The following is a 72,089-nucleotide window of genomic DNA, read 5'->3' on the forward strand; positions in this document are numbered from 1 at the left end:
TAGATTAGTTTTGCTTTGGCCATTTGTAAACCGACCAAAATCAAACGACTTAACCATAGATATATATTAATATTTTATATTTTGAATCATTTTTAATATGGAAAAATGAGAAAATTCCCATATTTCAAAGTCTAAAATATGTTATATGATAAATTTATTTTTTAATAATGATACTATAATTTTTTAAGTTTAAATCTTTTGAACCGTTTGACCAAACAAAAAATTGACCAAAACCGATACAACCCGAGTGGACCAGTTTTCAGAAATGATCAGTCGGTTTTGGGTGACCAACTCCCCAACCTGACAAAGTCGATTTGGTTGGCCAAACAGCCTCCAGCCGAACCGAACCAACCTGCGAAGTGAACACTCATAATTTTAGCTAAATTAATAGTTTAATCTCCAATAAATAACAATAGTTATTGAAATTTTATAGCGAAGATGCATAATTATTGAAAATATATTTATCACAAAAAATAATAAATAATTACTAAAAATCCAATAAAAATTAATTTTACTATATATAGTTATATAATAAATATAGATTAAAAATTTAAAATTATTATTGATAAAAATTAATTTTATTTGAAAGTTATTTTCTCAAATTTTTAATTGATATAAGTGAAATTAGTTATTTACATTATTACTTAATTATTTAAATAATATCATTATTTAAAATTTAAAATATTAATTATTTATTGAATTTGATAATTCATAAAATTATAATTTATACTATTATTACATAATTTCAGTATTATGTTATAATTATTTTTCTACTTTTAAGAAATTCTTTAAATTTATTACATAATTTTGTTATTTTAACTATTTAAAATATAGTTACGTTAAATATTTCATTAGTTAAAATATTTAGTTATTTAAATATTTAAATAGTATGTAAAATATTTAACGCTTTTTTTATTTGAATTTTATTTATTTTTAAACTATTACATAATATTAAATATTTTGGTATATAAGTATTTAGCTATTTGTGGTATTTTGTTATTTATGGTATTTAGTTATTAATTTATTTAAATAATATTTTATTTTTTGAATGTTAAATTTTTATTATTTGAATAACATTTAAAACGAATAATCTGGAAAATTATAATTTGTATTGTTAGTACATAATTTCATGATGAACTTTGTAAAAAATATAAAAATATTATTAAGTCTATTAGAATTTTTTTTTTTTAATTTAACATTTCTTTAGATAGATATATATTGATAAATTTTTATTTATGACAGTTTATGATAAGTTAATATTAGTAATTATTAACTTACGCCCTATATTAATCATTTATATTAGTAATTATTAGTATTAACCATTATTGTTATAATAGTTAATAATTTAACTTATATAATTTAATGACATTAAATTACTAATGTTAATTGTAATAAGATAATGTTAATCGTTATTAATGTAATTAATATTAATCGTTATTATAATAATTAAATTATTATTATTAAACAAATAATAATAATAATAATAACAATAATAGTTAAAAAAATTATTATTATGTAACCGTGTCATACACGGTAAATCTAACAATCGTGTATGACATGGTAAATAAACTACTGGATCGAAAAATGGGTTGTCGTTGACCCGTTACACAATTTATCAAAAATGGATCGGTAGTGACCCGTTTTAGATTGTCATCTTCACACGATTATAGAAAACGGGTTATTTTACAACGTCCCCCTGGTTTTCTTCTTAATGTTTGATCTTATTATTCAACCATATAGTGTTTTCACCACAGTTTTTAAAATTGAAACTGAACAACAAATTGATCAAGGGTTTGGTTCCCAAGTCAAACGGTCCAATCGTTCGAATCGAACAAATGGCCCGTTCTAACAAAAAATTAAAAAATTTTAAAAAATGAAAAAAAGGTCAAAACCGTTGAAGACTTCGAGTGGTTCAACTGTCCGGGTTAATGGTTTGCTGACCAAATCAACGTTTTTTGGCAAAATCATAGTAGTTCCGCCTTTGTTCTTTTGTCAAAAAGTAGAGCAGTTTTCATCGAAAATAGTGTATTGTCTTCTCACTAGGGGTGGCCATGAGCCAAGCTCTTCATGAGCTATTCGAGCTCGGCTCGTGAAAAGCTCAACTCAGTTCGGTTTTAATCGAGCTTCGAGCCGAGCTCGGCTTGTGAGGCTCGCGAGCCGAGCTTGAATAAATAAATAAATATATAATAGAAAATATAGAAAATAATATATATATATAATAAAAATATTATAATTCTTAGTATTATATATATAATAACAACTAATTATTATAATTCTATTTTTTTAAATATCAAATAAAAAATATTTTTTATATATAATTTTTGATTTTTATAAAACTTTTTCTTAAATCGAGCTCGAGCTTACAAGTTTTTGACTCGAGCCTTGTACTATTCGGCTCGGCTTGGCTCGAATCCACCCCTACTTCTCACCCTTGTTTTTCGTGAGAAAAAAACAACAAAACTTAAAGGGAGAATGATGGTTCAGCCCAGGGTCAGAATTTTTAGGTCCAAAGTACAGTTGGGGTAGGTGTCAGCTCGGAATTGATGCCAATTCACGGGCAGGCATTGGTGTGTAGAGTGGGGGTTTTTAACGTTTTGAATGTTTATAGCTCTGTAGTGGAAATCAGAAATCTGCATTGGGACTGTCTACACTTCTCTGAAACTTAAATGGGTTTGGAATAGAGAAGGAAGAAAGGAGATGGTGAAGCGATTTACCTCTTTAGTGTCATTTTGCTCATATTTTTCTCTCTCAAAAACAAAATTACTTCCACCACCGTGAAAGGTATGGCGTGAAAAAAAAAGAACAAAACAAAAAGAAAAAAAAGAGATATAGGTGTTGATCGTGAGAACAAAATGAAGAAAAAGAATTAAAAAAAAAACTGACTTGAAAAATAGAAGAAGAAAGTTTTAGATCGGCTGATTGTGTTTCAATTGGACATGATCTAGGAGAGGTATCAGACATGATAAACCTTCATACAATTGTCACGAAACATGGCTCTTTGAAAGCCATTCGATGTGGCAAAAATGGTTCAAGTGTAAGAATTTAATTGGTTAAATTCATAAAAACGTGGATTAAAAAAATTAAAAAATTAAAGAAAAGGAAAAAAATATTTACTTCCTTCATTTGATAGATAGATAGAGAGAGAGATATTTGATGTTTTTTTTTTTTCGATTCACGATCAAACCATTTGACCCATCGATCGAACCGTTTGGTTCGTGACCAGAAAAGCTTTCTTGTTTTGTGCCCGGTCCAAGTCTTAAATCAGTGGGACGGGCTACTCGCCTAACGGCCTAATCCCCTGGTTGGTTGTGTAGCCCATTAAAGAGAGAGATAAAAAACGGTGGTCCTTACCCGGTTACCCCCAACCCCAATGCACGCGTGTTTACGCGGCAAAAATTCAGCACTACTCACCTAGCCTTTTATTAAGCCCCCGGCATCGCGGCTTTCCGACCGATGGAAGCGACATCGTGAAACTATTTTACACTTTTTCCTTTCTAACTGATCTGAAGTTGCTGGGAACCGGTAATTCTCGCCGGAAGCGATGAGGTCTCTCGGGAGGCCCATCAATATCAATGCTATGACTCGGAAGGTTGACGTCGATCAACGGCTTTCCCTTGCTTATTACTATCGGATCGCAGATAATCTTCTCAAGCAGGTCCGTTTATCTGTAGTTTGTAGACGAGAACTTCCCCTTTTTTAATCGATATGACGGTTTACTCATTTACTTATACTGCTTTCGCTTGGTTTCTATAACCTTGCAAGGAATTGATCGAAATTAATTTAGTTTCAATGCACCATTTGCAGTAAATTCATTGTTAAATCGTAGCTTTAGAAGAATCAAATTTTGATGATTAATTAGGGCAATTGGGGCTGAGAATGTTCACATAGTTGTTGAATTTGTTTAATAAACAGAAAGTGCGGTGTCTTGATCAGCTACTTCTGGGTAAATTGCTCAAATTTTATTCCCCAAAAATTCGTAATTATAGTTCGTGCTTTCGTTTTCATGCAGTGTAGCTTTTATGTCTCAATTGTTTTGTCCGAGGACTGAACCTTGGATGCATTGACTTATAACCATATCATATATGCGCGACACGTGTAGGACAATTGTGGATTGATATATTCTGTTCTTTAATGAGCGACAATGGGTGTCAAGCATAGTCACAACAATTTTGGTAAGGGAAGAAGTTATCTCTAGGGGAATATTTTGACCGTACAAAGACACTGCTGTCTAAAAGAGCATAGTTTTCTTCTTAGTTCAGAAAATTTGGACAATGTTCTCCGTGTGCCTGGCAAATTACCACATGAAATCCAATTGAAGGACTGGCAGATTCACCCACATGGTGAAGATGTGCAACTATGTGTTTTAAAGCCCAAGTATCCAGATTTATCCACCTTTGGCAGTCCTTATAGTGTTGCTAGGAAGCTTTTGCACGTAGATCTGTTGTTTTTGGACTTTTGTTGGTAAATATTTCCATTCAATAATGGACTATGTTTGTTCAAACTTGAGTTCCAAAAAAGTCTCCTTACAAAGAGCAAAGGCCAGTATTTATACTCTGGCAAAATGAAAAGGTTCACGCTCTTTGGCACCTAAAACATTGTACAAATATAGAATGCAGAAGTGCTAGGTAACAAAAACAGGAACAAGTTAACTAAAAGAAGAAACTGTTAAAAATGGCAGTTCGGCAGGGCAGCCTATCAGTGTCAGCTGTCGGTTCCAGGCACATGCGATCAATGTGATATACGCTGTCGGAAGATTGTGCCCAGAGGTGGTTGGTGCCATGTTCACAGCATACGGCAATTCCTTGGTCATTTGTAAGTCTGTGATCCTGTTGAGGTATGCCATGGGTTCCTTCCAACTTTGCAGCTTCAGGGTGCCTTCTTCCTGGTCTTGCAATGCCTTTGGTGTCTTTGGTCTCACTATGAGTCCCCTGGGCTGCATCAGTGGTGCTAACCCATGTAATGAATTCTCCTAACTAGAATAAGTCTGGGAGGTAGGGATGTAGACTGCTACAAGGATGTAGAAATGTGATCCATCTTCTGCCAAACTCTCGATGACACAGTGAGGGAAGGCTTGGAAGGGAACCTAGAAACAGTTTACCATTTTATTACTCACTGAGATGTGAAACCATATCTAGTTTCTATGATCTTGTGGAGGGTCAGAAATTCCCTATTCCTTCTATGTCAGGCCAGTGTCCTATACATCTTTCATCCTTTTGCTTTGAACAGATAAATTTGTGGACCTAGACTGATGTTATATGCTAGCATTGTAAGGATTTTATGGTATCTTTTGATTTTTTTCTTAGCAGAGTTTTCACTTATTCAAGCAAATGTTATAAGAGGTAGAATAATTTCAATATTAAACATTCTTCATCTGTTTCCAGCTTTCTTTAGGATATGAAATTGTAATAAAAATAAATTTCATAATTTAAAACACCACAGTTGCTGTTAAACTTATGTTCTTATTAAAGTAGCAGAAACAAGAACTTTCTTGCTTGTACAATCAATGGAAGTGGAACTCATTCTTAAATCAAAACATAGCAATTATATGAAAACAAATTTGGGTGCCTTTTCTATTCACATTACATTTTACATGGTGTTTATTTAACAGACCCGGAAATATAATTCCAAAAGTATCTTGATCAGGACGAACTCTTTTTATTATCTTTCCTGTCTCCTTGTATTTTTGTAGAGAACACTGATGTGGGCCCCACAGCTATGGTCCCACTGTGTTCTAGTCATCCTAGGGTTAGCTGGTGGTTAGTTGGTTATTTCAGTTTTATTTTGTTCTATTTGTTATGTAAATACTAAGGGCAGATCTGTCCTTTCCATGTAATGAGCATAACCTATAAATACTAAATAGAAGTGGCGGCAGCAGAACATTCAGATTCTGTCCCTCCTTTCAACCCTTTGTGTTCTACACTTCTCTCTTCTCTTTCTCTTCTCTTCTCTACATTTTCCTCATTTTTTCGAACCTGAAATCTATTAGAGTTCAAGGCTGATAGCAGTCTTGAACTTCTACTTGGTATCAGAGCAAGGTTATGGTTTCTCATGTGAGTCTAGTCCAACCGACCACATGAGAACCATCTAGGGTTGGAAGCTGAGAAAGTAGAGTTCGTTGACTGATTATTGGAGATCACCAGAGGGTTTAGCAGCTGTTGAAGACTTGCCACGGTTGCAAAGTGTTGGTGATCGGGAAGAATCAGAGAAGGCTAGGGTTCGGGTAACCTTGGAAGGTAGTGAACAACATTCTCTTGTAAGTTATTTTATTTTCTAAGAGAAGTACTATCAGAGAAGATAGGTTGGACCTATCTAGAAAGGGCGACCGAACCATTCTAGGGTTTTCTTCTTTCTATTCTCTAGGGCTTGATATTAATCTTGCGGCAAACCCTACTAATCTTGCTGCAAACCCTACTGCTGGGCCAAGCCTTGTGATCTACCTGTGAAGCTCTTCTTAAGTTTTTTTCTCAGCATTGATCAGTTTTAGGGTTTCATATTAACCCTACTACAAGTCTTATCTGTACGGTACTGCTTGGAATGTGCGGCTGAGAATTTTTTTTAAGGACTGATTAAAACCCTAATTCTGGTTCAGCATATCAGATCTTTTAAGGGGTGAAAACTGTACGGACTGTTACTGCTGTGTTTGCTAATTGGTTTCAGATCAAACTTATACTGGTTTCATGCACATATACCGTGAATACATATTAGTTCTATATTGATTTTTTATTGGGATTGTGATTGATAGTCCAAGTGCTATTCTTCGACTGTAGTAACCCTAATTTTTGAGACTACTGGTTCTTGAACGAAATGGAGTTTAAAAATCAGGAAGAAGGCAATTTTGGGAACAACAGTTCTGGTAGTGTTTCTGAGACAGGTTTTCAGATTACAACCGTAAGATTTGATGGATCAAACTATTTGGAATGGGCCCAATCAGCCATGATGGCTATTGGGGGAAGGGGTAAATTAGGGTATCTCTTGGGAGATGTGAAAGAACCTTCCAAGGGAGACCCCATGTATACCAAGTGAGTCCAAGAAAACTACTTGGTTATGACATGGCTGTGTAATTCTGTGCAGCCTCATATCAGTCGAAATTACCTATGGGCAAAGATAGCCAAGGAGATATGGGATGTTATGAAAGAAACTTATTCCCAACCCCTTAATGTTGCCAAAGCTTATGAATTGAAATGTGAAGTGAACACTCTTAAACAAGGAGAGAAACCGGTTTCGGTCTACTTCTCTACCTTGAAGTCCCTGTGGCATGAGATTGATCACTTAGAGACTCTTGAGTGGGAGAGTCCCAAAGATGCAAAGACCCATAGAAAGCAAGTCGAGACAAACAGGGTGAGTTTTTGGCAAGTCTGAATTCAGAGTATGATATTGTGCGGCAACAAATATTGACCAGAGATAGTGTGACTCTCTCCCAGGCATACTCCTTAATGCATAGTGAAGAGACCAGGAGGAAAGTCATGATGCAACCTCAGCCTCTTACACCAGCCCTTGTAGCTATTAAACTCAAATCAGGAGGTGATTCAGAAAGGGACAGGAAGAAGGAAGATAAAAGAGATGTGGTATGTGAGCATTGTAAGAAACCCAAACACACAAAAGAAACATGTTGAAAACTGCATCCTCATTTGGTCCCGACAAAGTTGAGAAGCAAGAAGGGTAATGCTCATGTGGCCATGAACACTGATTCAGCATCCTCGTTTGGCACAAGAGGCACACCTTTAGAGACCTTAGCTGCAGTTCGGGCTGCTTTAATACAGTTGGAAAAGGAAGTTGGGAACTCAGCTACCATGTCACCGCAGTCACCATCAGCCCCTACCACATCTGCTTTTGCACATTCAGGTACACGAGCCTCGGCCTACCATGCCTCAGCTCCAGGTACTACTGCACCCTGTTGGGTAATAGATTCAGGTGCATCCGACCATATGACTAGCTTGCCTTCATTGTTTACCACTTATCATTTGTCTTCTGGTAGGGATAAAGTATCTATTGCTGATGGTTCTCTTGTCCCCATTTCTGGCAAGGGTGACATCAAGCTATTGGATATTATCTCCTTGTCCTCTGTCTTGCATGTTCCTAAGCTTGATACTAACCTTCTTTCAGTCAGTAGTATTACCAAACATATGAACTACTCAGTAATTTTCTTCCCTGACCGATGTGTTTTTTAGGACTTGGAGATGAAGAAGGTGATTGGGACTAGCCGTGAGACGAATGTGATCTATCTGCTTGGGGAGAGTTCTCGTTGGGAAGAGTCAGTGGATAAGAAGTCACTTGTTTCTCAGATTGTGAGTTCGGTTATGCTTTGGCATAACTGATTGGGTCATTTGTCTTTTCGGTCCTTAAAGAGTCTATTCCTACTTTGTTTGAGTCTGTTGAGTTGTCCCAGTTGAAATGTGAAAGTTGTGAGTTTGCTAAGCATTGTAGAAAATCTTATTCATTGAGTAATAAAAGGAGTAATAGTTCTTTTGATATTGTGCATACTGATGTTTGGGGGTCATATCACATCCCTTCTATGGGTGGGTACAGATAATTTTTGTTATTTGTTGATGACCATACTCGGTTTTCTTGGGTTTATCTTATGCGTTCACAAGATGAGGTTCCCGCCCTGACCCAAAACTTCCACCAAATGATCCTAACCCAGTTTGATGCCAAGGTCAAAGTTCTTAGATCAGATAATGCAAATGAATACTTTGCTAAGCCATTGGCATCTTACATTCTTAATCATGGGGTTATCCACTAGAGCACTTGCCCTCATACACCTCAGCAGAATGGGGTTGCAGAAAAGAAGAATAGGCACATCTTGGAGGTGGCTAGAAGTATTATGTTTACCTCCAATGTCCCTATTTGCTTCTGGGGTGATGCTATCCTCACGGCGGTATATCTTATTAATAGGGTTCCTTCCCGGGTTCTTGATATGAAATCTCCTTTTTCTCTTCTATACCCAAATGAGGAGTTGTTTACTGTTCCCCTTAAAACATTTGGTTGTACCTGTTTTGTTCAGCTTCTCGGATCCCATCACTCCAAGTTTGAACCAAAGGCCTCCAAATGCATCTTTCTTGGTTATGCACAAATTTAAAAGGGTTATTGCTGCTACGATCCCGTCTCAGGGAAGAAGTTTGTCTCCATGGATGTCACTTTCTTTGAGGAGACACCCTATTATTCTCGGGTTTCTCCTCAGGGAGAGAGCAGTGGGAGTGGGGATTTGGGTCCTTTTCTTCAGGGGGAGCGCAGTGAGGGTAGGGTTAATACTTTTGGGGCTGTTCCTTTACCTATTCCATTGGGTGTTGAGGGCTGCAATAGTGAGGGTGGTCAGAGGGATCAGGAGTTGAGAGTCTATCACAGGCGATGCAGACAGGTTGATCCCGGTCATCAGCAGTCCAAGCCAGCTCCAACCTCTTCTACGGCTCCAAGTCCAGGTATTACAGTCCCAGGGCCCACAGAGACTCCTTCCACTGTTGCCACTTCACCTCCTGCAGACGACCTTGACCTTCCCATTGCCATCCGTAAAGGGAAACGACATTGCACCACCTCTACAGCCCACTGCATTTCCTAGTTTTTATCCTATGATCACCTATCTCCCTCCTACAGGTCCTATCTTACTTCCGTTGCCAATGTCCCTATTCCAAGAACAGTGCAAGAAGCCCTATCAGTCCCGGAGTGGAAAGGTGCAATGCAAGTTGAAATGGATGCCCTGTTGAAAAATAATACCTGGGAGCTAGTTGATCTGCCCAAAGGAAAGAAACCAGTTGGATGCAGATGGGTATTTACTGTGAAGCACAATGCGGATGGCTCCATTGAGAGGTACAAAGCTCGACTAGTTGCAAAAGGGTTCACCCAGACTTATGGTATAGATTACTTGGAGACCTTTGCCCCGGTAGCCAAGATGACCACCATTCGAGTTCTATTATCTCTCGCAGCAAGCCACACTTGGCCTTTGTACCAAATGGACGTTAAAAATGCTTTTCTGAATGGAGACCTGCAGGAAGCGGTTTACATGCGGTTGCCTCCCGGATTCTATGATACAGAGACAGGTAAGAAGGTCTGTCGGCTCAATAAGGCATTGTATGGTTTGAAGCAGTCACCTAGAGTTTGGTTTGATAGATTTAGACTAGCCCTTGGGAAGTTCGGTTATGTACAGGCCCAGTCAGATCATACACTGTTCATCAAGAGGGTGGAGTCCTTTCTGACACTACTTGCAGTATATGTTGATGATATTGTGGTGACAGGAAATGATAGCCATGAGATTGAGTCCCTCAAACAACTCCTTCATCAAGAGTTTGAGGTGAAAGATCTTGGTGCACTACGGTATTTTTTGGGTATTGAGGTTGCTAGATCTAAACAAGGGATCTTTGTCTCTCAGAGGAAATATGTTCTAGATCTGTTGGCGGAAACAGGAAAGTTAGGTGTCAAGCCTGCGGATACACCCATTGAACAGAATCACAGGATTAGTGCAGAGAGTGGGGAGCCTCTTGAAGACAAAGTTATGTTCCAGCGATTAGTGGGAAAGCTCCTATGTCTCTGCCCCACTCGATCAGATATCAGTTATGCAGTTAGTGTTGTCAGCCCGTACATGCATTCTCCTAGAACCACACACCTTCTTGCAATAGAAAGAGTATTAGCATATTTGAAGAGATGCCTGGGTAGAGGTATACTGTTCAAGAACAATGACCACATGAAGGTGGAGGTCTATACAGATGCCGATTGGGCTGGGAGTGTTGATGACAGAAGGTCTATTCTGGATATTGTGCCCTTGTGGGAGGTAACCTTGTCTCTTGGAAGAGTAAAAAACAGAGTGTTGTCTCCCGATCTAGTGCTGAAGCTGAATACAGGTCAATGGCTAACGGAGTGGCTGAAATTCTATGGCTGAGATCACTACTTGAGGAGTTGGGTATTGAGTATGAGAAGCCTCTGATGCTGTATTGTGATAATCAAGCGGCTATTAATATAGCACACAATCCAGTGCAGCATGACAGAACTAAACATATTGAAATTGATCGACATTTTGTACGAGAGAAGGTCTCATCACAAGAAGTGTGTCTCCCGTACATCACATCCAACATGCAACTAGCAGATATCCTCACCAAAGCTGTACCAAGGAAGAAGCTAGAGGCGGATCTATCCAAGTTGGGAATGATAAACATTTATTCCCAACTTGAGGGGGAGTGTAGAGAACACTGATGTGGGCCCCACAGCTATGGTCCCACTGTGTTCGTAGGGTAGAATGTATTCTAGTCATCCTAGGGTTAGCTAGTGGTCAGTTGGTTATTTCAGTTGTTATTTATTTCAGTTTTATTTTGTTCTATTTGTTATGTAAATACTAAGGGCAGATCTGTCCTTTCCATGTAATGAGCATAACCTATAAATACTAAATAGAAGTGGCGGCGGTAGAACATTCAGATTCTGTCCCTCCTTTCAACCCTTTGTGTTCTACAGTTATCTCTTCTCTTTCTCTTCTCTTCTCTACATTTTCCTTCTATTTTTGAACCTGAAATCTATTAGAGTTCAAGGCTGATGGCAGTCTTGAATTTCTACTATTTTATCTATCTATACATGATTTTATGACTTACCTGTTATTTGTTATGAATATTAAAATGCCTGCTTTCTATTTTCAGGCCAGTATCTATCGGGAGGAAAAGAATATAATAGATTTGTACATTATACTTGTCAGATTTTCAAGGTAAGGAATGCATAATAAGGATGACCTTTCTTTCTCTTAAATGGAATATTCTGAATTATCAACTCATTTTTCATTTCCCAGCTTGGTATCTGAAACTATACCATTCCATCAAGATTACCAGCTCTTGCTTCCAAAAGAAAGAAACATTTACAGGAAGGTGAGTGAAATGTGATAATATTTACTATTAGCATTGTTTGTGTGTATTTGTTTTATTGTTTAATATCCTGAAATGCTATTACTTTGATAATCTATGTCACTCTAGAAACTCCTGGGTATTTTGGAGGAGTTGGAATCTCTGAAACCTGAGGTCAAGCGCCAACTGGATGAATTGAATAAAGTTCATACTGTAGCTCAACTTGATGACTCAGAATGTAACTCATGTAGCTTAACTGCTTCTGCAGAATGGTCCTCCACTAAGAAGCCAGTACCCTTGAATTTTAATACTAAACAGGTTAGGTTTGTTTTTCACCAAGTGACTGCGTTCCTTTATCATATGTGCTTATGTATAAAATAATAAGTTTCTTATTGTTCGACCAGAACTTATCATTGTTATTATTTTTTTCCTGAAAAAAGGAAAAGGGACACTTCCATTGATTGTACTGTATTGACAAACTTGCCGTTCATCTAAGTCCATTCAGTATTTGTTTTATTTAAATATCATTTTTGTCCTATTGTAGTCTGGATTCAATTTTTTTATGACCTTCTAATTTCAGAATTTCTTTAATTCCTTTTGATTTAGCTGCAAACAACTAGCAGAAATTCACCTCAGTCTTCACAGAAGCATAACAGTGAGCTCACTCAAATTGCACCATTGAAACCCTTGCAAATTGACAAGCAGTTTCAGAAGCTGTAAGTATATTTTTCAATCATATTTTAGAGATATATGCATTATTTTGTTATACCTAAGTATGCCCAAATTCTGGATGGAGTCTGGATTATTATGCTTATTGAAAATTTAGAATGTTAAGAAATTTCCGACTGTAGAAACATGAATTGGAGTAAGAGAACAATTATATAACATCATGCTTTTCCTTGAGATATTTTTCTGATGAAAAGTTCTTTCTCTTGATTGAGATGGCCTCCTGTCAGGATGCTGGATCAGTCCACTTCAATGAGAAAAAGAAAGTTTGCATTTGAATGGAAGGTAGTCAGGCTGTCTTCAGTGAAATAACAAGTAACAATTATTTGTGGAAATGAAGTTGTCCCCAGATCTGTCTGCTGTGGTCAATACTGAGTCTTGGTGGTTGTTGTTGCATGAAACTTTCATGAAAGCTAGGTTTAGCAACTTTTTGTAACTTTATACCTATAGGGGACAGTATAGAATTCAAGAACAGAATGCTCAAAATTTTCCCCGGTATAAATGGAATTTTATCTAGGTGTTAGTGTGTCACCTCCAACATCCATGAAACCAGGAGACAAAGAGGGAGCTAAATGAAAAATTGACCTTTCTCTCTGACCACCATGACTATCCAAAAAAATTCACCAGACCAATCTCAGCTTATAAAACAGTTACAAGGCCAGCTATGTTGTATGGAGCAGAATGTGGGGCAGTCAAGAAACAGCATATCCAAAAAATGAGTGGGGAAGAAATGCATATGCTAAGCTGGATGAGTGGAAAAACTAAAAAGGATAGGGTCAGAAATGGAGTTATTGGAAAAAACCTAGGAGTAGCTCCAATAGGTGTCAAAAATGAGAAAAAGTAGATTAAGATGGTTTACTCATGTGCATAGAAAACCATCAACAGCACCTGTAAGAAGAAATGATCTGTTGCAAGTTGAAGGGGCTAGAGGGGCTAGGATTAGACCAAAAAAAGACTTGGGTCAAAGTAGTAAGAAATGACTTAAGTGCCCGTAATTTAACAATGGATATGGCATTAAATAGAATGGAATGGAGAAACATGATTCATGTAGCTGACTCCATATATACAGGATTCATGTGCCCATAGCTTGCAAAAGAGGGAGATGAATGAAATGTTAACCTGACTATCTCTCTGTTTATCACAAACATCTGGATATTCATGGGACCAACCTAAGCTAATATTCAGAACTCCAAAGTGACCTTCTTTCTTTGTTCTTCTCCTGCTACTGGAGTCAACCTTCAGGCAAAGTGTGTTGTATTCTATGAAGTTGGGAATTTTCAACAAGTTTAAGTGTCATTGAGGGATAGAATCTATTAATCAATGATGGCAACTGGACATGGATGTTCCTGGTGAGGTGATGCAATCAGCAGCAGCCAGCAGCCATGATATATCTGAGAAAAAAAAGAAAATATCTGGGTTTTGTGGATGTATGCAATCCCCAGTTTATAGAGGACTTATCAAGAATTACATACTTGAGCTTTGTTTTATTTTGTTTTTTTTATTATTGCTCTTTTATTTGGTGGAGTTAAGTTGGGTATGAACAACTTGGAGAGTAAAATTCAATGTATCTGCTGCCAGTTGTGACAGATTCTCTATTTGTCTATCCCCTTCATTTTCCATTTAACTCTTTGTTCCAATTTACTTGGTTGTTATTCTTAATTCATCTTCAGCACAGCATTTTTTTTGAAAAGCTTATATGGTTTTGCTAATCTGAAAAAAAAGGTTGCTACTAGTTCTGATATGCTCACTCTATTATTTTAGAATATTCAATTGAATGTGTTAATACTCAATATTATATGTTTTTTTATTTTTTATTTTTTTTTATTTTGTTGAGTATTTATTGTAACATTGTTACTTTTTATGTGGCCAATAAATATGTAGATCTCTGAGCCTGCCTCTTCCAAAGGAGGAAACATTGTCCAGACATTCAATTTTAGGTCCAAATGGTCTCAGGGGTCAGTGGCTTGGACCTAGCAAAGGGATAAAGGTAAAATATTGTTGAAATTTCTCACTGTGCTAAGCTTCCGCTACCATTTATCACTTATTTATCTGTTAAATACTTATGTTGCACAGGTTCAATATCCAAGCAATGCTGACTTGACTCCAGCTGAAAATTCAGGGTCAGGTTTTAACTAAATTTACTGGTGCTTGTTGAATCCCTAGTTGTTAAGCTTCTATAACATTGTCTGCTTTCATGTTTAGTCTATATTTTCTCTCTGGCGTTCTAAAGGACTGCATCAATTCGCATTTGTCTGAATCTTTTTCCTGCAATGTGGCCATTTCTAACATTTTGTATCTTGTGCTATGGTAATAGCCTGAATCAGTCAGGACAATATGATATTGTGGTAGCAACAGATAGTGATTCAGGAGGCCCTAGATCTACAATGGAAGAAGTACTCTCTTTGGATGATGGTAGATGGTCACAGCTCCCTGAGGAGCCTTGTTCTTCATTGAATGATGACATGATGGAAGATCATTACCAGTTAAATAATATCAGGCAGCAACCCTCTCCTCCTCCTGTTCTTGCTCATGTGCAGCAGGATTTTCTTCCAATCCCTCCTTCAAAGGTTGCTGATCCAAGACCTGGGCCAGCAAAACCTTTACAGGATGAGATGTCCAACTCTAATTCTTACCAGCATTTACATATTGTAAGCATTCCTCCCTCTTACTGCTCTTCCTTTATTTAGATCATGCAAAAAATTTTCCCAGTTTCTGTAAATTACTGTTGAGGTCTTTTATTCTGCATGGAATTACATTCAGCCAGTAAAAATGATGGAGGACTTCTTGAGATTGGCACAGACAAATACAACAAAAAATCTAGAGACATGTGGAATTCTTGCGGGTTCTCTAGTAAGTTCTATTTTGTTTTGAAAGGATCTGAAATTTTATACATTTGGATTCTTATGCCTAATTTCAACTAATTGCAGAAAAACAGGGTTTTCCACATTACAACACTAATAATTCCAAAGCAAGAGTCAACTTCAGATTCGGTAAGAGCTTGTTCCATTTCTTTAGAAGTAAAACTAACCCATTCAGAGTTGGCTGTCTCCTGTTTCAGAACTAAGTTCAGTTTGGCTCTGTCTGAAAATTTATTTTGAATTTTCTATCCTCTCAAGTTTGCTGAATTCATGCAAAACCAGTTTTAAATTAATAAAACTGAAGGTGTTTAAATCAGACTGAATCCAAATTGAGAAAGAGGTTGGAGACATTATCTGCAAGCATTTCTGGTAGTGCTAAATGGATGCCTTAGTGAACCGAGGCCTTGCATATGTTAGTGCCTTCTGTCTTCTTGGAAAGTAACTTGGTGGCTTTACGATGCTGCTAAAAGGAAATGGCTTCCTCTGATACCAGGTTTTGGTGACCCATTCTTTCTTGCTTTACTGGCAGAAAAAAAACAATGTTGAAAAACAAGTTTTGACTGAGCAAATCCCTGGGTTGATTCAAAGTTGTATGCATAATCTGGCCAAGAGTGAAAGCTCATCCAGCATAAAAAACATGACTAAGACTAAATCATAACAATTTTTCTTTGAATTGTCAATTCATAAATAAGTCAGTAAAGTTCACCATGTTAGAGAAGGGCATAGAGGTCATTTAGTAAAACTTTGTCACTGGTTCAAATGTTTGTGAATTGTTGCTCCTTCTTTGTTCTCCGTTAATGTCACCATCAACCATCTATTGTTACCTGATGCAGTGTTTCCTCTGTCTCATCTTATGGGTGTTGTCAACTGGAAGTCTGGTAGAGTTAAGTCAAACTTAGGTGAGACAGAAAGGCTTTTTGTTGTTGTTTGACTGTTTCTCTTTACCTAATCAATGCAAATATCTCTTCAAATCCTTTTTCTGCGTTTGTGCTTTTCACTGTCCCACAAACTTTAAAGCAGATAGAGAAAACAAAAGACAATGGATGGTTGATGAGGGAAGGGAAGTCTATATTACCAGTGGATCAAAAGGTGAGCAAATGGTATGGTGGATATGTTGGCCAAGTTGGGAGTTAATGGACAACAATTGTTTTGGTCCAAAATGTAATAATTATAAAATAAAACAATGGAATGTAGAAATTTTAGTTCCTTGTTATTGATCAAAAAAAAAAAAAAATTTAGTTCCTTGTCGTGCTCACAGAAGTTGCAACTTACAAGCCGTGAGAGTTGACATTTAATTGCATCATAGCTAGTGTTTTAAAAGCGCAAGGGCCAATTTGTGCCTGAGGCGCAAGGTGAGGCGTTCACCTTTTTAAGAAAGGCGCAAAATTACAAAAAAATAAAAAAAGTCAGAAAATTCCAAAAAAATGCCAAAAATTTAAAAAATATTAAACATAATGTTAATAAAAATATAAACTTAAATTTTAAAATAAATGATTTAAAAAACCTATTATCTAAAATTAAAATACATAAACATAACATGTAAAGTGTATTCAAATGAAAATTTAAAAATAAAAGCAAACATATAAAGCATTTTCAAGCATGTAAAACCCACAATCTCTTTTTTTCCTTAATTGCATTGCTTCAAATAGTTAATGTGATGTAAAACATATTGCATTCTTGATTCAATGAGTTGCCTTTGTAGCACGCCCCTCGAGGCAAGCCCGAACAAGTCTATGTTAGGGTCTGAAATTCTTATTTCTCACATAAAAAATAATGATTTTACAACTTTCATTGCCTTTTAAGAAGATATTTTATTGCAATGAATGAATGAACAACATAAGCAAATAGGGGGTTCTCTCCACTCCGGTTTGCTCGCTTCGTTCACTCACCGAAGCTTCGAGAACCCCCTATTTGCTTATGTTGTTCATTCATTCATTGCAATAAAATATCTTTTTAAAAGGCAATGAAAGTTGTAAAATCATTATTTTTTATGTGAGAAACAAGAATTTCAGACCCTAACATAGACTTGTTCGGGCTTGCCTCGAGGGGTGTGGTCGGGGGTCTGGGGAAAAAAGCAAAAAGCGCAAAATTTTAAAAAGGTGCATGCCTAGGCGCACCAGGCGCGTGCCTTTTGAAAGAGGTGCACCTAGGACCTGGGCGAGGCGCATACCCCAAAATGCGCATTGCCTATGCGTCTAGGTGTGCCATTTAAATCACTGATCATAGCTTTATATCTAGAGGCCAACTTCTACTTTTTTAGTTACTGAGTTCAGCAGAATTCCTGAGTTTGATATTAAATTGCTTTATAGTATTGTATCTTATTATTAGTTAGATAATGTTACACTTTAGTTGTTACTAGGTTTGAATTCATGCAGAATGCTAAAACTTCTTTTTCAAGTATTGATAGAAATCATTATCAGGTCTTGAGATTTCACATATTATCTTGATAATTATTCATTAAACCTTTGTGCAAATTGTTTCTTAGTTTTTTTTTTTTTAATCTAGACTTGCCTTGAATTGCTGGTTGGCTCAGCTGAGTCACATTTAAAGGTTAAGTGATTTGATTCAATATCCTGCTTTTTTTTTTCTTTTTTTTTTGATAAATAACTTGAATTTTATTAATAAACTTTATGTCATATCTTTACAAGCATCCCATAGAGAGGTGCGAGCTGCTAGCTCTCATACAAAAAGAAAAACATTACAAGTGTGCCTTGAATAAAATGGACCTATTCGCCCCTTGCTTAGCCAAAGCATCCACCATCCCATTTGCTGATCTCCTCACCCATTGAATCCTCGAATTCATATTCCTAGTTAGTCATGTGAATTTTTCATTTCATTCCAGTAGCACCAGATTATAGACTCTGGATTCTTTACCCATTCTACCACCACTTTCGAATCCCCTTCAATCACTACATTTGTTAAGTTTAGCTCACTATCTGTACCCCTTGAATTGCAGCAAGCAGTTCCACTTTGAGGGAGTCACCCATACCTGCCGGGCCAGAAAAAAGTGCTGTAATTTTATCTTCTTCATCTCTCCAAACCCTTCCTATTCTAGAAGGGCCTGGATTACCTCGACTGATCCCATCAAAGTTCAGTTTAACAAAACTTTCAAATGGTGGTACCCAGACAATCTCCACTCTGTCCTTTATCTTGGAGCTTTAGTAACTGCTTCCTAATTCCTCCAAATATCATCAAAAGAAAACTGGGAAAACACCTTTAGAGTCTTGATCCAATGGATCACCCTAACCATCATACAAGTCCTGATTTCTTACTTGCATCTCTCCTTTGAGAATATTCTTGCATTCCTCTCTTCCCAGATGGTCCAAATCAAGGCTGCTTTGACACATGTCCACATTATCCTCCCTCTCTTCTTCGGCCGAGTAAACAAGGAGGGATCAAATAACATATTAACCTCTGTTGGTAAAGTCCACCTACATCCGAACAAAGAAACAAACCAAAGCCAAATATCTGCAACAAAGGGGCAAGAAATCAGTAAATGAAGACAACTCTCATTATTGGATTTGCATAAGTCACACCAATTATTGAAAAGACATGACTTAGGTCTCCTCTTTTGTAGCAAGTCGATAGTATTTATCTTCTCGTGAAGTACTGATCCCCACAAAAGGCTCTTACTCTGGGTGGGATGGGTCTACCCCGCAACTCTTTAAAGGGAAAGGAAGAAGCTGAGGAGTCACCGTACAAGCAGAAAGTTCGTTATCCCTAAGCTCTCTACAGAAACCAAAGTCCCAGTTAAGGCCCACGGGATGTAATGGGGGAGCAACAAATCTTGACACACTCATTTTTGTACAAACAAACTAAGTATGAGGGGAAGAGCTCCACTAATGGACAAGAACCAACCCAAGTATCCTCCTAGAATTTAACAGAAGTCCCAGAGCAAACATCATACCTGGCGAAACAAAGAAAGCGAGGTAGAATTCTATGACCTACTTTCCAAGCCGATTCTAGAGTAGCTCTGGTAGATAAACTTGCTTCCCAACCATTTCCCATCCTTCCATGTATGCTAGCTATTACTTCATGCCACAATCTATCCCTTTCCATCGGCCACCTCTAAAGCCATTTCCCTAGCAAAGCCCTATTCTTTTTATCCACACTACCAATACCTAATCCTCCTTGTTGAAGATTCCTACACACAACCTCCCACTTAACCAGATGATCCTTCCATCTCCCGGCTCCCACAAAAAATCCCTCATAATCTCCTCAATTTTCTTTATTTCTTTTTGGTGGATTCTAAAAACCAATAGGAAATAGATTGGAAGATTGACAAGCGTGGATTTAATCAAAGTAATCCTTCCTTCCAAAGATATGTTATTCCTCTTCCAAGCTGCTAGTTTCTTTGCACATCTCTCCCCTATGGGGTTCCATAATCTGCTCTCCTTAGGGTTTGCTCCTAGAGGAAGTCCTAAGTAGGTTAGAGGCCAACTAGCAATGGGACACTCTAAAATATTTGCAACAAAGTTTAGCTCCTCTTCCTTCATATTGATTCTTGCTATGCAACTCTTATCAAGGTTGATTTTTAGATTAGAGGTAAGCTCAAACTTCTCGTAACTAGATCCTTCAAATTCCTTACCAAAATTTTCTCTCCGCCCTCATAGAAAATTATAAATTTATAATATCATCAACAAACTATGGATGGGTGATCGGGACCCTCTCTCTTCCAATTTTCTAACCCTTTATTATAGTCTCCCTATTGGCCTTTAAGATCATTCTGCTAAACACATCCACTACTAGGTGAAAAGAAAGGGTGAGAGAGGATCACCTTGCTTCAAACCCCGACAAGATGGAAAGAAGTCTCTAACAATCCCATTAACCAAAATGGAATAGTGGCAAGATTTAAGACAACCTAAAATCCATTTGCACCATCTCTCCCCAAACCCATAATTTTTTATCACCTCAATAAGGAAAGTCCAATCTACCAAATCATAAGCTTTCTCTAGGTCTAGCTTGCACACAAAACCTTTCCTTTTTGATCTTTTCAGATCCTCGACACATTTACTAGCAACTAGAATCTGATCAGCTATCTGCCTCCCTTGAATGAAAGCCCCTTGATTTTGAGTGATTACAACTAGGAGAACTAATTTTAATCTCAACAAGAGAACCTTGGCTAAGATCTTGTAAATGTTGGTTACTAGGCTGATTGGTTTAAAGTCCTTTGGATGACTAGCATCGGTTCTCTTTGGTATAAGAGCTAGAAAGGCTGCATTCACCCCTGGGCTAATTCTATGCTTTTTTGCAAATTCATTGAAGACCTTGACTAAGTCATCTTTCACAATATCCCAACAATCTTGGTAAAAAGTCATTGTAAACCCATCTAGTCTGGGGGCTTTAGATTTGTCCATTAAGAAAATTGCCTTCCGAATTTCTTCGTCTTCAAAATCCCTTTCCAACCAATTTGCTGACCTAGTCTCCACACAAGGCCATTCAATTCCCTCCACACTCTTTCTCTCATTCAAAGGCCTCATAAAGATTGATTTGAAATGGTCCACAAAAATCTTAGCAATTTCCTCTTGATTGGTTATCTCCTACCCTTCTATCTCTAAGATGGCCACATAATTTTTCCTCCTCCCATTCGTTAGGGCATGAAAGAATTTTGTATTACCATCCCCTTCTTTAATCCACTTGCATCTGGATTTTTGTCTCCAACAAATCTTTTCCCTTAAAAACACTTCTTCCATTTGTTTCTTAACCCTACATCTTAAAGCTCTGTCCTTTGCAACTAGAATCCCTTGGGCTTCTTTCTCATCTAGCTCCTCTAATTTAGACAAGAGAGTGATCTTTTGTTTCCTTTACTCTTCTGAAGAGCTCTCTATTCCATTCCTTAATTTTCCCTCTCTCTCAATATCTTTATTTATTATTATTATTTTTTTGTGAAATCACACCCCTTTCCATTCCACTCCTCTGAACTCCTCCTTCCACCAAGCCTCCACGTTTCTCACAATGTCTGGATGTGTAAGCCACATGTTTTTAAACCTAAATGGGGTAGGGCCATTTGCAAAGGTTTCTGAGCCTAACTTAATAGGGCAGTGATCCGAGGTGACTCTAGGTAAAGCTCTCAACACCAGATTTCCTACATGGGATTCCCAAAGTTCATTAAAGAGGAATCTGTCTAATTTTGAGCATTGGGGTACTTCCTAAAAATTCGACCAAGTAAGTTGGGCTTGCAATAGGGGGATTTCTTTCAACTCACAAGTCTCTATAAAATCATTGAATCTCCTTATGCTAGTGGTGACCTGTTGGTTGGGGTTGTTTGTTTCATTTGAGAATCTCACAACATTAAAATCCTCTGCCACACACCACGACCCATTCCATAAACCCCTAATAGCATAGAATTCATCCCACATTTCATTTCTTTCCCAGTATCTATTTAGACCATAAACCTTGGTGAGTACCCATATAAAACCACCCTTGATGTTTTTTCATTGATATCGAGAGTCTCCCTATCAATTTCTCCATTGACTCAACCACATTGTCCTTCCACATTGTCAACATTCCCCCTGAGGCCTCGCAAGAAGGATTGAAAGACCGTCCAACACCCCTTGAACCCCAAATGCTTCTTATCCATTTCCCATCCATCCCAATCAGTTTGTTTCTTGAATCATCACAGTGTCCGGCTTTTCCCTTCTAAGTAAATCTTTGATAGCTCTCCTTTTCCTCAAACTCCCAAGCCCTCTTACATTCCAACTAATTATCTTCATAAAATTTTGCTCAAAAATCAATCCCGTTAACCTTTTTTTCCCCTAGTTTGGCTTTCTCCTCCTTTCACCCCTTCCATTGAACTCAATATCACCTTCAACATCCCGACCTCAATCTTTCCACTTCTGACTTCTTCTTCCTTCTCTTTTTCTTTTCTCTTCATTTTTCCTATAATAGACCCTTACCTTATCCAGCCCATCTTCTTCCTGGACGATCCCTGGCTCTAAGTCTTCACCACCTTGGACCCATATTTCCTTTTTTTTCCCTCTATCCAAATAGATTCGACTTACCCCTTTCTTCTTTTTCCATTTCCTTGTTCTTTAAAGTCTCGAATTCACCCCAAATCAGTTTCCAGATTCTTTCAGTCTCCTTTTCCATTCTTCTTTCTAATCCCCTCTTCCTCCAAGCCTGCCTCAAGAATCCTCTTCAAGCTTTCAGCGTCTGGTTGGGAAATAGGTGAAGGAGCCGCTGTATCTATACCAAGCTCAGGGAAACTATCAGTACCAAAACAGAATTGACACAAATACCTAAGTTGGGAGGATTAAGGTGGATTTTTGGAGCAAGATTATGCACGACAAGGGTTTCCGGAATTAGAGCCTTTTGCTGGATAGTAGAACCAGGAAGCAGACTGTGAGAGGATGGACCTTCTCCATGCTCTTCTGTGTTTGGTGAATTCGAGTTCTGATAGAGTCCAACCCACCTTGGCAGGCCCAGAAGACCTAGCTCGCCCAACCCAGCAAGTATTCACTCGCTGGCCACGTCAGATGTAGGCCAGCTAAGGCAGCTAGAGCCTAGAACCGACTTGGTTTTGCTTTTTGCTTTTCTTCAGTTATGCTATGATAGTGATGTTTATGTGAGGAACACATGTATATATTCAACTTATATCACCCTAAGAAATATCAAGTGAAGTTATCCTAATTCCTCTTCTTCTTCTTCTTCTTTCTTCTATGAGGAGGTAGAGCTTCCCTTGAAGAAGCTCCTTAGTTGGGCAGTAACCCAACAAGTGGTATTGGAGCCACATCGAATTGGCGTGGAGCTATGCTGGACACTCGAGCATCATCAGTTGAAGAGAGGGTATACAAGGTTGAGGTCGACATGCATAGATTGACCTCGGATCTAAAGGAGATAAAGGAAACATTGTCGTCTCTAGTTCTGCATCAAGAGAAGTCATCGACAGTCTTGAAGAGAGAATCGGACCAAGAGGAGTTCAGTTAGAGCAATCCATGACGTGGTAATCTCTACCCCAACTGATCCGCTAAGCTGGATTTCCCAAACTTTAATGGAGACGACCCCATTCCTTGGCTTTTCAAGGCTGAGCAATTCTTTGAATACCATGAAATCCCAGCTTATCAACGAGTTTTAGTGGCTTCCATCCACCTGGAAGGGGAATCCATTATATGGTTTCAATGGTATCGCAGAGCCCACCCTCAGGTCACCTGGCCGGAGTTTACAGAGACTCTGTTTGAGGTTTGGACCGATGACATATGAAGATTATGATGAGACCCTAGCTAAACTGAAACAAATGGGTATAGTTCGAGAATATCAAATGGAGTTTGAACGATTAGCTACTGGGGTTTACGGGTGGCCTGAGAAGGCCCTTGTAGGATGCTTTGTGGGGGGATTAGGAGACAAAATCAGGCTGGAGGTAAAGGCCATGCAGCCAGCACGGTCATGACGACAGTCGGCATGACTAGGCTCCAAGAAGAGCGGTTAAACCGGCTTAAACGAAATAGTAAATCGGGTGGATCCATACTCAAGACCCCTCCGGTTAAACTAGATCTGGTTCAACCTAACCCCATAGTTCAACCTACCCTACCCTACAAGAAACTTGGGCTGAGATGCAAGCCTGTTAGGGAAAGGGGCTTTGCTACAATTGCGATGAAAAATTCACCTCAGGTCATAAGTGCAAGAAACGGTAGTTCTACCTACTCTAGTGTGATGGACCAGAAGAAGAGGAGTCCACCCTTGAACCGGAAACAGAGAAGGGGAGGGCGACCTGGAGATCTCTCCCCACACATTGACTGGGTTTGATTTAGACTCTCCCACAACCATGAGAATGTATGGGCTTATGTTGGGCCATAGGGTGTCAGTTCTAGTGGACGGTGGGAGCCCCCTCAACTTTATTACAAGGGTGTTAGCCAAACAATTGGGCTTGGCCATTTAACTTGTGCCACAATTCTTAGTGAGAGTGGCCAATGGGAAGAGGCTATCATGGGAAGATGTGTGCAAGGAAGTGAATCTGAAAATATAAGGGCAAACGTTTAGGGTTGATGTTCACCCCCTTGAATTCAGTGGGGCCGATTTGGTGTTGGGAGTCCACTGGCTTTGTCTGTTGGGACCGGTGGTGTGTGATTGGGGAAGGTTAACCATGGACTTCATCCATAATGGCCAACCTTGCCATTTGACTGGAATTGGGCCCCAGAGCCCCTTTACCTGCTGGGTTGCAGCCTTGTAGGTGATTTTAAAGGAAGGCTGTGTAACATCCCAACTGGTTCTCTTACAGTTGGGCTCGGAGCCCGTTAACTCAGGTCTGAGCTCTCCCAAGGGGTACCTTCCACCCAAGAAACCCAAGAAGGCCTCCATCACCTCTTACAATAGTTCCAATATGTTTTTGAGGAACCCCAAGGCCTGCCCCCAACCTGACACCAAGACCACCGTATCCCCATACTGCTGGGAGTTGGTCCCACTAATGCCAGACCCTACCGATACCATCATTACTAGAAAACCAAAATTGAAAATATTGTGGAAAACTTATTGGCCAAGGGCCACATTCAACCCTCAACTAGTCCATATTCCTCACCAGTTCTGCAAGTTAAAAGGAAAGACAGTAACTGGCAGTTTTGCATTGATTACTATGCACTTAACAACATTATGGTTAAGGACTGATTTCCCATACTGGTAGTGGATGAATTGCTGGAAGCTACAGTGTTTTCTAAGCTGGACTTGAGATCAGGTTACCACCAAATACGGGCCATCCTGAAGATGGTACCCAAAACAGCCTTCTGGACCCATGAGGGGCTGTATGAATTCTTAGTGATGCCCTTTGGGCTCACTAACGCCCCGTCAACCTTCCAGTCCATGATGAATGAGGTGTTCAGACCATTTTGAGGAAGTTCCTACTTGTCTTCTTTGATGATATCCTAATATACAGCCCAGATTTGGGCCCAACATCTAGAGCACCTTGCCACCACCCTAGAACTCCTTCGTTGACACCAGCTCTATGCTAAGGGCAGCAAATGCATTTTTGGCCAAACCCAGGTCCATTACCTTGGCCATATTGTGGGGAGTGGGCAGTTGCGGGCTGACCTAGAGAAGGTAGAAATTATAGTGAGATTCCTAGGCCCAATTCTGTCAAGGGTCTTATGGGTTTTCTTGGACTGACAGGCTACTATAGGTGGTTCATATGGGGTTATGGTTCTGTAGCTTCCCCTCTCACCAAATTATTGAACAAAGATACCTTTGAATGGACCCCCAAGACCAACAAGCATTTGAAGATCTGAAACGGGCTGTCACTTCTCCTGCCTTGACCCTGCCTGACTTCAATGTGATGCATCATCAGGGGTGGACTGGGTGCTGTCCTTATGCAAGATAACCACCCAATAGCCTACTTTAGCAAGGCTTTGTCTGCTCGGGCCCAGTCCAATTCCATGTATGAGAAGGATCTGATGGCAATTGTTCTTGTGGTCCAAAAGTGGAGGCCATACCTTCTGGGTTGCCGGTTCACAATCCGAACTGACCACCAGAGCTTAAAGCATCTCCTGGATCAGACCAACCTCAACCTAGAACAGAAAAAGTGGTTGGCTAAACTTCTGGGCTTTGATTATGAAATTCTGTACAAGCCTGGGCCCATAAACAAGGCAGCTGACGCCCTATCTAGGGCTGTTGAATTTTCCTCCATGAGCACAGCCCAACCCACCTACCTTCTGGTCGACTGGCTCAAGATAGAAGCCCAATCAGATCCAGAGTTGGCTGAGTTGCGTCAAGAATTAGAGGCTGGCCCCTTAAGCAATGGCCCCTGCCGGTCTCCTATAACCCCTCAACATTCCAAATCAGGTATGGGAAGAAATTAGCATGGACTTTATTACAGGTTTACCCAGTTCCAATGGCAAGTTGGTTATAATGGTAATTGATCGGCTATCCAAATATGGGCATTTCTCTGCCTTTCCTCATCCCTATACAGCAGCACTGGGATCAGAAGTCTTCATCCAGGATGTTGCCAAATTACATGGAACTCCCAAATTAATTGTGTCAGACTGAGATCTTACCTTCATGAGCAATTTTTTGGCGGGAATGCTTTCGCTTACAGGGCACACAACTGCACACTTCTACTAGTTATCACCCCCAGACTGATGGACAGACGGAGGTGATTAATCAGGGTCTAGAGACATATATGTGATGTTTTTCAGGGGATCGGCCCAAACAATGGACTAAATGGTTGCCATGGGTGGAATATTGGTACAACATTTCACTCATCCACGGGAATGACCCCATTAAAGGCACTCTACGGGAGGGACCCCCACCTCTCCTTCCTTATGAGAAGGGAGCTTTGGCTGTGGCTGCTGTTGAAGACCACCTCCTTTCACGTGATGAAGTCATCCAAACTTTGAAGTTCAACTTGTAGAAGGCACAAGACCAGATGAAGAAATACTATGATAAGAAGCACCGGCTTGTCACCTTTAATGTTGGAGATAAGGCCTACCTTAAGCTACACCCTTATTGCTAGACATCCCTCACCAAATGAGCCTGGCAGAAGCTGTCTCCGAGGTATTTTGAACCCTGCACTATGCTGGAGAAGATTGGCTCTGTTGCTTACAAATTAGAACTTCCCCCTACTGCTAGACTCCACCCTGTTTTTCATGTTTTCCTGCTCAAGAAGTGTCTGGGAGATGGTGATGTGATCTGTCCTTCCTTGCCAAGATTCACTGATGGGCACCTCCTGGTAGAGCCCCTAAAAATCATTGACTTTCAATGGGTCAGAGCTGGACACAAAATCATACAAGAAGCCAAAGTCATATGGACTAACCTGCCTACAAAAGATGCCACTTGGGAGCCATACTTAACCCTTCAAAATCAGTTTCATCATGTTGACCTTGTGGACAAGGTCCATCTTGAGAAGGGGGGGGGGACTGATAGAGCCCAACCCACCTCGGCAGGCCCAGAAGACCCATCTCGCCCAGCCCAGCAAGTATTCACTCGCAGGCCACATCAGATGTAGGTCAGCTAAGGCAACTATAGCTTAGAGCTGATTTGGTTGTGCTTTTTGCTTTTCTTCAGTTGTGCTATGATAGTGATGTTTACATGAGGAGTACATGTATATATTCAGTTCATATCACCCTGAGAAATATCAAGTGAAGTTACCCTAATTCGTCTTCTTCTTTCTTCTCTGAGGAGGTAGGGCTTCCCTCGAAGAAGCTCCTGATTTGGGCAGTAACCCAACAAGTTCCTTCCAGAGTATGAAGTTGAAGCATCTTTACTGGGTCCCTGACCTTGTTGGATTTCAGCTTAGCATCTTTCTTGTTGGGAGAAGCAGGCTTTCCTACTTCAACAATAGATACTGTCACCCTCTCTGTAGTACTGGCTTTGACCGGACCTTCTTTGGTGTATGTAAAATCTTTCCACAAACAGGAGCTCCGTATGGAAGCTCTCCTCCTCATCCATTTGCAAATTGTTGTCTTCCTCAATGCTGCCTATGTTGGAAGACTTGTACAACTCTGTGTCACTTTATCACTCACTTTCCTCCTCCAAATCTTCCACTGACAGCACCTGGGTCTTCGATAGAAGCTTCATGAATCTTGGATTGTGGCGTTCAGGTGAGAAAAGTCTTTCCTTTGCTTGGAATCCAGGCCCATGTTGAAATCTCCGCCTGGTTGTTGCACTTGGAGGTTGCAGAGATAGGTCCAATCAAGGAAGACGGTGATGGACCATTGTTAGTGTCCATCAACTACCCAAACTGCTTAGTCATGCCTTTGTTAAACAAGGCACGTGACTCTTCTAAAGATTGACCCTCTTCAGTCGGTCTAATGGGCCGGGTTGGGCTTTTAAGAGCCACTCCACTTCCCACGTGACCATTTAAAAGGTCACATGTGGAGGCCCTGTTTATTGTAGCAGCTTGGCTTGGGTACATTGGTCGAGCCTGGACCTGTTTAACTCCGGGCCTGGTCCCTTCATCTTTTGAAAATTGAGCAATGCACACCACTTTGTTGTTCATTAAACCATTTTTCATGGCCTGCATAAAAGATTTGCCATTTGTCTTCCCTTCTATTTCTGAGCTCCTTATTGGCCTTTTTTTTTGAGAAAATTTAACCAGAATTTATTAAGAAAAAAGGGGGGGGGGGAACAAGAGGAGATATACAAAGCAGGGGGGGAACCCCTACAAGTTACAGAGGAGGAAGCTTGTCGCTATACAGATGCTCCAAATACACACCAAATTTAGCTAGGCCATCTGCAGTATGATCGTGTTCCCTAGGAATCCAAACTAAGTTAACATTCAAACCATCCAAAGAATCCCAAGCTTCAGTCAGATAGTGAAACAGTCTCCAAGGGCCCCCTTTTTTGTCTCAACCATTTTATCGTATTTGCTGAATCACCGGCAATGATCAAATTCTGAATTCCCAAATTCTTTATTATCCTGATTCCGGTGGGCGCAGCCATCACTTCAGCCTTTGTGGAGTCAGCCCAACTGATTGGACCACTAAAAGTCCGGCAGAGATTGCCCCTTTCGTCCCTTACTGTACCACCAATACCTGCAAAGCCCGGATTGCCTAAGGCACAACCGTCAAAATTAAGGGTTATCGTACCATCACTGAAACGGGATGCCTCAAGGGAGTTTGCTGAGGATGAGGCAGAAACAGAAAGGGGTGAATATCTTTGGTAATATCATTGACTGAAAGTCCTTTAAACAGAGCTGAATTCACCAGCCAAAGGATGCAACGATAGGTAATATCTGAGATTAACTCCTCCAAGGTTCTGCTTTTATTGTCAAAGATATGGATGTTTCTTTCTTCCCAAACACTCCACATTACTGCATGAGGCACTGATTGCCAAAAGACTTTACCCCTTTTGCTAAGCCCTATTCCTTGCCATTGATTCAAGTTGTCCATAATGTGATTTGGAAAAACCCAGCTGTACCCTGCCATATTCAAGAAGTGGGACCATATCCTGAGTGAAGCTGCAATGAAGGAGAATATGATCTGCTGATTCACCCACACTGGACATAAAATATAAACATGAGGACAAATGGAGCGTCTTCCCAAAAGTTTTTTCTGTAGGAGATCACAAGTATTAAGTTTCTGGAGACAGGCTTCCCATACAAAGAAGCAAATTCTTGAGGGGATGTGGCTGCACCAAATTTTCTTGTAAGGAAAAGAGGGATGCTGATCTTCAGCAGTCAAAGCCCTGAACATAGACTTAGAAGAGAATTCGCCATTTGGGTGGAGGGTCCATATTCGGGTGTCAGAATGAGAGGGGGATATGTAGGCATCTTTGAGGGTTTGGATTAAGGCTATTAAATCAGAAATCTCCGAGTCCCTTAGGGGTCTTCTGAGGTGGAGGTTTAAAGAATTCTCGGCGGATTGGTTTGGGAGGCAAGCAGAAATAGAGGCTTCTTGGTCAAGGGTGAGGTTAAACAGCCTAGGGAAAGAGGCTTCCATGGTAGATTTCCCCCCACCAAAGATCTTTCCAGAATCTAATTCTAAACCCATTTCCCACTTCATACCTTATGAAAGGAAAGAAAGAAGTATGAATGGAACATATACCTTTCCAAGGGTTGGTGGCCTTTATCCTGTTCAAATGGAGATTGCAATCCCACCTGTTTGTATTTCGTCCGTATTTACTTGAGATGACAGCAGTCCAAAGAGCATTAGGTTCTTTCGGAAATCTATAGAGCCATTTGCCTAGGAGAGAACAAATTTTCTCTTTAAGTTGTCCAATACCCAACCCGCCTTCCTCTTTTGGTCTGGATACTTGTTTATAGCTGACTAAATGGTTTCTCTTATCTCCACCTCCTTCCCAAAGAAAATTCCTTTGAAGCTTCTCAATCTGATTTCTGACTTTGGTCGGAATCTGGAAGGCAGAGAGAAAGTAGACCGACAGATAACACTTTTTCCAAGTCGATAATTTCTTCTCGCATTTCTCCATCACAGGACTCCAAAAGTTGAGGGATTTTGGATTCCCTCCCAGAGGCATCCCAACGTAGGTAATGGGGAGATTCTCCACTTTGCACCCCAATAAAGATTTGCAATTTTCTAGAAGTTCCACTTCCACTGAGTTGATAGCCACAATACTACTTTATCAGAAATTAACTTTCAGACCAGTGAGAATCTCGAAACATTTGATTACCATTTTAGTGTTTGTGATGTTGGTTATGGAGGCATCCAAGAATAGGATTATGTCATCGGCGAACTGTAAGCGAGAGATGTGAAGTTTATCCCTACCCACTTCAAAACCTTTCACCAAGTTGAGAAGAATTGACTTGTCAAAGAGATAATTAAATATATCCATCACCTTGTCTTAGACCCCTGCTAGCCTTGAAATAACCTTTCGCATCACCATTTATCAATATTGAAAACCAAGGAGAGCCAATACAACCTTTAATCCACCTGATCCAGTTTCTCCCAAAACCTCTTAGCCTTAAGCAGTCAAGAATGCAGTCCCAATCCACTTTGTCATACGCCTTTTCAAGATCAAGTTTCACAAGGACCCCCGGGATCCCAGAGGATTTTGTCTTCTACACACTCATTTGCAATAAGAATGCTGTCTACAATTTGTCTTCCTTTTACAAAAGCAAACTGATTTGGGGAAATTAGATCTTCAAGGACTTCTTTAAGTCTGTAGGCCAGAACCTTCACCAAAAATCCTTCGATTACTACCTCCACCTTTCTTGGAATCTCATCAGGTTTTACCCCACTAAGCTTCAATGCTACTGAATGGAGATCGAACCCAAAGAACTCATCTAACCAGGCGTTACAGATGGAGGTGATTGACTGAAACAGGGTTTCCTTCCATAGATGAAGGGGCAGACCCAAACATCTAATGACAACATTATCCTCGACTTCAAGATTAATTGAATTTGATAGCGGACACCACTTCAAAACTGTAACAACAACTTCATTTAACTAAAAGTTCAAAGCGTTCACAGCGTCTTTGTTTACATTCATCTCCAATAATACCTTCTGCTTTTCAAAAGGAGTGATAATGATCTGGTCCTTCAAATTCAGTTTCTGTAGAATTATTTCTGCAACTTTTCTCCAGTTAGTTGGTGGAGAAGAGGTCTTGACCATATACTTTCTCCCCCAGTCCTCTCTGCCACCAGAGGTTATCAGCGTGCTCTTTCCAGATGCCTTTGCATCTATAGAAACTCCTGTTCAATAGACTCCCTCTCACCGCAACCTTTCAGCTCCGCTAGGTTCTCAGTCTGGACTTCTTTTACTTGAGCCAAAAATTCACCAAGTAGTCTTGCAACCTCCTGCCATCCTTTGCCCTTCCTACCTTGCGGGAAGCACACCAGCTGCTTCTTTCCTTGCCCAAAGTGTTCATAGAGTGCGATAAAGGATCCTTTCGTATTCTTTGTACATTCTATCACGCACTTTCTCCCAAGGTTTAAAATGTCGATGTCGATGGAAATGTCGCTTACCAAAATATAGGACATATGTCGGAAATGTCGAGGGGAAATATTGTAAAAATTAGAGACATTGTGGAAATATGCAAAGATATTTTGTAAAATGATAAAAGAAGCATTAATACATATTTCTAGACTATTATCTTATTCCCAACCATTATATAAAGCTAAGAAACTAAGATCAATAACAAATTAGTAAATGACGATTTACTGATTTATATGCATTTTGATGTTTTTACAAGGTTATCTGATATTTTCTTTTCTTATTTTTAATTTTGATTTATTATAAATTCTAATATATTTATTTCACACTAGTAAATAGAAATACATTTATTCTGATTTTTTAAATATTAAAGTTATAATACATTATTTTATTATAAATTTAATAAACTGATTCTCCTTTTTATAGTATTAAGATTATGATAAATTCTGATTTCTTATAAAACTTAATGAATTTATTATGATTTTTAATACTAAATTTATAATAAATTATGATTTAGGATAAAATTTATTAAATTTATTCTGATTTTTTATATTAAATGTAGAATATGGTTTATTATAAAATTTAATAAACATTTTCTGATTTTAATAAATATTTTAAAAAATACTAACTAGTTAATATTTTATTACTTGAAAAATATTTTATGTTTTATATTATAAAGTAATTAATTTATTCTTTTGTTTTTATATTTTGTTAATTCTTTTTATAAATATTTTATTTGAAATATTAAATAAAAATTATTAATGGAATAATCTATATTAATATACTGTATTATATTAATATAATATACTAATATATTATATTTTTAATGTACATTAGTTGACATCCTGTCGACATCTTGTCGACATAACAGGAAAAACTGTATTATTTTGGTTATTTGGACCGATTTGGTCGACATTTCCGAAATATAGGAAATGTCGACCGACATAATGTAATTTTTATATTACCATCCACTTTTATGTCGGTGAGCCTCGACATCGACATATGTTGGGCGACATTAGTGACATTTGGCGACATTTGAAACCATGCTTTCTCCCTCCTTCTGTACTGAGCTCTTTCCAGTTGGATTGCTTGCCTTTTTGAGCTTGCTTTAAACACAAAGTCCCTAACCCATTCAACAGCTTCAAGTCCTTCAATCAGTACCACAGCCTTCTTTGCTTCTCTAATCTTCAAAATCTTCAGCCTTCTGATTCGGATTTCTTCAAACAGGAACTCTTTTACTTCCACCTTCAATGCTCACTTCCACTTTGCTGCCTCCACGAACCTCTCGTTTTCCATCATGCAACTTCCGTCTTTTAAATCTGTAAATTCAGCATTTGAAAAGTCTATATGTGGGGTTGTATTATATTAAAGTTAGTCACCAAGTGGTGCATTGACCTATCTAGCCATGCAGAATATGGTTTCTAGATCAGTATTGTCATACATCCTATGTTCTTCATAGATCAGCCTACTTGTCCCACATCCTTCAATATCCTGGTTTTCCAACCATGTAAAAAGAAAGGGGATTCAAGAGAATGATGAGATGGTTCAAACAAAAACAGGGGCTCATGGGTTTACAGGCATAAAGTTAGAGAAATTTGGCAATTAATTAGAGGAGTTGAGAGCAACTTTTTTGGGTAGAAAGATCAGCTAATGATTTAGTGGATGCTCTAGCTAGATAGCGGGTTACTAGAGGGGAACTAGGGGGTCATTCTCCTGGAGAGTTGTGTAAGAAGGAATGCTTGTGCAAGGGTTATGTAAAAGTTGCTAGCTTAAATTATTAAGAGGGGTGCATGGAACATCCTGTGCAACCATTTTTTTTCATTAAATATTAATGTTTCTATTACTAGTAAAAAATCCCAGTTTGAACTGAATACAGTTTCCACTTTATATATCTTACTTCATAAATGGGAATAACCAGCATTTGGTTTTTTGGTTTGACTGTAATCTTATGATTTCACTTGATCAACATTTACATGTATTGCTACTCTGTTAGCAGTATGCTTATACTATTAGGCACTTAATGCTTTTAGCACATTGCTATTGTTCAGTGCCAGACAATGAATGAAGAAGAAATTTTTGATGTTCAAGACAAACTCTCCCTTTTCCCTCTTGGGTGGATTCATGTAAGTTCAAGTTCCTTTTGATTACTATTACCACCTATTCAATTATTTTGTTTTATTTTTATACTTAGATACTGTGATCTTATACTTGGTGAATTAGATTCCTCTCTTTTAACACCTGATGCAGCTTGTATTAGGCTTCTAAATGATACTTACCAAAAAATGTCCTTTTAAAAATGTGTTTAAAAAAGGGGTTGTTGGAGCACTGCTGAGCGAGCAAAATGAGCAAGCCAGAGTGGAGTATGATCCCCTTTCTTTTATGTTATTCGCTATCCTTCTTAATGCAAGGCATTTTTTAAAAGATAAGGGACTATATTAAGATTGCAAAACCAATCTTTTTTGTACGGATTAAGTACTTAATACCCTAGTATGGGCTTGTTTAGGTTTGTCGCAACTTGCAAGGGGTTTGGTACTAAGGTGGCTCATAGAATTAGGAATGCAAGATGTCTAACATCACATTAGCTATTTGAAGTAATGCGATTGGGAAATAAATAAAAAAATCAAAAGCTTCACATGCTTGAATTGTTGAGTGCTAAAGTATGATTTATATGTTATGTTTATAGATTTTAATTTGAGCTAAGAACATTTAGTTCAAAATTTAATTGAGCATTTTTAATTAATATTCTTTTTATTTTTTTTTTGTTTTTTTTTTGCATTTTTGAAAAATTAACAAAATTTTGTGCCTTGCTTAAAAAATGAACACCTTTCCTTGCACCTTGTGCCTCAAGCACGAAATGCTCCTTGCAAGGTGAGAGGGGGTCACCTCGCTGAAGCCCCCTCTCTCCTTCAAAGAACCCTCTTGAGTTGTCATTCACTAGCACTGAAAATCTAGCTGCTGAGATACGTGCTTGAATCCATCTCCACCTAATGCCAGAACCCATTCTTTTGCAACAAATGGTCATAGAAACTCCATTGGCATGGTCATAATCTTTTTCCATGTCCAACTTACAAATTACTCCTGGCTCACCTTGTTTCCTTCTAGAATCAATAAGCTCATTTTCTAGCAAGGAGCCATCCAAAATCTGATGTGCAGTAATGAATGCTCATTGCAACAGAGAAATTATCTTTCCTAGCACCTCTCTTTAGCCTGTTAGCCGATAGCTTGGCTAATATCTTGTAAGAGCTTTCAATTGAACCTATTAGCCTGTAATCCTTTAGTGCCACAGCCCCTTGAAGCTTCAGGATTAGAGAAATGAAAATGGACTTTTCTTCCACAGCTATCTCGGACTGGTCATGGAACTCCTGTGGCATCATCATGAAATCATTCTTAAGGAAGTGCCAACACTTTATTGTAGAAGGCCAAGGGAAATCTGTCCGGACCTGGAGCCTTGTCTCCCTTCAATTCTTTGAGAGCCTATAGCACCTATGCTTCCTCAATTTTTTTTTGATCAGCAACAGAAATTTTCATTAAATGTGAATTTAAATCATTACATATGATGCGTGGACATTAATCCAGAAACATATTAATTTATATCCAACCCTTTACAATTCTGCCCAAAAAACTGTTCCCTATAAATCCCTTGCTTTTCTATGACATCAGTTAATCCATTTGCCATTCTTTTCACCCATCTGAAAGATGCTTCCACCTCTATAGCCAACCTTCTCATCTCCCTAAAAGTGTCTGAATATCCAAGCACCCGGATTGTTGCAGATCATCTGAGAGATAACTAGTTTTGAGTACCCCTCAACCTCCACATGCTTCATCCCAAGCTGTTTAGCTAATTTCAGCTCTTGTAAGAGAGAAAGAACCTCAGCTTTCAAAGGGTCCCCATCAGTCCTGAATACATTGCTACCACCACACCTTCATTTCTAAATACTCCTCCAATTCCTGAGGGTCCAGGATTTCCTAAAGAGCTTCCATCAAAATTTAGTTTCATCTTGTGAGATGGGTTTCCACTTCAACACAACTATGTCTTTCACAATTGTGGACTTTGTCACTGCTTCCCATGATGTCATGATATCATCTATTTTAGAAGGCTTTAAAAGCCTCTAATGTTTTTACTCAATGTGCCATTTTCAACTTTATACTGTTTATGATGCCTGCTTTCTCTAATTTTAGCTCCAATAAATCCCTGTCTTCATCAGAAATTCTCTTAGAGACAATACATCAAACTTCTATGTATGATTTAATAGCTTCTTCACAGGGCTTTGCATAATTTGGACTTGTCCTAAAAGACTCTTACATTCCACTTTAGGGGATATTTCACAACAATTGAGTTTGCCAATATTTTTCACCATCAAATGAACAAATGACATACAAGCATTTTAAGCTAAAGAAGTATGTGGTTAATCTCACTTTCTAGTTTCCTTTAGATGATAATCCTACAATGTTTAGTCAGGCGTCAGCAGCATTTATATATCTACTACATGCTTTAAAATTTTAAATTAGGTGTACCTATAAAGCTTGTAAAGTATACTGAGGCCCTTTAATTGTTGGATTTGTAGTAACCTTCTTAACAAAGAATACTACAGGGAAAAGTAGCTCAGAAATGAGGCTTTTGTTCTTTAAGGTTCATACCTGAACTGCAAGTTCAGTTTAGGATCTGCAAATTTGATGGAAACCATGCTACTTTTTATGATGTCTTACATTTTTGTAGTATTTTACTCAAGGCAGCTAAGATATCCTTGGACTCCATTCCTGATTAGATTCTGCCTTTGATTTTCAGACACATCCATCACAAACTTGCTTCATGTCATCAATTGATCTTCACACACATTACTCATATCAGGTAAAAAGTAAAACTCTAAGAACTCCTGCATGTAGTTAACTGTTAACTTCTAGTCTATCTATTTTGCTTGTCTGTATTAACCACTCCAGTTTTTCTCTGATTAAATGAGTTGTCTGCCTGTTTTTTAATAAGTTCTGGAGGTTTCTTTTTCTTTTTCAGGAAGTGGGGAGTGATTGAAGTGCTCCTAATTATTGGTCAAGATGTACACATTAAACAAAAGATTGACTTCTAGGTTATAAACAGGGGTGCCTTCTGTCTTTTCAATGAGGACATACCCAGTTTTTATTAAGATCTTAGCAAATCTATTCTATACTTAAATGTGATTTGATAGGAACAATTAACATTAAAGTACATGTTTTTTACTTCTTTTATTGACCTGTGTTTGTGCTTTAGATTTGGGTACAAGAAAGCGCACATACAAATCCTTACTATATGATCTTCCAGATAATTTTTTTGGCTTAAATTTCATTTAAATATGTGATAAAAGAGAGAAGGCAATATAATTTGAGTCTGGATTGGCTGGATACAAAATCATACAAAGCGGGATGGGAAACCTATCATGAGTGGACACACCAGTGTTCCTACGCATAAGGTGTGGGCCCCATGTGTATGGAATACTGGCATATTCACCCGTGATAGGTTGTTCAACTCAGCGTGCATGATTGTCTCCAGCCCATCCAGTTCCATAGAATTCCATATTCATTGGAGCCATAGCATCCTTTTGGATTAGCATGGGTAGAGAAATGAGATATTAGTCCAAGAGACTTTTTTTTTCTTAAATTAGCACAAGAGGCAAGGATTTGTCCAGAGACCTGGAATCATGAGAGATAAGAGTATGAAGTTAGTGGTGACATAATAAGAGGGTGGAGAGTTGGAAGAGATGGTATACCGCTTACACACCTACAATTTGCAGATGACACAATTTTGTTTTGTGAAGGAGGGGATATCAATTGGATTAGGAACTTGAAGCTCACTATACAACTTTTTGAGCAGATGTCAAACCTGAGGGTGAACTTTGAGAAAAATTGTATAGTTGGAGTCAATTTGGGGGAAAGGGGAGATTGGTGAGTATGCAGACATGCTGGGATGTGTAGTCTCTAATTGGCCATTAAATTACCTTGGTCTACTTTTGGGGGATAATCCTCAGAAAGGTGATTTTTGGGCCCTTGTTGTGGAGAGATTTGAAAAGAGACTCGCTAACTGGAAGAAAAACTATTTGTCTCTTGGAGGGAGAATCACTTTAATAAGGTCTACTATGGCTAACCTCCCTGTTTATTTTTTGTCAGTTTTTAAGATTTTGGCTAAGGTGGCTAGTAGACTGGAAAAACTAATGAGAGACTTTCTTTGGGAGCCGGGGGAGGAGAAGAAGGATCATAGGGTTAGGTGGGAGATAGTATGTAGGGGCAAAAAGGAGGGAGGTTTGGGGATTGGGAACATTAGAACTAGGAACTTAACATTACTAGGGAAATGGTTGTGGAGGTTCTCGGTGGAGAAAGAAAAATTGTGGGTTAAGGTAGTGGGAAGTATACATGGGCTGGCAGACAATGGATGGGATTTTGGGATTCTAGCTAGGGCCACAACAGCTTCTCCTTGGAAAGCTATTCAAGCCATTTTTCCCTTGTTCTCTCCATGGATCAGGAATGATTTGCACTCAGGTAGCCTCATTAAATTTTCGGAACATGTTTGGGTTGAGGACTCCTCATTGAAAGATCAATTTCCAAGCCTTTATGCTATCTCTACCTTTAAAAATGAACCAGTTTCCTCTTTTCTTGTTCCTTCTAATTCACCTTCTGGGTTTGGATGGAATTTGAGTATGAGAAGAGATGTCAGGGACACAGAGTTAGCCTGTACTTTAGCCTTACTTTCCATTCTTGAAGGGGTTTTCATTGAGCCAGTAAAGCTAGATAGCAAAATATGGACACTCACTCCCTCGGGTTCTTACACTTGTGCCTCCTTCTTTAGAGCACTGTTACCCTCTCCTCCGGTTGGATTGTCTTTCCCTATCAAAGATGTAGGGTGTCGACCTATACCTCCAAAGGTTGGGAGCATCTATTGGGAATCCTTTTTGGAAAGAGTTGATACAGGGGATCTACTCCAAAGAAAAAGACCCAACAGTTGTTTGTCTCCTCACTGGTGTGTTTTCTGTAAATCTGATGGTGAGTCTAGATACCATTTACTAATTTCTTGTCAGTTTGTTAAGGTTATTTGGGAATGGTTTACTTCTTTGTTTGGGTGCAGGTGGACTCCTCCTTTGTTTGTGCAAAGCTTATTTACTTCCATGCCCAACTGGCCAACCAAAAGGGCCAAGATCATGTGGAGATGTGGTAGGGCTGCGATATGTTGGACTGTTTGGGAGGAGAGAAACTCAAGGATATTCTCTGATAAGGAGAGAAGTATGGATGAAATCCTTGAGACAATCCATCTCAGGATGATACATTGGTTGAGAACATTGGAATTGTTTAAAGTGTTCTCAGTTGATGGGATGATAAAGAGCTGGAAGGAGATTGCAGAGACAGGCTCAAGTAGGAAGAACATTAACTTTTGCTGGACACCTCCACCTCATGGGTTCACCAAACTGAATTTTGATGGTAGCAGCATAGGCAATCCAGGGCCTTCTGGAATAGGGGGAGTAATAAGGGATGAAGCAGGAAATTTGATGGCTATGTACTCTGGTCCGATTGGGGTAGGAGACTCTTTGAGGGCTGAGATTCTAGGAGCTATTGAAGGGATACAAAGGGCCAAAGAACTGAATATTAGAAATCTGATTATAGAAGGTGATTCTGAAATTGTGGTGAATTGGCTAACAGAGGACAGTTCTATGCTCTGGAGATACAGCAATGAAAAGAGGAAATTCAAGTGGCTCACCAAGGACATGGAAATACATTGTACATGGATAAAGAGAATTGCAAATGCATTGGCAGGTGGTTTAGCTAAACAAGGGGTAAACAGGAATACTATGTTCTGGGCTGTTTTGTAATTGTAATTGTAATTGCTTCATGGTCAGAGTGTACCTTGGGTAGTTGGGAGTTAAGACTATTTAGCTCCCTCCTTTGTAACTCTGATTATTTAATTCCTTATTAATAAAAGTTCATTGTTATTGATAAAAAAAAAATAATGAAGAATGACAGTCAACAGAATAGTGCTTATTAGGGATTAGATGAAATGGCAGAACAAGAAAAGGCAGTTGATGGGTGTAAATGACGCCTCTCAAGAGAAACCATTGATATAACCGGGGCAGGGATATTAGTAGATAGAGAAATAAAAGAATGAAATTCTATATCTTGAGAGAACAGAGGGTAGCATAATGTTGATTAGACTTGTTTTAGGAGAGAATAGTTAGTGTGATTAGACCAAATAGATCTAATCAGAAAAGCCTGCAAAGACTAAAATGAATGTTCAAGGAGTTCAAAGAGGAGGCACAAGAGAATGAACCCAAAATGGAAAGAGTCCAAATACAAGAATCTATCTTTGAGGTATCAAGGAAAACTCCATTCTAAAAGATTAACGAGGTCTAAAAAGTGTGTTTATTCAAAATTCCTTAGGCCTCTCCTTAACTCTAGATCCTACAATAGACCTGTGTCAAAAAAGAAACCAACTGGGAGATAGGTTTGTTCTTATACAGCGAAGTGGAGTAAATGAAGGGGTATTGATCATTCAGAGGTCTGTCTCCCCACCAAAGTTCTTACCAAAATTTGATTTTCTTACCAACACAAACACCATAGAAAATATATTTAATGAAAATAAGTAAAGATGAACTGGCTTTCCAAGGAGAGGCATGAGTTGATCTAGTAGCTATCGTAGCATCCTATTAGAAGCTCAACAATACTGCCAATTACTTTGTGCCATTAGATTGTCGTAATCAAATTGGAATCTCCAAAGCTATTTACCTAGCAGACACGATATGTTTGCATCAACCTACCAATCACTAATCCACCCTTCTTCACTATCATACACCATGCCCCAATTGATAACGTGAATATTTTTGGACTCCCTAGGTTCTCCAAGGAAGATCTCTCATTATTTTCTCTATTCTCTTCACAACCAAGATTGGGATCCTAGTCATGTTTAGCAATTTTGATGTCAATGGACATTTCACCATGCAAAGATGGGAAAACTTTGTTCATGCTTCATTATTAGCAACACTCTTATTATACTTTATTAATATTTTATAATACAATAATAATAAAATAGTATCAAAGTAGTAATAATAATAAGATACTAGTAAGAAAATAATAAAATAATAATATTAATAAAGTAATAAAATAATGAGGAGAAATTATGAAATACAAACACAGATACAGATATGCAACTGCTAATGCTAATACAAATACAAACGCTAATAAAATAATAACATAACAACAATATTTATGGCAAATTCAATAAATAGTAGTATTATAAAATGATGCAAGGTTCAAAATTTAGTCATGTATCAGGTCGTATTGGCTGATGCATGTCGTATTGGTGGGTCACTGATACACAATATACTTATGTGTTGGGGTTTTGACCTATTTCAGGGGCTAGACAGGCCCAAGACCTACTCCCCTGATCTAATTTTTGAAAAAAAAACTAAAAAACATAGGTGGCCACAAGGTTGAAGTATCGATACAGCCCTGTGCTGTATTGGAATTTGAACCTTGGATTCAAGGTTGCATTCAATCGGCTTGGTTTTTGTCCTCATCAATGGGTTTTTCCATGGTTTTTTTAAGGCATTTGCAGGAATTAGACAAGGGTGTCCCCTCTCTTTGCTTTTCACTATGGTATCAGACATTTTGGATGCTTTCATGGAGAAAGCGATTAACAATCACCTTATTCAGGGCGTTAAATTTGCAAGAGAGGAAATCCATGTATCCCATTTACAATATGCAGATGACACAATCATCTTCCTTGAGTCCAACAATGGTTACCTTGAAAGTTTGAGAAGGATTTTGAAATGCTTAGAGGAGTTAAGGGGGGGGGGGGTTTGACTGCAAAGTTGGGAGCTGGCCTTTAAATTACTAGGGATTGCCTCTAGGAGGTAACCCTGGAACAACCAATTTTTGGAACCCAGTCATTGAATGCTACAAAAGAAGACTTGATACTTGGAAGAGAAATGATCTTTCTAAATGAGGCAGGCTCACTCTCATTAAGGCAACTCTCTCCAACTTAAATGTCTTACTTATCAGTTTTTAAGATTCCAACTTGGGTGAGAAATCAAATTGAAAGAATGCAGAGAGATTTTCTGTGGGATGGTGGAGGTGAAAGGAGAGATCATTTGGTTAACTGGAAGGTGGTGTGTAAACCTAAACCAGAGGAGGGGTCTAGGGTTGGGTTGTCTTTTGAAGAGAAACATTGCTTTCTTGGATAAGTGGTTGTTGAGATTCCTCTTGGAGCAAAACTGTTTTTGGGCCTTAGTTGTTTGGAGCATATGTGGAAGAAATAGGAATGGGTGTGATAGAAACTTGTCTCCTTCTGGAGCTTCTTCCTTCAGTTCTTGGAAAGGTCTTGTTTTTTTATTTTGAATTCTTCTCCCCCTTCTTGCTCTATAGTCTAGGTAATGGCAACCGAATTAAATTCTGGATTGATCTCTGGCTTGGACAGCAATCTCTTTGTTCCTCTCATCCCCTGCTTTTTAGACTTACCTTGAATAAGGAGGCCACCATCTCCTTGGTTATTTCTAGAGGAGATCATGGTCTTTCTTTTACTTTCAGTTTTCATAGAGCTCTCTCCTTTGTCTTTCCTACTACCCTAGTCCCTGACAAGAGAATTTGGTGGCCATCTTCTAATGGTCAAGTCTCTATCAAATCTTTTTCCTCAAGTTGGTGGCAGGCTCAGTTGACCCTGCTTCCTCTTACAAGAATATTTGGCTTTTAGTGGTCAATTCTTACTGTTTTCCATGCAGGGAATTTGTGCTTCACAGAATAAGGTAGTAAAAATGCTAAGTTTGGGGCATGATAAAGGCCAAAATGCCCAAAACCATCTGCCTAGTTTTAAGAGCACTGCTTTTCCTCCTATCTGGAATCATAAACAAATTGATGAAAGAGGACCTTTTTGTCTTATTAACTATTTTCCTCCAATAATCATTAAAATTTTCCAGTCAATGATAATACTTTTCTTCATTAAGTTATAACCTTACATCTTTGAATGACATAGATTTATTGAATTCTATTTGGTTTCTGTTTCTATTGTAGTTCTTTATTGAGGGGTTTTTGTGTGGTTTCTTTATCAGATAATGCTACCGGAAGCAATTGCAATTGTTATGGCCCCAACAGATACATCCAGGTACTTATCTCTTTAAATGCTTTTGTGTCAAATCATATTTGCAGGTATATGACTCAAAAAAATAGTTGCATCTGAAATAATTTTTGATAAACTTGGACTTTGTTATATGTAAGTATACAAAAAGATGATATTGGGATCTTTTAAATGAGAAAAGTTGCTAAAGAAAACAGCAAAATACAGACATTCTCATTAATGTCACATTAGAGCCTCCCATTTTCTTCAAAATCAATTCTGCTCATTTCTTTGAAGCCTTTCCGTACCAAGAGCTCATTCTATAACAAAAGAGCTAATATCCTTGCAGATTCCGTAAAGTTGTCTTGGCTTGTTCTCAAGCATTATCCTTTTTTCCCCTTCCTTCCAGACACCCTGTGGTGTGACAAATGGAGTAATCCTCCACAAAATGGCTTCTTTAGTCTTGTATATCTAGTTCAATGAGTTCCTTGTTGAATATCAGAACAGAAACCTTGAACACTCCTCAAGTTCTCAGTCCATCAAGGGTCTTTGAAAACAAGGGTTCCATTTCACCTGATCCCCCACCTCATAAACATTCAAGTACAAGTAAAGCCTGTAAACTGAACTCCAATTGTCTTCCTTGAATTTAATTTGGTCACTTGCTCCCACTTTGAGTGAGCAATCAAAATTTGTTAACCATTGGTTATGTTCCCAAGTAACAAGTAAACTATATTCATCCAAATCATTCACCTTCTGCAAAGTTGCACATCTACTTGATGTTTAGGTTCTGCCAGTTGTATTCTTTCAACTTATTATTACTTTTTTGATAGGAAACGGTGATTTTCATTGAAATTAATTTAACAAAAATTGTACAACTGTCAACCACCCAAACACAAGGCTGTTGACCCCAAAAACAGTCTTAGCCCAAAACAAGTTCTCCCTTTGCCAACATATCAGCTAGCCCATTAGCTGACCTTTGAACTCAGTTGCGAGAGACACCTATCTCTCTTGCTAACCAATTTGTTTAAAAAGCTATTGTGATCCTGTCAAAATTCAACTTCACCCTTTGGAGTGTAGGAGTCCAGATTTCCTGGGTTCTTCAACTTTCTTTTGATAAAAAAATCTAGATACCTAAACCCTTCTTAGGTTGTCTATGTCCCAAAATCCCATGATGGAAGAATATTGATTTTGGATCGACTGGATATTAATGTGAATGCTAATAAATAGTGAACAGTGTTTTTTACAGGAAAATTCAGATATGTTTCTGCTTGGATTGCCTAGCACTAGCAGGCTAAATTTTTATTGTTCAGATTACCCTGCTATCTTAGGAATCCTTCTTCCCAATTCTTATAAATGGCATGTAGGGGATAGGATAAACAAACTGTAGAAATTATACAGGTTGGCCATTTTTCAACTCTTGTACCAAAGGGTAGTCCTTGTCCCACTGCTAATGAAATTGAGACTTCATGTATATCTCCTTCTCTTGGATATTGGAGGTGAATAATCTAGTAGATTCTCTTGTTAAGGAAATGACAAGGTGTCACAGACTTGTTGGCAGAGGTTGTACTGAAATCTAACTCCATTTGTACCGTCACTCATGTTTTAGCTTTTACCTAACACATGGATGCCACGTTAGGCTAGCTTTCACTACCTAACCCCGCCCAATTATAACTGGAAATCACATGCAATTATCGATTATTGTCCCGCAAAACTTTTGTTCCTTGTCTCTCATCATCATCATGGACTCGTGCTGTTATGCAGGGTTGACTACAGGAGTCCTAGTGCTCTATTCTGCCCTATCCAGGATTATTTTAGTTTGATGTATTCAAAGCTATATCCAGAAAAATGCAAGATTGTTGTCAGACAAGGAAAGAAGTAGAGAAGCTATCATAGAAACCATTACGGTGAGACTGGTTCATTGGGTTAAATCTATGGATATGTTTGCCAACTTCTCAACAAGTGATATCTTGAACTCATGGAAGGAAGTGGCCAGTTCTGATTGTCATAGTCTCATAGACCCAATATAAGTCCTGTTTGGTCTCCTCCAATGTTTAATTACATCAAACTGAACTTTGATAGTAGTGCTGGAAACCCAGGTCCTTCTGGTATTGGAGGGGTTTTTAGAGATGGTGAAGGCAGAGTTATTGGATTATATTCGGGCCCAATTGGAGTAGGTGACTCTCTAAGGGCTGAGGTCATGGCTGTCATGGAAGGAGTGCAATAGGCAAAGGAACTGGATGTTTGGAAGTTGATCACCGAAGGTAACTCTAAGTCAGTAGTGGAATGGATGCAAAAGGAAGACGAGGGTTTCTGGATTTTCAACAATGAGAAAAAAAGATTTAAATGGCTCACCAATAATGAGAAAAAGAGATTTAAATGGCTCACTAAAGATATGGAAGTGCAGTTCAATTGGATTAAAAGGACTGCAAATGCTTTTGCTGATGTTTTAGCTAAACAAGGGGTGGGAAGAATTGTAATTGCATAATTGTTGTGGAGAGGTAAGACACTTTACCTCTCCCAAACCTGTAATTATTTTTTATAAATCTAATGAAATTCAGTTATTGATAAAAAAAAGCTATAGCCAGAAAAATAGCCTTAAAAAACTTGGACAGTAATCAATATTATATGGATTCTCATATATCATGTGGGACATTGTGAATATTCAAAAATAAAATCCTTTCCTCTGTACTATAGGTTTGCTTCTCTATCCAATGCACATCTTTGTTGTAACCAATGCACGGGTTGCTTTGACATAGTAATGTAGGACCGATATGATCCAAGGCTGGACTGGTAACAAATTTATTGAAGAAGTGAATAAGTGAATAAGAAATGATGCTTTCTAGAGTTTGAGCCTAAGGTTAATGTTTGGGTTTGTAGGGTGAGGGGGAGGTCTAGAAAAAGTGGATGGAGGTTTACTAAAGGCTATAACACTCTTTGATTTGATTAAAGAAACTAATTTGGAATAGTATGAAGATTTTTTTTGGGTCTGTAATATGCTAAAATTTCTAGAGAGAACAAAAGCAATTTAATATCTTTTGATTGGAATGTAATTTCTTCCAACTTTTTTAGATGAGTGTTTAGGATGGTAAACTAAAGAAGGGGATTGAATTTGGCGGGGTTCTGAAAAGGTTTGGATGGTTCCTAAAATTAGAAACCTTAGAAAGCTAGGGTTTTTAGTGAGATTTTTTTGAAACTGTTCCAATGAGATGAAAAGAAACTTGAAATATGGAGGGTAGCTAAATGAAACTTGATTTTCACTAGGGTTTGGTAAGGATTCTTTAGAGAGAGAAGTTTCTTTAGGGGTGTGCCAATGTTGAGAATTTAGGAAATTGAGAGAAGCTTATCCAGGATCAGTTTAGTTTGATGCTAAATGAAGGATTTTTATTGCTTTTTCTCAGGTCTTGATGGCTGTTCGTGGACGAACTAAGAAAACATAGAAGAAAAGACAAGAAAAACCTAGGAATCACTCTAGGGCTTTGAGAATCACTCAAGAAAATAGATTGTTTGGGGTCATCAACCTCCTGTTTCACCATTCCGTTTTGTTTAATGCCATATTTGTTGTCAAATTAATACTAGGAATCACTCTAGGGCTTTGAGAATCACTTGAATCATTTCTTACTACTTGACCCATGTCTTTTTTGGTCTATCCCTAGCCCTTCTAGCTCCTTCAACTTGCAAGTTGCAATAGATCAATTCTTCTTAAGGGTGCTGTCCGTGGTCTTCTATGCATGTGATCAAACCATCTTAGTCTACTTTCTCTCATTTTATTACCTATTGGATTTACTCCTAGGTTCCTTTAAATGACTTTATTTCTAACCCTATTCTTTCTAGTTTTTTCACTCATCCATGTTAACATATCCATTTCTGCTACACTCATTTTTTGGACATGTCGGCTTGAGTGCTAGCGCTCCATCCAGCTCTAATTCTATAGGTAGATCTGTCAATGGGTCTGGTTTGGGACAGAGTGTGCTCAGTTCCAAAACTGATTATTAATTGTGTGAATAAACCCTAGTTGATTCTAGGTCAAAGTAGAGAAGAAGAAAGAAGAAAGAAAAGAGAAAGAAGAAGAAGGAGAGAAGAAGAGTGTTTGGCTAGACTAGAAGAGGGAATGTGAAAAATCACTCTCCTAGCCGACCCACTTGAATTTTATTCATAAAACTTAGAGTTACAAGAAAGACAATTTTGTCCCTCATAGAAGATGGGACACAACTTAAACTCAGATACAGTAGACCTTTCACTTTCAAGAAGATAAACCAGAATGGCCAAAATACCCCTGACTCGAGCATTCTAACACTCCCCCTCAAGCTGGAGAGTATATATCATATAGTCCTAGCTTGTTACAAATGTAATCTATTCTTCCCCGAGACAATCCCTTTGTGAAGAGATCAGCCCACTGATTTCCTGAGCTCACATGAGATGTAGTTATTACCCCACTTATCACTTTTTCTCTCACAAAGTGACAATCCACCTCAATATGTTTAGTTCTTTCATGGAAGACGGGATTCGATGAGATGTGAACAACAACTTGGTTATCACAATATAGTTTCATGGGTTTGTCAATTGAGAATCCCATCTCCTGTAGTAAGTTCTTCAGCCATACTAGTTCACATGTGGTATGGGCCATAGCCCTGTACTCTGCTTCTGCACTACTTCTTGCCACTACTGTTTGCTTCTTGCTCTTCCAAGTTACAAGATTGCCACCCAGGAAGGTACAATACCCTGTGGTTGACCTCCTGTCTGATATAGAGTCAGCCCAGTCAGCATCTGTGTACCCTACTATCTCAAGAGTTCCTCCCTTTTGATATAACAAACCACGACCTGGAGCACCCTTTAGGTACCTAACAATTCTCAGAATAGCTTCCTAGTGAGGAACCCGGGGATGTTGCATAAATTGACTCACCACACTCATAACAAATGATATATCTGGTCGGATAATGGTCAGGTAGTTCAACTTTCCCACCAACCTTCTGTATCTTCCAGGATCATCAAACTCTTCACCTGCATCCACACTTAACTTGGCATTGAGTTCCATAGGAGTCTCTGCTGGTTTAGCACCTAACAACCCTGTTTCTTCAAGTAGATCAATAACATATTTTCTCTGACATAGGTTGATCCCCTGTTTTGATCTCACAACCTCTATTCCTAGGAAATACTTTAGCTTCCCCAGATCTTTTGTATTGAAGTGGTCTTGTAAGAATTTTTTCAGCCTGTCAATTCCATTGTTGTCACTTCCAGTTATGACAATATCATCCACATACACGACTAGCAAGATTTTCCCATCCTTTGAGTTATAGCTAAACACAAAATGATCAACCTAACACTGTTTCATCCCAAAGGCCTTCACCACTTCACTAAACCTTCCAAACCATGCACGTGGAGATTGTTTCAGTCCATAGATTGCCTTTTTGAGCTTGCACACCTTACCAGCCTCCCTTTGAGCAACAAACCCTGGTGGTTGCTTCATATACACCTCCTCAACAAGATCACCATGTAGGAAGGCATTTTTGATGTCAAGTTGTATGAGAGGCCAATCATACATAGCAGCTAATGAGATCAACACCCGAACTGAACCAATTTTAGCCACAGGAGAGAATGTCTCCATATAGTCCACACCGTATAACTGAGAATAGCCCTTGGCCACTAACCGTGCCTTCAATCGTTCCACACTGCCATCAGGAAGATGCTTCACTGTATAGACCCATTTACACCCAACAGTGTGCTTACCAGGAGGAAGAGTGGTGAGTTCCCACGTGTGATTATGTTGTAGAGCAGAGAGTTCTTCTTCCATGGCTTGCCGCCACCCTGGGGAGGTAAGGGCTTCTTGTGCAGTCTTGGGAATGGGAACCGATGAGAGTAATGATATAAACTTGCAATGAGAAGCAGAAAGGTGAGCAGTGGAAACATAGTCTGGAATGGGATGAGAAGTGCAAGTACGTTTACCTTTCCGCAAGGCAATAGGGAGATCAAGATCTGAGGGAGGAGTAGTAGCAGGATCTGTCGATAGGTGCTGAAGTGGAGGAGGGGCTGAAGCACTTCTGCGGGTATACACTTGAGTAATTGGCAGCCTCTCTGTAGTAACAGGCATATGATGTGCATCTGCAGAAGGAATGTGAGCTACGAGAAGAGGGTCCACAACCGGTACAGGAAGAGGAACCACAGAGGGAGAAGAAGAGACCCTGGCATCTAAGAAGAATGGAACTGATTCAAAGAAGGTGACACAAATGATTTATGAAATTTTGGGTTATAACACTTATACCTTTCTGAGTCCTCGAGTAGCCAAGAAAAATACACTTCGTAGCTCGAGCATCTAGCTTGTCTACTCCAGGCTCCAAGTGTTGAACAAAACAAACACAGCCACAGACTCTTGGGGTGAGAGGAAATGGAGACAAAGTGGGAAACAACACGGAGAAAGGGGATTGACTTCCAAGGACATGGGCATTCAATTTATCAGAAAACAGGATGTAAGAACATCACTCCAAAAATGCTTTGGGACATGCATATTGATCATCAAGGACCGAGCAGTTTCAAGAAGATGTCTATTTTTCCGTTCAGCTACACCATTTTGTTGCGGGGCGTAGGCACAAGAAGTTTGATGAATTATTCCATGATGTTCTAGGTATTGCTGAAATGGTGAGGAAATGTATTCTTTGGCATTATCGGAGCGAAGTATTTTCATATGAACACCAAATTGAGTGCGTATTTTAGCATGAAATTTCTGAAAAATAGAGAACAATTCACTACGGTCTTTCATAAGATAGATCCATGTCATCCTTGAAAATTCATCAACAAAGATTACAAAATACTTAAATCCATTGTATGACACCACTTTAACTGGACCCCTTACATCAGAATGAACTAAAGCAAAAGGACTTGAGACACGAGTATCAATTCTTGGACTAAATGAGACTCGATGATGTTTTCCCAACTGACATGACTCACAATCTAATGATGAAAGATGACGCAAGGAAGGAACTAGCAGCTTCAAAGCCTTGAGAGAGGGGTGATCAAGTCTGCAGTGCCATTGGAGAGGAGTAAGAGACGATTGAAAAGCCACTGGGGGGCCACCACCATCAAGGTAATACAAACCACCTGCTTCATGCCCTCCACCAATCTTCTTCCCCGTTTTGAGATCCTGAAACACACAAGAAGAAGGATAGAAGGTTACAGAACAATTAAGGGACTTGGTTAATTTACTAACAGACATAAGGTTAAAAGGGAACTTAGGAACATATAAAATAGATGTTAAAGACAAGGAGGAGAGATCAATATCACCAATACCCCAAATAGGAGATGTAGAACCATTAGCAAGTGTAACTGTCTGAGATGTGGAGGAGCGAGAAAGGGAAGAAAATAAATCAAGAGTCCCAGACATATGGTCCGAGGCTTCGGAATCAATGATCCAGGGTGAGGCTTTGGAAGCTAAGCAAGTCATATCTGAATGGGCAAGTGTAGCTGTGTTCTGCTGAGATGTTTGAAGGAACTGCTCATATACTGCCCGTGGTACACTCACCGGAAGCACAAGCGGGTGTGGAGGGGGTTGGGGCTGTTTGCTGGCTTTCAGTAATTGTGCTACTACTCTTAGATGTAGCATGGTTAGCCCAAGTGTTGGATGGACCACGCAAATCATAGCAGAAATTAACTGTGTGCCCCTCTAAGCCACAATGTGTACATTTTCTCTGAGCATTACTCCTTCCTTTTCCACGGCCTCCCCCTGACTCTTAGCCTCCAGTCCGACCACTAGCCCGGTTAAACATGTGTCCACCACGGTTGCTTGGAGGGCCACTACTGCCACCACCACTTCTACTTCCATGGCCACTCCCTTTAGTCACTACCAAACCAGATCTATCAGAGAAGGAAGAATGTTCCACTGGCTCAATGGATGTCCTCTTAAGACGGGCAAAAACTTATCGAGTCTCCAATAAGGTCAGCTGTAGGATGATGAAACCTACTGTGAAGCTGGCGGCGAACCCAGGAAGAAGACAGCAGCAAGAAAACACGAGACCTTATTGCTCTGATACCATGTGAATAAACCCTAGTTGATTCTAGGTCAAAGTAGAGAAGAAGAAAGAAGAAAAAAAAGAGAAAGAAGGAGAGAAGAAGAGTGTTCGGCCAAACTAGAAGAGAGAATGTGAAAAATCACTCTCCTAGCCGACCCACTTGGATTTTATTCATAAAAATTAGAGTTACAAGAAAGACAATTTTGTCCCTCATAGAAGATGGGACACATAACTTAAACTCAGATACAATAGACCTTTCACTTTCAAGAAGATAAACCAGAATGACCAAAATACCCCTGACTCGAGCATTCTAACAAATTGGTTTCATAAGATAGACCCAGAACCAAATCAATTTTTAATCAGTATAATTGGTCTGCCCCGATTAGATTCGATTATACTTGAAATCTAAAATTACCTATATGATAATAACAACTTAGAAGTTAGAACTTCCATTTTTGATAATATAACCTTAATAAAAATGACAGTAAAATAACAAACTGTTTATATGGTGATGAACAAGTGTTTTTAGCCAAAATTATCTTGTATACTGTCTATGAAATTTACCCTTTTACTGATAAAATACAACAAAAATTACAAGTAAACCAGGAAACTTTATATATTATTAACTGCATAATCGGTTCAAAACAGCAAGAACCAGTCCCAACTCAATTATTAACAGGGAGACATACACAATAGGAACTGATATAATCGGTTCGGTTGGTTTGGTTCCGTCGGATAGGCCTGACCTATTGCTCTATCTATGGATGATATCCTCCTTGATCTCTCTCTTGTTATGAATTGTCAAACCAAAGTACTGGAAAAAGGTCAAATTGAGTTATTTTTGATCTACTATTTAAGATATAAAATATATAAAAAATAAAAAAATTCCAATTATGACTCTTTGGATCCTGGATCATCTGGGGACAATCTGAAGAATCAAGTGTGTGGCAATCAGTACCCACCACTTCATTTAAGTCCCTTGTGAGGATGATGACAACTGACAACAGTTGGCACCCAAGGACTGTTATTGCCACACACTTGATTCTTCAGATTGTCCCTATATGATGTATGATGCAGGACCCATACAGTCAAAATTGATCTGGTGTAACTGGCCCAGTATTACGACTCAAATTTCAGATCAATATCTGTGTTCTTTAATACGCTTTTATTAAAAAGAAATTTTAATTCACGGGCTGTTGATCAGAATACATTCTGTAGATAGGAGCCTGTAATAAATTCACATACTACAGCTTTAGATACGTGGCCAATCTAGGCCTCTAGGGGATCTTCTGTTGAGTGGGTAATCTGGATAGGACATTTTTTATTTTTAATATCTTGGTTGTAGAAAGCGTGGTTATAGAGAAGTATATAGCAGAAATTTCCTTTGTTTAAACCCTCCCAAGAATTAAAAACCATCAGTGGTTGGCCATATGAATCTTATCCAGATACATTCATGTATGAACACTATATTTTAATAGTATGATATTTGCTATGATACTGCAGGCAATATGGCATATTTCATCTATCTGACCCAAGTGGTGTATCCGTGATCCGTAATTGTCAACAGCGAGGGTTTCATCCTCATGAAGAACCTGAGGATGGCAGCCCAATCTATGAACACTGTTCCCATGTCTATATGAACCCCAATTTGAAGTTTGATGTTGTTGATCTTCGGTGAGCTACTATTCATTCAGTTTGTGCTGGGTTTGTGTGTATATACAATTATACATATTGTAAAGAAGGAATAGTAAATATCTATGGTGGATACCTGTTGAGCTCCTCACGGATGTGAAATTCAACTGGATTCCCAAAGTTGGAACCTGATTGAAAAGAATGACAGTTTCCAAGTCCTGGAATCATCTATTTTAGAAGAGCCGAAGGTTTTCTATATTGTGCTTTTGCGAAAATTTTATGGTCTTGTGATTCCCTCCCCGTTTGTAGACTGTAGAAATGTATACCAGCAACCTTTTTTTAATGTCACATATGTATTTACTTTGGTAAATATAAATATCATATATGTATTGATGTGTTCTAACTGTTCAATTACCCTTGGTGATCCTTAACAATTTTTCTTTATACAATATGAGCGTTCTCTGTGGCAATTGGTATAATTGCTGGAGGGAAGTCGGAACCTTATACTTTGGATACCCTTGTATTTTTTCTGTTCTGATAGTTTTGTGCAGTATGGTCGTTGGTGGATGTTTTGGTGGCTCAGATAAAGTCTGTTCAGAGAGAGAGGAATATAAAGAAAATTCTGTCGAACTAGAGAGTGTAATCCTCTCCCAATCGACCATAACAATTTATTATATCAATTAAGGATAGAAAATCTAATATGCTCCTACTTAAAGTATGGGACAAATAACTTAAAACAAAACAGAATTGACAAATCACTACTTAAAGTATAATGAAAAGATTAAGTGATCCGTATTCAATTGATTCTAATACTCCCCTTCAAGCTAGAGAATATGTCATATAATCCTAGCTTGTTACATGTATAGTTCACTCTCTTTGAACTTAAACTTTTTGTAAACAAGTGATCACTCGAACTCACGTGCTTTGTGCTTATCTTTCTAGTAAGGACTTTCTCCCTTACAAAATAGCAATCAACCTCTGTGTTTTTTTCTCTTATGAAAAATTAGATTAAATGAGATGTGGATTGCTGTTTAATTGTCACAGTACAATCTCATAGGTTTGTTCATTGAGAATCCAACTTCCTGTAAAAGATTTTTCAACCACACTAATTCACATGTGGTGTGTGGCTGTGTGCCATGACCCTGTATTCAACTTCAATACTACTCCTTACTACAATAGTTTGCTTCTAATTCTTTCATGCCACTAGATTTTCTCTAAGAAATGTGTAATAACCTGTAGTGGATATCATGTTAGACATCGAGTTTGTTCAATCTACATCTGTAAACCCAACTATCTCAGGACTTCCTCCTAGCTTGTACAACAACATGTGACCTGGAGTTCCCTTCAAGTACTGTACAATTTTAAGAACTGCATCACAGTGAGGTACTCGGGGGTTTTGTATAAATTGGCTCACCACACTGACGACAATGGAGATATCTGGTTAGGTAATGGTTAGGTAGTTCAGCTTCTCCACTAACCATTTATATATTTTAAGATTATCAAACATTTCACCTACATCACTGCTCAACTTAGCATTTGGTTCCATGGGTGTTTTAGTTGGTTTAACACCTAATAGTCATGTTTCTTTTAACAGATCAAGAGCATATTTTCTTTGGCACAAATTTATACATTGTTTCGACTTGGCAATTTCTATACCTAAGAAATACTTCAATTTCCCAAGATCTTTTGTTTGGAAATGGTTATGCAGAAAGGCGTTTAGCTTGTTAATCCCTAGTCTATCACTATTAGTTATGACTATATTATCCACATAAACCACTAATAAAATCTTTCTGGCTTCAGAAACATAACTGAACACTTAGTGGTCGACCTGACATTGTTTCATCTAAAATATTTTACCACATCACTAAACTTCCCAAACCAAGCACAAAGAGACTGTTTCAGCTCATAAGTTGTTTTCTTGAGCTTACATACCTTACCATCCTCCTCCTGAGCAATAAACCCTGGTGGTTGCTCCATGTAGACTTTCTCCAAAAGATCACTATGGAGGAAGGCATTTGTAGTGTCAAGTTGAAACAAAGGCCAATCATACATAACTGTTGAGAAAATGAAGACACGAATTGAACCAATCTTAGTTACAAGGGAGAATGTTACTATATAATCCACCCCATATAACTGAGAATAACCCTTAGAAACCAGTTGGGCTTTCAATCGTTCCATACTACCGTTTGGTAAATATTTAACATCTCTTAAGCAATTTTGCAAATACCTTGTAAACACCAACTTGGGAGCTCTAATACCACTTTGTTGGGGTTTCACAACAATCACTCATAGAATAAAACCACAAAGCGTTTGAAATAGCAATCAAGAAAAAATCCAATAGCAACAAAAATAGCGAAACCCAAGAAGACAAATAAAATAAACACCACCAAGAACACAAAGAATTTACATGGTTCAGCTTTACTTCCTACATCCATGGGAGAGATGAAAAACTGTTCACTATGAAATACAATGAGAAACAATATAGGCACCTTGGGATTTATAGCCGAAACCAATCCTTAACCCTTGTACACCATTTCTCCCCCTCTCAACCTGAAAAACAAAAATAAGAGAAAACTCCTCTTACACCAAGAGTGCTCTCTTTCTCTCTACCTCTCTTTTTTCTTCTCCAACAAGAAAAAGAGTAAACATCTCTCTCTCTCTCACAAACCCAACCCTACATACAAAATAAATCTTTTATATGTAAAACCCTCTTTAACCTAAAGAGGGATCACACTGACTGTTAGATTAAAAATAATCCAGAGATTGAAAAATAAGACACAACCCTAATAAGACTTAGATCGAATTTGGATTTAACCCACATCTAACTTATTGTGTTTAAAATTGTGAAAAAAACAAAACTTTTAAAAAACCAATCATATTTAACTTGTTAATGTATAAAAACGTATATAAATATGAAATATTAAATTTATCAATTATAAATTATTCCATTTAGTTATATATAGACTTAATTATACTATATATATATATATATAATAGTAATTTTTTTTTTGTTGAACTCTAATTTTAATGGGATTTGGTGAGGTTAATTCCGCATCCCCATCCCAATATTAATCAAATACAATTTCTAAAATTCAAATCCAGGATAATCGGATTTAAGTTAAATTGGGTATTGGGCTTTGGGAGTCCATTGACAGTTCAATGTATAAAGCTAATAATCCTTGCCATATATGATGTACTGTGCTAGTAAATTCAGGAGTTCTTTGAATCCCCTTTGTGAGTTACAAAGTTATTGGGTCAATCATTATAAACCATGTCAGCTTCACATGTGGGTGGAGCTAGAGGTGTTCACAGTCTGGTATGGTGCAGTTTAAAGATGTCAGACCAAACTAATAAATTATGGTTTGAAAAATTTCTAAATCAAACTAAACCGTTTTATTACCGTTTGGTGCAATTTTTAATACAACTTGGGGAACTTTGGACCATATATTCTTTGACTTCATTGGGCTTAACCCAATTAGAAATCCAAATAGAACCCTAAAATTAAAACTTAAAACTTTTGTTTTATTATTTTATTATAAAATGAATATATATTTATACTATTTTATATTTGGTTTAGATATATCTTATCATATTATATATAATATTTATACATCATTTAGTTATATAATTATATTGTATATTTATAAATTTATATTTTATATAATATATATAATTTCAATTTACAATTTATGATTTGGTTTATAAGTTCAAAAAACCAAATCGAAACCACAAACCGCAATTTAGTAAAATATGAAGCTGAACCAAACCTCTTTCCTATATAGACTGAACCAAACCACAAATTTAGTTTGATTTGGTTCGGTTTTGCAGTTTGAACCAAACAATGAACACCCTTAGGTGGAACTCACATGTATGTAGCTGGTGTGTGATTGGTCTACAAGGATTCGGGACAAAGTCTGGTATTTCCAGATAGTTGCACGATTGCATTTACTAAGTAGCGACCGACGGTGGTTCATGGCAGGATCTATGACTCATTGTAGCAGAGACATGGGATTAAATCTCGTTGCCACCAGGGTGTTGGAGGGGGTTTATGGGTAATTTGAATGGAAAACCGTTCTGTTTGCAAGTAATTATAGTAAAATAGTAGAGGCTGGAGTGAGAATTTGCATCTACACCCCACAACACATCCCAACTATGTATTAATAATATTTTACAATGACAACTACGGAAAATGTTTCCAATGCATGCTGAGATGTGCTCTGTGGGGCACAAATGTAAACCCCTAGAGTGAGCCGGGATATTCTGCAATTTCATTCAGTCTATGACAGGTGTCCTATTATATGGTATTTATATGTGCAAGGGGGAATGCAGGCAATCCTGACTTGATTTGGACTGTGAGGCATATGAACTACCAAGTTGGGATTTGCTGCATTTATCCTATACTTCCATTCTTTTTAAAACAATTATACTTATTGTAAATACTAAATCTATTATATATATATATATATATATATATATATATATATATATATATATATATATATATATAAAGTAAGGTTGTCCATGCCACCATGCCTCTCCTTACTCCAAACCCCCAACATTTTTCTCTCCCTCCCCTTTTCCACCACTCTCAATAAGCCAAGTAATCATACTCTCCCTTTTTATCCTACACTTCCATTCAATTTGTGTTTTAACAGTGCAGCTATGGTACTGTTGTTCATTTATTAGGTTGTAGATTGTAAGTTGCATAATGGGCTGCAATTGCATAGCCAGATAAAATTTGTTTCTCATTTTATGATAATCTCATCTGTTTCGTATCACAAACGTCCAATTCATTTGGCTTCACATCGGCAGAAGGATTATTGGGAAGGATCCCCGCTGTAGCGGTGTGTTGGGTCAAGAAGATGACATTTTCGGGTATGTGGGTCGGGTCTCTTCTATATTTTTCAATTTTCATTAGTCGGATCAATTCACTAATTATATGGTTAAAGTGATTTACACCTCTCCGCTTTACTAATTAAATATTGTTTAATAATTAATTAGAGAATGACCCGCATTATAAAGTAAATAAGAAAAACTAATATGGGTCTTACATCTTTGTAATTCACAATCTATTATATGACCTATTTTATTTTGCTTTTTGAAAATCACTATTAATTTATATTATTTTTAATATGATTTAAGAGATTAAATGAGGTCTTATTTGTAAATAACAATTCAATTTAATTGGTATTTACAATTTATTTTGAAATTTTTATGTTTTTTTTAATAAATAACCATATTTGTATCACTTCAAAAGTGGATTGAATGTGTTTGAATAAACCACTTCTAAGATAGTTATTATTCTATTTGAAAGTGGAATTAATCACTTTTGATATCCTCTCTTTTAAGACAATTGGAGAGCCACACATCTGAATGGAAGGGAATGTTGCCTAAATAATTATTATGTATCAAATAGAAAATTAATTAATGACACTTCGGTTTGCTTGGGCGCATTCAGAACATTAATTGTACATGGCTATTAATTAATGGCAAACTAATACTTATTAACAGTAATTTAAACAATTAGTGATTAAAAAAATAATTGTGAAAATTATTCACATGAAAAATCATTAACATTTACTATAAATGTAATTCCGCATTTTCTCTTATCAGTAATAATAGTTAACAACTATTTCTCCTATTGTTTGGACTACTTCTAGGTGGCTGACGACTTAGAGGCTGAAGTGGAGGATTTTTGCTGGATGAGGACTTGGATGTCGAGCTGGGGGTAGATTGGGTGCCGAGTTGGGTTGATTGTTGAGTTAGGTAGCTCTTCAGAAAAACCTGCAAGGAATCAATGTTAAAAGACCTGGGGTGGCTAACTCGGTGAGGTCGCTCCGATGGTTAAGTTAGTACTCTCGTAGTAGATCGCGAGCTAAAAAATCGCAAGATATGAGAGCTAAAATGTGTTTACTCACTTCTCCTGTGTCATTCGGGTTGGTGCCTTTATATAGGCATTGTTTGGTGTGGGCCTCACTTCTCCTGTGTCCTCGGAGGTAACTGCCATGCATGTTGACCATCCTCCGGAACATTCAATATGTGGGCCAATTTCCGAGAAACCTGGGAGCATTAGGATATGCATGCCGAATTTGTCGGCGGGCACATCTCGTAGGTCACCGCCTGGTCCTCAGTCAGGTTGGCAAGCCCTCGAGGGAGGTCGCTCCTCGTGTCGAGGTCACTTTGACCGGTGACGAGGTGCTATAGGCTGGCCCTATACGAGGTGCTGCAAGCCGATCTAAGTTGTGGTCGAAGTCGCCAGGTCAATGGTAAAGGGAGGTCGTCAGGTCGAGGTAAAGACGAGCTGCGATCTGGAACTCCAAATCATCACTTAGGTGGTGTCTAGGTGTCATCTAGTCATTTTGAGATGCCATGTGTCACGACGTGACTGGAGGGCCAAATCCGCCCTCATTAGTTTGCATTTTTTGTGATTTTTTATATATTTTTCCAAAATTTCTGCAATTTTTTTTTTGTATTTTTTTGCATTTTCTACAATTTTCTACTACTGTTTGCATTTATCTATAATTTTTGCATTTTCGGGTATACGGTTTGACCTGATCCGTTTTTGTTACGTGACAGTCTTGAGAGAGATGATTCTCTCAAAAATGCTTTTTTTGGATGTACGGGTTAACCCAACCTGTTTTTGTCACGTGACAGTCTTAAGAGAGATGATTTTCTAAAAAATGTTTTTTTTTGGGTATACGGGTTGACCTGGCCCGGTTCTTTCACGTGGCATCCTTGTGAGAGATTATTCTCTAAAAAATTGTTATTTTCGGGTATATGGGTTGCCCCGACCCATTTCTGCCACATGGTAGTCTTGAGAGATGTTCTTCTAAAAAAATGTTATTTTTGGGTATGCGGGTCAACCCGGCCTGTTTATACCACATGACAACCATTAGAGAGATGTTCCTCTTAAAAATTATTATTTTGGGTATATGGGTCGTCTCGACCCATTTTTGTAATTTATAGGTAAGGATAGGTGGGTTAGTATGGGTGAGGGTGGTGAAGGGTCAATATGGATGGGTCAAGTGGGTCAATATGGGTGGGTTAGAGTTAGGGTGGGTTATGACCCTTTAACAAGAATTGACGATGGGTTATTGTGGGTTGGTGGGTCAATATGGGTGGGTTGGTATTCAATCTTTACCCAACCCAACCCACCCATTTGCCACCTAAAGTGATAAGGCCTTATCCAGTCGCCTCCGGAGCAGACAGTGCAGAAGTTAACTTTTGGAGGACTCGAGAGTGATAAGGTGCATGTAGAGGAGGTCGGCGGACACGTTATCCAGGTCGCCACCTGGACCTCAATCTGATCGGCAAATCTTCGGGGAAGATTGTTTCTCACGCCGAGGTCCTTTGAGCCGATATTGATGAGGTACAACAAGTCGGCACTGAACGAAATACTACTAACCACTTCCAAAATGCCTGAACTGTATACAAGGTGCTCGGACTGGTTCCGGAGTAATACCTCCTTAAGTTAGCGAGATTCATTACTATCTGCGTGGCACTGAAATGTCATGCGGCGAGGGCGAATGCTACTTGTGCCAGGGGACTAGAGGGCCGAATTGCCCTCCTAAGTTTTGTTTAAAAATAAGGGAAAGTTGTTAATTAATGAACCATAAAATTGACCGTGACTAATTGATCGGCATTTTAATTGTTTCTGATGGTGAGTGGTTATTGAAATTCTTTTGTTGCTTTTTAGTCAATGAAGTGATCCACCTTATTTAATATGAATGACAGTGTTCCAATGAACTGCTGCAAAATATTGTGAGGATAAAATCCGAATTCGCACGAAACACTGGCATGCTCATTTCTAATTGATTATATAGTCAATGATGATAGCAGCAGATCAAATAAGAGATATTATTGAAACATTGATTAGAAGCTTCAAGCAACAAACAAATTTCAAACTTTTATTTTTTCAGCTCATCTAATAACCGCGCACACTATCAGAAATAATTTTAGTGGTCAACCCAAAATGTAGAGAGAGATCGAGGCTTTGAGTAATATGCCAATGGAGTCGAGAGGTTTTGAAAGATTGATCGATAGTTTGGCTGCCGACCAAAATGAAAGGGAAATGTTGATAGTTACCGATAAGGGTGTCAATGGATCGGTTTTGGACTAGACCCCGCTCAGTCTAAAATTAATTTGGACGGATTAGATAGACCAACAATACATATTGAATTAGATTAGTTCAGTCAAAAATATTTATTAGATTAGACTGGACCTGATTTGTCTATAATAAATTTATATTGGATTTAGTTGGATTAAGCTAATATTCTGTTCATTGATATAACATAGGAATATAGATGTCAATGGACCGGATTTGGGTTGAAACCAACCTAAATTAAAATAATTTTGAACAGATTAAACAGATGGAACATTGAATTAAATCGATTCAAAATAGTCCAAAATATTCATTGGATTGGATTGGACCTGGTCCATTTGTAATAAACTAACATTGGACTGGATCTGGTTGGACCAAATCCAGTCCAATTGACACCCCCAGGTACCGAATCAGCCTGATTTAGCTTCCGTAAAAGATGTGTCTGCAGAAGAGAAGCCCCATCAGGAAATCGATTCATTTATGCTCTTTTTAGGGTGAGATTCCCAGACTTAAGTCTGTAACCGAACTCCCAAGCATGGTCCATTTGTAAGTGGGACGCATGCTAACCCCCCACCCCCACCCACCCACACCCACCCACTCGCCAAGAGGGAGGATAGATATTCTATTCACTTTCTCTACTCCACCCTACCCTAGTACACTGCAGTTGCATGTGTGGCCACACAATTGGAGGCGAGTAGAGAGAGTAATGGGCAGGAAATCCAATTTGCATGGGTAAAGGGTGTATCAATACTTTGAACCTCACAATCATTCATTTTTTCTTTTTATAGTTGTCGAGGGAAATCCAATTTCAAGGGAAATTGTCTAAAATTCACCATGAGTTTTCAGCATTTCTCTTAAACTCATCACAACTTTTCAAAACGTCCAGGGAACCCTATGTCAGTGAGTTTTGTTTTCAAAACTCACCTTCCGTTAGTGCACCGTTAATGTTTCTTAACATAAATGGCAATGTCAGAATAAATAACAATTTTCATGACCAAATTACCCTTGAATGGCAAGTTAGGGGAAAAGGGTCATTTAGGTTAGGGTTAGACCGGAATTCTCTCTCTCTCTCTCTCTCTCTCTCTCTCGCGCGCACGCTCAGATCTGGCTGCCACACCACCTTCTCTCACTTAGATCTTAAAGGTAGTCGCTGCATCACCCTCTCTCTTTCTCAAATCTTGCCGTCGCACCACCCTCTCTCTTGCTCAGATCTTGCCGCCACACCACCCTTTTCAGATCTTGTTGCTGCACCACCTTCTCCCTCACTTAGATCTTGAAGGTAGTCTCCGCACCACCCTCTCTCTTGCTCAGATTTTGCTGCCGCCACACCACCCTCTTCGGATCTTGTCACCATTGTAGCACCTTCTCTCTTGCTCAGATCTTGAAGATAGCCACTACACCATCCTCTCTCTCTCTCTCTCTCTCTCTCTCTCTCTCTCTCTCTCTCTCTCTCTCTCTCTCTCTCTTTCTCTCTCTCTCTCGTTTGAAGGTTGTTGCCGCACAGATCTAATGGTTTGAAGATTTGAAAGGAGACGATAAAAAATTGCAAAGATTTTTGATGTTTTGAAACATTTGCAATGTATTCTTTCGGATTTGGAATGTAAATCCCCATTGAGGGTTCTACAAATTTATGAAAAAAAATATTTTTGTAAATTTTTATCTGATTGCCTGAAATATTTTTTGAAATATTGTTGCAATAATCTTTGGATTCAATGTCTATTTTTTTATTTTTGAAAAAATATTATTTTATTAGTTTGTTTGTAATTTTTGATTTTTTTCTAAAATATATAATTTTAAAAAATATCATTTTTTAATTTTTGCCTTTTAGTTGATATTTTTAAAATTTATCATTTTATGTATTTTTGTGTAGGTTTTTATTATATTTTTGAAAAATTTATCACTTTCTTGTGTTTTTTACAATTTTTTACTTTTTTCTATAATATATAATTTTTGAATTTTTATCATTTTATGTATATTTGCAATTTTGTTTGTATCCTATCTTTGTATTTTTTGAGTTTTTTTGTCTTTCTCAGTTTTCAATTTTCTTGTTTTTTGCATTTTTAGTGTTTTGTTATAGTTTTCTATAATTTCTTTTTTTTTTTTACATTTTTCTATTTTCTACAATCTATAATATTTTCTCTATTTTTTTGATTTATTTGTGTTTTTCTATTATTTTAGGTGTTTTTCTACAATTTTTATTTTTTGATTTTGTTTTTCAATTTCTATAGTTTTTTTTTATATATTTTTTTGTAATTTCTGTGTTTTTATGTATTTTATATTTGATTTTTTTTAACATTTTCCTTTTCTATTCATGTTTTTTGTAGTTAAAATATTAAAATATATAGGTATATATTTTATATTATTTTATAAAAAGTAAAACTGTAATATATTAGTCTGTTTAATATTTGATTTATTTGCAATTCCTGTTAGTTTGTTTAACATCAAGTTAATGAAATGGTGAGTTTTAGACATTTTGAAAAGTTATGGTATATTTAAGAAAAATGCCGAAAACTCATGATGAATTTTAGAAAATTTCTTTTTTTTTTTTCAAAAATAGATCGGGTAGGTCTTAAACCTATTTATCCTTGAAATAGGTCAAACCCCCCAGAGCCTTTTGATTTAATCAATGGTGGGTGGATCAGATATATAATGAATCACCAATTAAGATACATATTTACCAACATGATACATGACAAAATTTTGAACCTTTATTCCAAAGACATGGCCCACGGTTGCAGGATCACATGAAACGACAAAAACTGTGTTGAATTGAGTGAAAGTCCTTCCTTGCTGGGGCGATGAATGGATGGTGGTCCTTGATACTGGATACCTAAAAGCAACCTAATACAATGCTGTCGCCTAACAACACAAACGTAATTAATGATGATTAAAGTCATGACGTAGTAATTAATATGATAAGCAAAAAAAAAAAAAAAACTAAAAATATTGTTATTTGTCAACTTGGTCATCACTTGGATCCATATTTGATTTAGGTATCTAGCGAATAATGCATGTATATATAAATGTGTCCACCTAACGCTGTTCGGCTGTTGCCATGCATACATGATATGATACATCCCATTTTAATTAATTTCAGTTTGTCCCTTCTATCTTGCCACGTGTTTTCTTCTCAATTTTCGTTGTTTTTGGCATGGTATTAGTTTTTTTTTGTGCTTATTTGGTCAGAATAAATTGAATTAATACATAATAATTACATAGCTAAATTCCACTAAGCCCCTGTTTGAGAACACTTGTAAGAAGTACTTCTTTTAACAAGTATTTCTTCTAAGAGCTGGGACCACACATTAAATGATTATTAAGTGATTTTATGTGTTTGGTAAAAAAGTGGGGAAGTACTTTTTAAAAAAAAAAATCTTTAAAAAGATGACTTCAAGTTGGCTTTTTTTTAGTACTTCTTGAAGAAGTACTTCTCCAAAAATGGGACGAATCAATCCCTAATAAATTTTTATAATACCTAAAATACCCCCATGCGAAGGTTACACTTCCTTCTCCATTCATTCTAACATCTCTACTACTAGGTAGCGGTGCACCAGTTGCAGGTCCACTAGCGACCATCGGTGGTGAGGAAAAGTGGCCGGCGGACCTATCGTTAGTTCGCAAATCTGGGACCTGTCGTTATTTATTAGGATTATTTATAATTATTATTTATTATTATTATTGTTGTTGTTGGGTCCACATGGCGATTCACGTGTGGATCCACGTGGACTCTTAGTTAAAATGTATAGCATAACATGTGAAAAGCGTTGTATATATGTATGAGCGAAGTGAGGGCTAAAATTGTCATTTGTGTCAATATAAGGACTTGTGGGGAAAGTAGCTTATCAAACATCCCTACCCCAATAAGTGCTTAAAAGCATAATAAATGATTTGAAAAGTAGATTACCAAAACAGCCTTAAGTGGTTGTTAAAATATGTACTTCTAAGAAGTACTTATTTTAACAAGTACTTAGTACTTCTTTTAACAAGTACTTAATCATCAAAACAGTGCCCAAATCATTTATAAGGAAATTAGCTACTAGTAGTAGACCAAGTATTAAGTAAGAGAACATATAAGCATGTTTAGTTGTTGTGTAGATGAGCAGCTTGGTTAGCTCAGTTACTTGTGTACTATGAACAAAGGACTAAAGGAGATGATGATATAATTAAAAGGAAAAATTCCATTTTAGTACTTTGAACTTTGGGGTTAGTGTCAAATTAGTACTTGAACTTATAAAGTGTCAATGAAGTATTTAAACTTTCAAAATGTGTCAAGTTGGTCCCCGCCATTAACTTCAAAGGAAAAGAGAGAAAAAAATAATGAAATATGAAAGAGGGAAACAATAACTGAAAACAAAGAAATAATTAGACAAGAATTTATTTTGGATCTAAAGGAAAGGTAGAAGACCATGACTTCATTAGTCTAGAATCTCAAATACCTCAATTGGTTTAGTTTCAAGGTAGAAGATAATAAACTGTCTTCTTTTGAAGGGTAGTTTTGACATTTTCAACAGATAATTGGTGGTTGGTTAATGGCAAGGACCAACTTGACATTTGAAAGTTTAGGTACTATACAGTGATACGTTTAAAAGTTCAGGTACTAACTTGACACTACCCCCAAAGTTTAGGGTACTAAAGTGAAAGTTTCCCTAATTAAAATTAAGTAAACGAATCGTTTAATTGGGGAATCTGCTTGAATACTCACACGGTTGTGTTTATACCGTTTGCGCAGCTTTTTATAGTCATGCATCGGGAACATCTCCGTACTTGTATGTTTTTTTCACGAGGAGATATACCCAATACAAGTCTGCAAGAACGGTGTGAGCATGGTCTTGTGAGGATCAAATCTGGTTTCTTCAATTGGCTATCACATGATGAATTGAATGAGGGATCACACTGGATTGATCCAACATGAAAGCGATTTTTTTTTCTTTATTTTTCTTTTCTTCTTATTCTTAGTCGTTCTCTTATCTAAGTGGTCTATACCTAGCTAATGATACACTTTTTTTTATACTAGACCCCTAATAAGTTTACATCAGGTGAAATGGAAGCCACCTTTAAATTTATTAATCAACCATTATCATTAACAAAAGTGAAAAAGATTAATACAGAGAAGGGTGTAACCCACATTGCTCTAATGCCCAAAATCAAGGTGCACAACCTCACCCTCTTAACCCAACGGACAAGGCAAAATAGAAAAAAAAAATAAAATAAAACAAAACATCAGGACACAAATAGGAGCAATAGAACATTACCTTATATGTAAAACTAGAAGTCTTTTATAGTCTTCTTTCATCACTTTTCACGAATTGGGCTTAATTCAGTGCAAGTCCATGCTCTATCTCTCTATGAAATAAAGCACATAAGTATAGAGATATTCTTAATATAAAGCTATAAAGATTGTTCGAACGGACATTACCATCTTCTTATCACTGCGTTGCATGGGACATTTTGCTGTTGGGAGTTGTAAATAGTAGAGTTCTTTTCTTTTTTTTTTTTTTAATTTCATGCAAAATGTAAGTGATACTTTATGGAGTAGTGTTTTTACTGAGAAGGATATCAAGTATACATTTGTTGTTACTTTCCACCTCAACTGCCACTACTACTTTATGGAGTAGTGTTTTTATTTCTCACAAAACCACCTCCTCCATTTTCATCCTGATTTCCTCCACAAGTCCATAAACATTCAGCTTAAAGGAAATTCAATAGGGAGTTGCCAATGGGCCCAAAATGGTAGCTAGTTCTCTTTAATTGTTTGATGGGATGTTAGAACCTCTAATAATACAAAGGATTATTACGACTAATACGACTAGTTCTCTTTAGCTTTTCAACTAAGAGTTAAGAGTTGAAGGTGCAACAGACAGGATTTAATCCCAAGTCTCCGTTACGACTAATACGAGACCTTACCAACCAGCATCTTTACTTCAAATCTAATGATACGTACATCTCTCTTTCCAAATCATCCACATCATAATGAAGGGCAGAATTTTGTAAAGGTGATGAGCTTGAGAATCTCTTACAGCATGCAAGGTTCCCCACATATATATACATTCTATCAACCACATATTGAGATTTGAAATATAGGCTGCGTTTAAAAGCGGTATAAATACCGGACCGGTGGAGTTCTGCACTGATTGGTTTATAAAAGTGGTAGGAGCCGGCGATTATTGATATAAAGTTTTACATCTTTTTATGAGATATAAATTTTCCTCGGTTATCAATGTAAAACTTGCTCTGCATGGAGTTTTATATTGATTTTCGATGGTTATTTACACTTCATTCAAGCGTCTACAAAACCGGACCGAAGTGTAACACCAGTCCAATTTTATACTGTAAACAAACGCAGCCATATGAACATTAAAGAAATTGCTATAATAGCTCCCTAATTTATTTGTTAGAGCCCAATTAATCAATGATTTATTACGGTATTTGGCAATGTAAATGAAAAAAATAATTGATGAGGGCCAAATTATCACTCATCAATTGTCTCCTATTCCCAAGTTGAAATCGGTTCGGCGAAGGGTTCAGGGAGCTTGTTGCTGAAGTCGAGGTATACAGGCTGAGACAGAGAGGACTCCGAATACTGTATAAGCCGAAGGCAGGTGGTTGAGCTACTGCAAGGCATAACACATCAGAGGCCCTAGGTGGGAACTCGAGGCAGAGTCTCCGACGGTCAAATTATTACGGGGTACGAAGAGGGGAGTTAGAATGTAACTCTTGAAATCAGTTCTAATCCCAAATGCTGATTGTATTTGATTCCTCTTACCTGGAGGGGGCACCGCTATTTATACTTGAGCTGCTTGGAGGTAGGTGGAGATGAGCGCCTGAGATGGGAGCCGTACGAGGGCAGTTAGAGAGCCCTCCAGGGATGCGTGGGCACTCCGTCGTTGGCTCCGTATGAAGGGGGCAGAGTAACCTCCCAACCTCAAATGGGCTGGGCTGGGTCACCCCACATAAAAAATATTTGTTTTTTTTTTTATCAAAAACCCACTTGAATACAAATTTACTTCTTTTTTATTGATTTACTTTTACATCTTATTATCAATGTAAATATGCATTAATCTGTCATTTGTAAATGCATAAATATAATGTTGCCAAACACATGCAAAAGTAAACCAAGTGCAAATTTACCATGAACTGGGATTTACACTCTGTTTGCATGGTTTCCAAATGCAGCCTAGATTTATATTGGATTGGGTCAGATTGCATCAATATCCAATCCATTGATAGAAAATAAAAATATAGGTGTCAATGGATTAGGTTTGGATTCAAACAAATTGGACAATCTAGACATTGAATTGGACTGAGCCAGAATGGTTTGAAGTATTCATGGGATTGGACCAAATCCAGTCCAACTGACATCCCTATTCCCTATGTTGACAAATCATGATCCAGTCCACCAAAATCAGGGCTCCATCCCTTGCCCTCATAAGTGAAGACACTCTACTCTATCCCTGCCTGACCATAGTGGTGGGGCCAGTTTGGGGTGAGGCAACCACCTAAAAAAATTTAATTTATGGATATTTTACAAATAGGATTTTGGGAATTTGGGGGTATTTTAGGAATTGGATTATGGAAATTTAGGGGTATTTTATAAATGAAATTATGGGATTTTAGGATTATAAAAATATGAGAAAAACTTGGAGATATTTTAAAAATCAATATCAAATCTATGGATATTTTATTAATTTACCATTGAGTTCGATGAATTATCTACAAACTCCATCCCTAATTTGGGGCAAAAAATATTTTCCCTCTCTCCACCCCGTCTCTGCCCCATCTCCATTTAAGATTTGAGAAAACTTACCCTGTTTGGGGTGGGGCAAGGTAGGGCCCCAGTTTTATAGGGACAATTGCCATCCCCTACAAATTTAATAGTTTTCTATAACTAATTAACTAACATTAAATTACAATATTTTATGATAATTTCTAAAAAATTATTAAAATTACTATTGATTAGTAGTAATGTAGAGTAAATTAATCATTTACAATAATAATAAATCAATGTAAATTATTTACTTTTTAAGCCTAAATTATTTACTATTAATCAAAGTAAATACAATTATAGTAAATTAATTAATTTTAATTAAAAGTAAACCATTTGTTGTTAATTAATGTAAAGCCAAGTATGATTGAAGTTAACCAAGTGGTCTAGATTGTTGTGGATAGACTTTATACTTTTCCTAAATTAATTAATAATTATTTATTGAAATAATAATAATGGATTGTTGTTTAAATATTATGAAAAAAATTTTGCTAGATTAATTTCCTAAATTTTTTAATAATTATTTAGTTGAATAATAATAATAATAATAACAGATTATTATTTAAATAGTTTTAGAGAATATATTTTATATATTAATTTCTTAATTTTTAATTACTTATTTAAAAAATAACTATGGATTATTAGTTAAAGAGTATCCCTAAATTAGTTGATAAATTTTAACTATAATTATTGATTTTACAGAAATTAGTAAATTACGGTCATTAGTAATATCTTTTATCAATAAATTATTATTGTAAAAATGTAATGAAAATTTATTAAATTATAATGATTAATTTAAATTACGCTAAATGTTGAAATTTTGAAAATTTATTAATAACAAAAAAAATATTATATAATGGATTGTTTATTAATCTTTGGTAGAATATTTTTCAGAAATTTTTAATAATTTTCATAACTAATGGATTATTTAACTATAGATTAGTTAACAATAATGGAAGATGCCATGAATTTATAAGAAACATTGAATTCCCCTTATTCCCCTTTCTTTATTTGAGATCACGTCTATAGATATAAATATTGTTTGATTTGGAAAACCAAATCTTAATAAATTATGACCTTATTTTTATGGAAATGTGGAGAGAATAGAGGAGAATCAGAGATAGAAGTGAAGGAGATGATAAAATATATATTGAGCTAATTAAGGAGAGACACTAAGTTGTTATAGAAAGTGAGGAGATGTGTGATTTGTGGGGGGAGAGAGAGAATCCAAAGGGAAGGGAAAGGAATGAAGAGAGAGGGTGCTGAGATGGCAAATTGGCAGTGGTGGGAAGGGGGAGAGGAGAGAGAATTGAGGAGAATGCAGGTTTGGAGTAATGGAGCAAGGATAAATAAGGTAACGTGGACCATCTTGCTATATATATATATATATACTAGCAGGGACCCATGCGATGCACGGGATTTATTAAGAGAAAGCTAAATAATAAAAAGGGTCATACATTAAAATACCCCTTATAGTTTCATGGATTTACTAAAATCTACTTTATAGTTAGCATTTTACTAAAACACTACTTATAATTTGCAATGGATTTAATCAATCTTCCATTAGATGATAGTGAAAAATGACAGTGTTGACCCTAATGTTCATTTGAATAAATTTAATCAAAAGAAAATAACAATAAAAATACCATTTTTGCCCTTAATAAGACATGGGCAACCACTCTATTGGCTACATTTGTTCAATTTTGTTTTTTTATACAAAAAAAAGTGTTAGGCGTATTTTTGGAATAAAAAATATGGGCCTAAGGGCAAAAAAACACTCCTTAATGAAATTGTGGGCCTAAGATCCCGACCTTGATTATGAAATTAACCCCGATCCCCAATCCCTGACGGGGATGGGTTTCCCGTGGGAACTCGGATCCCCAAAATGTTTTCAAATAATAGTATTTTTCAAAACAAATTTATTTAAAATAAATAAAAATTATAAATAATGTCTTAAATATATTTTGATATAAATAATATAATAGTATATTTAATATAAATAACATTTAATATATATATAATAATCGGGGTCGGGACCTCAATCCCCATCCCTGACCCCGACCTCGATTGGGGATTCCTATTAATCCTCATCCCTGCCCTCACCCCACCAAAACAATCCCCATCCCCAGCCCCATTGGGTCGGGGAAGTCAGGTCCCCGTCGGGGATGAGGAAAATTGCCATCCCTAAAAGTGTGTTCTAATAAATGACCCTAATAGAAACACATAAGAGTATACAATTGTTTTATATTTTTAACTTTTTAAATAATTATTCATATTTTATATACTACTTTTAATAAAATTTTTATAATACAAAAATAACAATAATTAATTTCAGTTAGTTTTATTTATCAAACTGATGAAACCAACCAACCCAATTAATTCAACTCGAATTGGTCAGTTTTCTAGTATTTTAGGTTGGCTTTGGTTAAAAAATTTTCCAATTCGACCAAGTTGGATCATTTCCACTTTGGCCATTTGTAAACTAACCAAAATCGAACGACCTAACCATGGACATATATTAATATTTTATATTTAAATAAGATTTTCAATATGAAAAAGTGAGAATTTTCTCATATTTCTTATCTAAAATTTTTTATCATAAATATAATTTTTAAATTTATTATTTAATAATCGCACTATAATTTTTAAAATTAAAATAAATTTTTAAGTTTAAATCTTTTGAACAAACTGACCAAACTAAAAAATCGACCCAAACCAATACAAATTGAGTGGGTCGATTTTCACAAAAGGTTAGTCGGTTTCAGCTGACCAACTCCCTAACCTGACCAAGTCAATTTGGTTGGCCAAATAGCCTATGACCGCACAGAACCAACTCATTAACACTCATAATTTCAGCTAAATTAATAGTCTTACCTCTAATAAATAACAATAGTTTAATTTCCCATAATTATTAAAAATTTATAGAAGAAATACACAATTATTGAAAATATATTGATAATGAAAACTACAATAATTACGGAAATTACAAAAATACAATAAGTACTAAAAATATATTAACTTAGTCAATAAATAGTATAATCTCAAATAATAGTTTAATCTCTACTAAATATTAATCAATAAGTTATAACAAAAACACAATAAATACAAGAACTACAATAAATTAAATTTAAAAATTTCAATAATTGTATAATAATTATTGAAAGTTTTCTATTAAATAACTTAACAAAATAAATTTATACATACTTATTGAAAATACATTTATCACAAAAGACAATAAATATTAATTTTAGTATATATAATTATATAATAAATATAGATTAAGAGTTTAAAATTATTATTAATAAATATTATTTTTTTGAAAGTTATTTTCTCGAATTATTACTTGATATAAGTGAAATTAATTATCTACAATATTATGTAAAAATATTAAATTATTATTAATTTCAATATTATGTTATAATTATTTTCCGCTTTTTAGAATTTTTTAAAATTTATTACATAAATTATTTATTTTAACTATTTAAATTCTAGTTATGTTAAATATTTTTTTATTTAAAATATTTAGTTATTTAAATACTTAAATAATATGTAAAATACTTAAATTTTAAAATATTAATTATTTATTGAATTTAATTTTCCATAAAATCATACTTTATACTATGATTACATAATTTCATTATTAAATTTGTAATATGATAAATTATTATTAATTTAAATATTATGTTATAATTATTTTTCTACTTTGAAATTTTTTAAATTTATTACATAATTTCGTTATTTTAACTATTTAAAATCTAGTTATGATAAATATTTAGTTATTTAAATATTTAAATAATCTATAAAATATTTACTTTTTGTTATTTGAATTTTATT

At 37.2% G+C, this 72,089-nt stretch overlaps 1 protein-coding gene across 2 annotated transcripts; it reads left to right on the forward strand.

The window, feature by feature from the left end:
- The first annotated feature begins 3,386 nt into the window (after positions 1 to 3,386).
- LOC104605118 (AMSH-like ubiquitin thioesterase 3) lies at positions 3,387 to 52,801 on the forward strand. 2 transcript variants are annotated; one of them, XM_010269740.2, is made up of 14 exons: positions 3,387 to 3,655; positions 11,613 to 11,677; positions 11,759 to 11,834; positions 11,940 to 12,128; positions 12,417 to 12,526; positions 14,418 to 14,523; positions 14,610 to 14,656; positions 14,851 to 15,184; positions 15,297 to 15,386; positions 15,464 to 15,526; positions 33,753 to 33,827; positions 36,491 to 36,553; positions 42,759 to 42,811; positions 52,264 to 52,801. In XM_010269740.2, exons 1-14 carry the CDS (start codon positions 3,542 to 3,544, stop codon positions 52,436 to 52,438), a joined length of 1,560 nt encoding a protein of 519 aa, XP_010268042.1. In that variant the 5' UTR covers positions 3,387 to 3,541; the 3' UTR covers positions 52,439 to 52,801. The 2 variants fall into 2 exon arrangements, 1 of the variants encoding a protein (XP_010268042.1); XR_016085576.1 differs by lacking the exons at positions 42,759 to 42,811; positions 52,264 to 52,801 and adding an exon at positions 16,228 to 16,293.
- Positions 52,802 to 72,089: the final 19,288 nt, after the last annotated feature.

Source organism: Nelumbo nucifera, chromosome 4, assembly GCF_055504915.1.
Source record: "Nelumbo nucifera cultivar China Antique chromosome 4, China Antique-T2T, whole genome shotgun sequence".
Taxonomy (NCBI): Eukaryota; Viridiplantae; Streptophyta; class Magnoliopsida; order Proteales; family Nelumbonaceae; genus Nelumbo; species Nelumbo nucifera.

Excerpts from the sequence above, each read along its gene's own strand:
- LOC104605118 (XM_010269740.2), top strand. The coding sequence starts at position 3,542 with ATGAGGTCTCTCGGGAGGCCCATCAATATCAATGCTATGACTCGGAAG. Across the intron at positions 12,527-14,417 it reads GACAAGCAGTTTCAGAAGCT|ATCTCTGAGCCTGCCTCTTC; the intron begins GTAAGTATATTT and ends ATAAATATGTAG. Across the intron at positions 33,828-36,490 it reads TCCCTCTTGGGTGGATTCAT|ACACATCCATCACAAACTTG; the intron begins GTAAGTTCAAGT and ends TTTGATTTTCAG.